Source organism: Panicum hallii, chromosome 8, assembly GCF_002211085.1.
Source record: "Panicum hallii strain FIL2 chromosome 8, PHallii_v3.1, whole genome shotgun sequence".
In the NCBI taxonomy this organism is placed as follows: Eukaryota; Viridiplantae; Streptophyta; class Magnoliopsida; order Poales; family Poaceae; genus Panicum; species Panicum hallii.
The window spans coordinates 37163694-37234674 of NC_038049.1; the positions used below are offsets into that span (position 1 = coordinate 37163694).

At 46.3% G+C, this 70981-nt stretch overlaps 4 protein-coding genes and 1 long non-coding RNA gene across 7 annotated transcripts; 3 read left to right on the forward strand and 2 right to left on the reverse strand.

The window, feature by feature from the left end:
* The first annotated feature begins 4865 nt into the window (after positions 1 to 4865).
* On the forward strand, positions 4866 to 6562 carry LOC112903097 (flavin-containing monooxygenase FMO GS-OX-like 8). The gene is made up of 2 exons (XM_025972311.1): positions 4866 to 5683; positions 5763 to 6562. Exons 1-2 carry the CDS (start codon positions 4910 to 4912, stop codon positions 6408 to 6410), a joined length of 1422 nt encoding a protein of 473 aa, XP_025828096.1. The 5' UTR covers positions 4866 to 4909; the 3' UTR covers positions 6411 to 6562.
* A 785-nt stretch (positions 6563 to 7347) lies between these two features.
* LOC112903763 (probable indole-3-acetic acid-amido synthetase GH3.8) lies at positions 7348 to 9419 on the reverse strand. The gene is made up of 2 exons (XM_025972972.1): positions 8995 to 9419; positions 7348 to 8743 (listed from the first exon to the last, which is right to left on the reverse strand). The coding sequence occupies exons 1-2, from the start codon at positions 9384 to 9386 to the stop codon at positions 7348 to 7350; spliced, it is 1788 nt and encodes a 595-aa protein (XP_025828757.1). The 5' UTR covers positions 9387 to 9419.
* Positions 9420 to 15217: 5798 nt separating this feature from the next.
* LOC112903336 (probable 2-oxoglutarate-dependent dioxygenase AOP1) lies at positions 15218 to 16601 on the reverse strand. Its single transcript, XM_025972580.1, has 3 exons — positions 16122 to 16601; positions 15713 to 16037; positions 15218 to 15633 (listed from the first exon to the last, which is right to left on the reverse strand). Exons 1-3 carry the CDS (start codon positions 16511 to 16513, stop codon positions 15379 to 15381), a joined length of 972 nt encoding a protein of 323 aa, XP_025828365.1. The 5' UTR covers positions 16514 to 16601; the 3' UTR covers positions 15218 to 15378.
* A 31677-nt stretch (positions 16602 to 48278) lies between these two features.
* Positions 48279 to 50826, forward strand: LOC112902146. Of its 2 annotated transcripts, none has more exons than XR_003230494.1 (5): positions 48279 to 48861; positions 49034 to 49172; positions 49332 to 49565; positions 49928 to 50086; positions 50178 to 50826. It is a non-coding gene; the product is annotated as an uncharacterized LOC112902146 (long non-coding RNA). The 2 variants fall into 2 exon arrangements; XR_003230493.1 differs by having other exon boundaries at positions 48282 to 48861; positions 49332 to 49555.
* Positions 50827 to 52634: 1808 nt separating this feature from the next.
* On the forward strand, positions 52635 to 54337 carry LOC112872440 (O-methyltransferase ZRP4-like). Of its 2 annotated transcripts, XM_025935515.1 has the most exons (3): positions 52635 to 53016; positions 53119 to 53451; positions 53648 to 54337. In XM_025935515.1, the coding sequence occupies exons 1-3, from the start codon at positions 52684 to 52686 to the stop codon at positions 53945 to 53947; spliced, it is 966 nt and encodes a 321-aa protein (XP_025791300.1). In that variant the 5' UTR covers positions 52635 to 52683; the 3' UTR covers positions 53948 to 54337. The 2 variants fall into 2 exon arrangements, with proteins under 2 accessions (XP_025791300.1, XP_025791299.1); XM_025935514.1 differs by having other exon boundaries at positions 52636 to 53451.
* Positions 54338 to 70981: the final 16644 nt, after the last annotated feature.

Consider the following 70981-nt stretch of genomic DNA (forward strand, 5'->3'; position numbering starts at 1 on the left):
AAGATAGCCGTTCCCCTCGGCACCTACCTTTTATGCAAAAGCTGTTTTCCTCTCGAGCTCCGCGGCGACCGAGGAGAAGTCGAACGGTTGCCTGCACCAGGCCCCCTCCTCTCACACCCAGTGACTGGTGGGCCCGGGCCCGCCAGTCAAAGGCGTGGCCGCTGGAGGAAAGGGGGGAAAGGCGGAATCCGAACCGCCCGAGCCGCGGGACGGGCTCGAATAAGACAAGAATCTGAACCGCCTGGCGCGCACGGCGCGGGCGGAGGACGGGCCCCTCGAGGATCCCGCTATGAGGGAAAGGACATCCATGCCCTTCCCCGGCGGGAACAAGCTATCCACCCGGCGCAATGCTGGGATCAGGCCCCACCTGCGGGTTCATCCCTCACCTGAGGTGGGCCCGAGGGCCTCTGTCGGTACATACGAACAGGGGTACCTCCTGCTAGAGTGTCCAGGCCCTTAGCGTCTCACCATCCGTAATCCCCCCCCCCCCCCGTCTTCTGGGTGATGTGGCATACGGCCCGGGCCTGACAGCTGGGATCATGGTCTCCGAACCTTCCCCGTGCTCTTATAGGTCCGGGGCCTCCACGTGCCCATGAAGGCAGGGTGGCTCTCGGGTAGCCCCCGCGGACCCGGACCCCCCAGGGAGGTCCGGGGACGCCACGTGTGGAGGCCAGACCATCACAGGCCTGACCGCTCCAACCGGTCTCGGGGGCCCGGACCCCCCTCCCCCCGGGAAGGGGTCCGGTGTCGCCACGTGCCGCCCCCGCGGTGGGAGCGGGGCTGGCCCTGCCACGTGCCCGTGGCAGGAGGCCCTTCACGGGTCTCCAGCCCACCTACCAGCATTTAATGCGGTAGCTGGGCCGGGCGCGCCCAAGTCAAAAAGTATGGCCTGCCACTGACACACGAGGCATGTAGGCTGACACCACGGTGAGCCCGTCTGTTTTCAAGGCGGCGCGTCGTATCACCGTATACTGTGCGCAAGTGGCGTACAGTCCCGTCACGGTGTCGCGCGCGGGCGTGATGATGGCCTGTAACAGGAGAGCCGAGGCGTGCGCTGCCACAGTGCACGCAGAGGCAACGGCGCAGCGGGTCAGCGTTGCTCCTTCGCCTGACAGGTTCCCACCCAACAGTGGTAGCACGGCTTCACTGTTGGGTAACACTGACAGCGGTCACTGTGCAGGCAAGGCTACACACGGCCATATCCTGGCTGCAGATACGCACATCAACTTCTCGATAGAGAGGACTACGGAGAGGAGCTGGAGATGAAGATCTCCATATCTCTCATAGAACAGGCTCCTGTTGGCCGGGCCCACCTGTCGGGGTCCCGCACAGTGTAAGCACTCCCCTTGGACTATAAAAGGGAGAGTGCACTCGTTAGAAGACAAGGTCAGGTTCACACGAACACTAGCTAAGGGGCATCCAAGCTCACACAATCAATACAACATCAAAGTGGACGTAGGGTGTTACGCTCTGCCGGCCCGAAACACTCTAAATCCTTGTGTCTTTCCTGCGTTCATCCATAACCGATCAAGCACTCCTGAGTCTCCTAGGATTAGGCGGGTGCTTTCCGCCACCCGGCTGGAGATTTCCTCCGACAGCCTCCACATGCGCCTAGCCACTTCCCTCTCCTATCTCCACCTCCGCAACTCCTCTGCGGAGGAAAGATGGCCCGACGACGCCCGCACAACCACCTCGGTGCCGCCAACATGTCCCTACGCAAGGCATCCCCGTCGCGCCACCATGGCGTCGCTGGAACGCCTCGCACAGGCCACCTCGACCACAACACCATGACCGCCGTCGAAAGGAGCTGCCGAGTAGAGGAGCCTCTTTGGGTGCGGCTGTCGCGGCCATGCACACCCTCAGGCCCCTCCCGATCGATGACCTCGCTACCCCGAGCCACCTCCACCACGGACGCCTCCACCGTGGTCGCCTCCACTTCCACGCACGCGCGCCTCTGGGCCTCACAACCTCGTAGCCCATGCCCGCTCACGGCGTCTCCCACTGGTCACTGTCCTCGTCCACGTGAGGGCCCTCCTAATCGGCGAGCGCGCGCCAGGACGGATTAGAGGGCTAGATCTCGGACAACATCCGATTTTCCTTTTCTGGTAAGTTCCTTTCCCCACCACTTTCTATTTTTAGAAAGTTATATCTTATGTACATATATAACTTCTTCCAGATAATAAATAGATGATATTTTTTAGCATAACTATCAGATGATAATTTTTCAGCACATCTTTTATGATATGCATAACTTTTACCCACAATTTTTTCCAATCAACTTTTTATGGGATAATTTTTCCACAACATGTACAATTTTTACGCATAACTTTTTTCAGCCTACTTACTTCTGGATAACTTTAAATAACTTCCATGTGAATGTTATTAGAAAAATGTTACACACAACTTTGATACATAAGTTCGCCATACAAACTGTAAAAAAAAATACAACTTATCGAGATAATTTTTAGCATACTTTGTATGAAATATTTGTCAAAAGAACATCTCGGAAACACACCATAAAGAAGGTAAACATCTCATTCAGGATATTTTGCTCTAATGTAGAACAAGTTGTTGAAACAAAATTAGAGAAAAAGTAGAAACAAAATTCGAAACACAAAAATTGGAAAAGCAAAAGTTAGGGAAAAAAGTAAATGTTATTAGCCCGTATTCTGGAGGGGGAAATCGAGAAAGAGAAATGGAATCTGGGAAGGGGGAGGTTGGGGCGCGGAGCACTGCTTCGTGGGGCGTGGGCACGTGCCCGTCGCGCTCTGGTTACTCCTCTAGCGGTCAAACCCTGATTTAGCTTCACGGTCCCGCGCCTAGGAGCAGCCTACTGCCGCGCCCGTTGGCACATCCGGCCGCGGGGACACCAGATCCGCGCGCACTGGCGGCGCTGGATCCAGCCTCCCATGCCGACGCCGCCACGAGCTGCTCACTCCATCGGTCGAGGCGGCCGCGCACGCCTGGACGCGTGAGAGAAGAGGGCCGCCCCGCCGCTGCCATCCTTGTAAGCTGCACGGACTTCCGGTGGCCGGCTCAAGTGGCGGCGCGGCGAAGGGGATGGGGGAAGGAAGGGGCGGCAGCGGCGGCAGCATTCCACCCTCCCGTGTCGCACACGCGGGAGCGACGTGGGGCCTAACTCGAAGGCCTACCCTAACATGCGAGAGATGAGTTAAGGTGATACATTTATAGCGTTCCACGGACGGACTCATCCAGCATTTGTAGAGTTAAGGTGATCCATCATCCGGCATGAGTCAGGCATGAGTCAGTCGTCCGGACTAAAGAGCAGTCGCCATCACCGAACCAAAGAGGGGGTTAGTTCCGTGGAGGTTCTCCACTGCAGGGGATTGGAGGAATGGTTTTGGAAGACATGACGCTGGGTCGGGCGATGGATCGCCAGCAGGCATTGCTGATGGCCACGTACGGAAGCGATGAACGCAAGTGAATCTCTTTTCATTTCCTTCGCATTTCTTGATTTCAGCTTCTTCTTTAGCTTAATAATGACCAAATGGAAAGTATAAAAGATCTGATTGCCTTTCATATCTAAGCATTTAATGAAGATGGTAGATGTGGGCCAATATGACAATGACACTTTACCTTACATGCTATTGCACCTTGGGCCAAGTAAAGGGTTGTTTGCATCACCCCTAACTAAACTTTAGTCCCTATCACATCAGATGTTTAGACACTAATTAGGAATACTAAATAAGACTAATTATAAAACTAATTTCACAGATGGAGGCTAGTTCATGAGGCGAATCCATTACGCCTAATGAATCTATGATTTAATAATATTGTGCTACGGTAAATATGTGCTAATGATGGATTAATTAGACTTAATAGATTCATCTCATGAATTAGCCTCCATTTATGTAATTGGTTTTATAATTAGTCTATATTTAATACTTCTAATTGATGTCCAAACATCAGGACTAAAGTTTAGTCATCCGGATCCAAACCCTAAATCTATTTTTTTCGAAATACCTATGAGCACCTCCAAGAGATTGAGCCGGCAGATCCTCGAGATTGACGAATTCACCACAAGCACTTCACTGCATCGCCTACCACTGAAAGAATAACGCCAGTTAAATCCTAGAATAAATTTAGAAAAATACGAGCACCTATGCCGAGTCGAACCCGGATGGATAGATTCCACCACAAGAAACTTACCAGCCGAGCTACCCTCACTTCGCCAAGTAAATCTATTTAATCACTAAAAAAGAAATAGACCGCTTACGTACTGATAATTGAGCGGTTTTCATTTCAGTTGAGTCAGATTGAACTTCTTTGAGAGACCTATTAAGGCTTCAGTTTTATCTGTTTTACGCAAATTATAGCAATATAATGAGAAGCTATTTCAAAGATCGAGTAAAAAAAATGAACTAGAAGCAGAACTGAATCCAATCTTATTTTGCGATGAAACCATACATTTCGAAGAAGCCCTCTCAAAAACCCCTTTCTTAGCCAGTGGCCACGCCAAAGAGGGGCACAAGGGGGCCATAACGCCTTGTGCTAGCAGCACTTTATTTGTACAATCCATTCCAGTATTGCATCAAGGAAAAATCCTCTGCATAACGCGTACTGTTCAGAAAATGGAGGAGGGACAACTAACATTATATCGTATTCATCGGCCATTGCAGATGCAAAAGCTAGCATCTCTGCATCATGCCAACATTATACATATCGATATACCTAAATGATCGTCTGACAGCATCTTGCTTTGCAACGGCATTAAGTTTGACAAGGACCTCTTACCTCTGTAGAGTTTGGTAAGAAGTCAATCATACAAACATCGGTCTGCAGGACCCGTTGCATGACTCCATTGGTATCCAAGGCTCCGGATCGTATCAGATAACATCAGAAGAGCCGTGTGTGCAGCAGGTCCATCATATCGACCGGCGGTGCGACGATGGTCTCGTCCAAGAAGGTGTGCGTGGTCGGCGCCGGCATCTCGGGCTTGGCATGTGCGCGGGAGCTGCGCCGGGAGGGCCACGACGTTACGGTCATGGAGCAGAGCAGCAGCGTCGGAGGGCAGTGGCTGTACGACCCGAGGACCGACAGCGGCGATCCCCTCGGGGTGGCCGGAGTGCACAGCAGCATCTACTCCTCCGTCCGTCTGCTCAGCCCGAGGGAGGTCACCGGCATCTCCGACTTCCCATTCTACCCCAAGAATGGCGGAGACGACGCCCGGCGCTACCCATGGCACGGCGAATTCTTCAGGTACATCCGGGACTTTTCCGATGCGTTCCGGCTCACGAATGCGGTGAGGTTGAACACCAGGGTTGTGCATGTGGGCATGGCGCTGCCTGCCGGCGGTGGTGTCAGCAACTCCTTGCGGTGGGTGGTCAGGTGCGCACGGGCAGGTGAGGTGGTCACAGAGGAGGAGGTGTTCGACGCCGTCGTGGTCGCCGCCGGACAATACACCAAGCCAAGGCTGCCGACCATCAACGGTATGGGCAATTGGAGGAGGAGGCAACTGCATTCCCACTCGTACCGCGTCCCGGACTCCTTCCACCAAGAGGTGGTGGTCGTCGTCGGCTGCCATGAGAGCGGCAAGGACATCGCCCTAGAGCTTCGCGAGGTGGCTAGGGAGGTGCACATTAGCGTCAAGTCCATTGAAGATGTCTCCCCCGGAATGTCCAAGGAGGTCTCTAGGCACAACAACCTCCACCTGCACCCCGAGGTAACTACAGATTGAACTGAGGTGAAACTGAATGTGGAACTGAGGTGCTTGCTGGTCTGATTCGACTTGTGTCACGCAGATTGACTGCTTGTGCGAGGACGGGCGGGTGGTGTTCGCCGACGGCTCGTGTGTCATCGCCGACGCCATCATCTACTGCACCGGGTACAGCTACTGGTTCCCGTTCCTAGACACGGCGGGCGTGGTCACCATTGACGACAACAGTGTGTGTCCGCTATTCGAGCACACTTTCCCACCGGCGCTGGCACCGACACTCTCCTTCGTGGGCGTAGCCAAGAGGGTGATCGTGCCGCGTTTCTACGAGATGCAGGCGAGATGGGTGGCCCAGGTGCTCTCCGGCCGGAGGGTGCTGCCGTCCAAGGAGGAGATGATGCGATCCATCGAGGAGCACAACCGCCGCGCCACGGAGACCGCCGGCGTGCCCAACCGTCTCACGAAAAACGTCACCTTCGACTTGGATTACTGCGACGAATTCGGGGAGAAGCACTGTGGCTTCCCGCGGCTGGAGGAGTGGAAGAAAGAGCTCATCTGGTCGTCCTTCGCAAGATTGCGGGACTGCCCGGAGAGCTTCCGTGACGACTACGTCGACAGTGACGTCGTCCGAGAGGGCTTGCGCTCGGAAGGCTGGCTTGTCGAGACGCCAAGAGTTGAGGCTGATGGCCAGGAGGACGAGCCACACAGCCATAGGGCCCATCAAATGCCAATCTAGTTGAAAATTTCTGGCACTGTCCGCGTCTGTGTATGTGCAAAATGTCAGCCGATATTAACTGCGTTAAACTGGATAGTGTAGACCGTGATCACGGACGTCCATGAACACATATCTTGTGTATTTCTTTCGAAGCAAATAAACTACTTGAAACACCTCCTATCGTCGTATATGTTCTGTATGAAGGAATTGTTATGTTCTTTTGTTTACCTTCTATATTAGTATGTACAGGGGCAGACTATAGTGGAGGTGAAGCTGGGCTCCAGCCCCTCGCGCTCTGGTCCTTACCCGCAGCTCTGCAGAGGTTATGCAGAGGTTATGCAGTTATGTAGAGGTTTCATGAGAGGTGAGGAGATTGCAAGTGCATGAGAGCCGCGCTACTGTAGGTTCAGAATATTGTCAAAACAAGCATCTGTGCAGTAAAAGGAAGATGGGTACACGGTAGGAACCATTTTGTGTGCATGTGAGATCCTCTTACGGTGTTGGGTAGGTCATGATTATATATCAACCATACTGTAGAAGAACAACAAGGGGAGCTCATGAAACTTGCATTGGCGTGTTTTGGGCTTCTGGCCAGCCTAGAAAGCCACTGAGCACAGCATATACAGGCCGGGAGTGGGAGAAAGTGATGAGGAAGCCATGGACAGCTGCGTGGTTCTCTGCATCGTTGCCGGTAGACGGTAATCAGCACCACTTGAGTTGAAGCAACAACTTGACAAGGGAGCAATATAAACTGCATCCTACAGAACAAACTGTTGATCAAAAGAAGATTGAATAGAGGAAATTGCCTCACCTGGATCGGATGCATATATATTTGGTCCTTTATTCGCATAACTCAGGAAGGAGGGTGCATGAATACGCACCAGGCCAAATACATAGTGATGACATGATTATTATTAGCACACTTATTACAGTGACAGTAATCTTATTAACACACACATTATGCAGCCTCAGCAGCATTCTGTACGCTTGAAAGCGCTGTCCATGGTGCCCGGTGCGGCAAGGCGGGGCTGAAGTGGCTGGAGGCAACGCGCGAATCAAGAAGCTGGATGACGGCCGAGACCGTTACGCATCGGGGCACCTTGTACTGCCCCACGGACGCGCCATGGGAGACGGCCAAGTTGACGAGCTCTTGGAAGGTGCCCGGCCGGACGACTCGGATCTCCAGGGGCCTGATCGCTCCATCCACAACCCTAAGCACCCAGTAGACGTAGCTCAGGGACTCCTCCATCTCCAGGCAGCACCTGGCTAGCACGTCGCTGTCCACGCTCCGGGTGCCGCTGGCTCCCTCTTGCTGGTTGGTAGCCATCAGTTCCCAGTAGACGACGTAGTGCCCCGGGAGGGTCTTCGTGCACGCCCGGCTGGTGTAGTCCAGGACCGCCGCGCCGTGCGGGCGGAGCAGCGCGGCCGCGCGCTCCACCGCGCGCTGCAGCTCGGCCTCGTCGGTCTTGTCCACGTTGACGGACAGCAGCGCGGCGCTCCGGCGCACGAACCGGAATTGCGGCGCCGCGTTGTGGAATCCCGTGACGCGGAGAACGTCGCCGACGCGGTAGCGGCTGAGGCCGCCGTAGGTGGTGACCACCAGCTCGTACTCGCGCCCGGTCTCCACGTCGGCGAGCTCGACGAGCTCCGCTGCGGCGGCGGCGCCGTCCGTGGGGAGGAACTCGAAGTAGGCCAGGTTGGGCAGGATGGTGTAGGACACCTCGGACGGGTCGCACATGGGGTGGAGGTTGAGGCCCATGGGGCACTCCGAGGACACGTACTTGGTGGAGGCGATCGGCAGGTCGCCGCCGTAGTAGCTCAGGATCGTGACGTACTGCGCCATGGATCCAGTGACTATTGTGTCCAGGTACATGGTGTTGGGCCAGAGGCGCACGATGATGCCCGCCCAGTCGCCATTGGAGCACTCTGTGCGGATGAGCTGGGAAAGTTTGGGGTCTGGCTGGAGGATGCCAGCCACCGCCGCACGCACCGATGGGTCCGACACGCAGGGGCTGAGCTCGCCGTGCTCGATGTTTGCTGCGAGCTGCTCCCAGTGCTGCTGGAGGAACTGGATGGCACGGAGGAGGCCCGAGGCAAACACGGTGCCGACGCGCACCACCTGGTGGCGCTGGCACAGGCCGCAAACCATCTGCGCGTACATGCTCTGGAACACGTCCGCGCACAGGATGGCCGCCAGCGGGCTTGTGCATGTGTTGCTCGCGTGTTTCTTGAAGTAATCACTCTTGTAGTAGCTTGTCAGGACGGGCCGCGCTGGCAGGCCGCTTGGCGTCTTCGTCTCCGAACGGACGAAGAGGAAGTAGAGGCCAGTCCCCTTCTGGAGCCCAGGCACAAACCTTGTCCAACGCATGCGTTAGCAATATAATTAATGCATGATAAATTGATAATTCTATTTTACACTTTAGGTGTAGCACACCAAGCACACCTAGCAATAAAATTACTGACCAAAAATTGCTAAACCAAATATTTATATTACTGAACGTGATTCAGTAAAATACTATCAGCAATCATACACAATGGTTCAGTAATTTGTTAGATGTAGCTACACTTAAAGTGTACAATAGTACGACTATGGTGGGTAACTTACTTGTTCATGACTGGCATGAGGAGGCTATATAGAAGCTGGCGGCGGTCAAGCTCCTCCTCGACGGTGGGGATCAGCTTGGGCTCGCCACCCGACGTACCGGAGCTGAGGAGGAACTCGGAGATGGGGTGGCTGGGACCTGACAGGATGGGGGACCTGTCGCCGTTGGCAACGCGCATGACGTACGGCTTCAGGTCCTCGTATGTCACCATGGGCACCTTAGCGCGGAAGGTGGTGCGGTCGGTGGCGGCGGCGAGGCCGCATTTCTCAAGGTACTCGCTACCGCCGTTGCGGTCGAGGATCTCCACCAGCACGTGCTCCTGAACCGCGTCCACGTTTGTGGTCATCTCCTCAATGAACTCAAGCTTCTTCATGTCCTCTTTCTCTGTCACCATCGAGGCTCGGCTCCGGGTTGCCGCGCCATTGGTAGAGACGATATCTGCCGTCGTGGTCACCATGCCGTCAATCCAATCCAAACAGCAACTGAGATTAGCGTGTTTTAAGTTGGGGTGGTTTGGGGTGCCATCTAGTCTGGATAAGTATTTATAGCCGTCGCATAGTGTATGGACGGCTCAAAGGGACCTTGGTTAGTTAGCGCTTGGCTGGCTGATGAGAGAGAGAGCAGGTAGACAAAAATGATTGCTATACGTGAGCAGATTAGATGAGAGAGAGCGAGGGCCCCGCAAATTAAAGAAAAAGAGGGAGAGGGGGAGGGAAGCACAGAGAAATTAAATGCATGGTTAAAAAGAGGACGAAATGGTGGAATAACGCTCCTAGCCACCATAGTCTAAAGGTAATAAGCTACCATTAGATCAGTTCCAGTGTATAGTTTCAACTGTTATCAATACTAATTTGGTAACCGAGCCGGATAAGTATTATGGAGATAAAAATTTTCTTACATTCCATGAAACTTCCCCTCCTTTCTCCTTATAATAACCCTACCATGTTAGCAAATTTGCTGATATGCCATAAAGCTATTTCCAGTGCAGGATTTCATTGCATGATTTCATACAGTGTGTCATCTAAGTACAGTTGAGTTCGCGAATGAAAGAAAGTTCTCCAATGCAAAGTTTCATTTCATGATTTCATAGACTAGCCGTAGCATTTAATTGTGAGGCATATGATTGGATGCAATTGCATAAAATGAAACTCTGTAGCCCCCGGTGCAAGTTTCAACAATTTTCATAGTCTTGGAAACAGTGTATACATATTTTTATCCTAATGAAACTCCTTCACTCTCTTTCTTCATAATTATCTTGCCATGTCATAATAAATGCTGATGTGTCACTGTATTTAATGCGTATAAAATCTCTATAAAACTTGCACTGGGATTAGCCTAACATTTAATATCCATAAAACTTCTCATTAAACCCCACTCAGACTGGCCTTATTCGCATTGAATAAGTGATCTATGGCTAGTCTTAATGGGAGTTTCCTCAAGAGTTTCATGAGTATTAAATGTCTAGAGTTTCAGTGGGGTGTCGGCCGGCACACCATTTATACATCTTGCGATCAATCTGGATCGTTGTTTAAGAGATTAACGGTCAGCAGGAGTCGGGCCTTAGTAGAAAATGGCCCAGGATAGGGGTTTTGGCCCAGTTCATGAAATCGTCCACAACTTTTGTCATTGAAACAGAAATACATTTAAATTAAAAAACTTGTGAAGTAACATGCAAATCGAATTATATCATATACCCAAAATATTTTTATATGAAACAGACCTCTTATATGTCGTTGCGTAGGAGTTTTTAAAAAATTTTAGAATTGATTTACTATTTTCTATAGTTTAAAGGAATTTCTGAATGCTTATTGAAAGTAATTCAAAATTGAACTACGTGTATCTCGAATAAGATTCGAAAAATTGCATAAAACCATACTCTGCATCATATGTTCCGTTATAATATCATATTCTAGAGGTAGATCAATAATTCAATTGTTCCTTATGTATAATTTGTACTTCTATCTCCAAGCTACCATAGAATAATTATAATAATATCTCAATTTGGTCAGAAAATTCTACAAATTGAAATGACAACATAATTTTTGACCATTAGCTTGCCATAGTGATTCTAATAGTGTGGAACTATACATTGTTCATAAATGGATACTTCTCTCACATAGTTTCATATAACTCAAGTCAAACTTTGAGATTTGAATACCTTAAATTTTTTTTGAACTTGTATGCACCTTAAATTTGGTCACAACCAAATGTTTACCATAATACTAGAAAAATATGAAGTTACATCACTAATTGTTATGCATAAACATATTTTCTATTTACTATTTGGTTGGAAAAAAGAAGATATAAGTAAAATATCTAAGAAACAACAATTACATACAAACAAACACCATTAAATGAAAGATCATGATTTTAGAAAAATTTAGGAAAAAGAATCATCAAATTTGAAGTTCATATGAGGGAGAAATACCAATAATAAATTTTAATTCCAGATTAAAAGGAGAAAGATGAATCATGCATGTGTTCATCATGTAAATCTAGTTGGTCATATGTTTGTTATATGTTTGTGTCGCTTCAAATTTCATAAACACAGCTTTAGTCCAGTGGTCCACGACTCCTTGTTTAGACAAGGTGTTGCTGGTTTGAGTCCCCCGACCGCCTTCGCTCTCTTTTTTTTTTCACATTTTCATAGCATGCCACTCCACCAAACCTGGTGCCACATGGCGAGCAGTGACCGGACGTCCGGCTCATGCACGCTAATAATTAGCAATAAATGTTGTAGGCCATCACAAAAAATGTTGTAGGCCATCACAAAAAATTACTTAGTGTGATGGTAATGCTTGGGAGAGAGGCTCTTAAGGTCCCGTGTTCGATACTGCGTCTCACCATGCCTCAATTCATCCTGAGTGATGTATTTTTTTTAAGTTGGGATTGAGTTTGATTTCAATTTTTTTAATAAACAACATAGTTCTTTTTACCACAACTGTGGTGGAGTATGATTTTTAAATTCATAATATTAAGAAAATGCACCTAAAATTTGGGTATCGCATAAGATTATTAAACGAAGTGAGCTATTACATTTGTAGAGGCAGGTCGCCAGCTCGAGTTGTCCACCCACCCCCTGGCGCCAATTTTTTCTCTTATTTTTGATCAACTATTGTATGCCGCGGGAGAAATCGGGCTCAGCCTGCAAAAACACTGGAGCGGGCTATAAAATTGTAGGCACCAGAAAATGTTTATAAATACAAGTTTGGCTCTAGAGACTCGGGTTCAAACACCATATTGCACACTTTTTTGCTTATTTTTCAACTAAACATCTCCGGCCATCATGTGCACTATTTTTTGGCTTATTTTTCATGTTTTAAAGCCCCTTCCCCTCATGCTGGTCCATAATGACCTTCCCCTTCCCATAAAATAAAAATTCAAAAAATAAGAAAAAGTTGAATTTAAATATGAATAAAATGACAAGAAGAATATTCTGGTGCAAACAAAATATTATGTAGCAACTTAGATGCATATGTGAACTCGATATTTTACGCATAAGCGTAGGTTCATGTTAACTTATAACATATTTTTCTTTATAACCATAATGGTTTGAGCATGATATCAAATCCATTCTATGACGTTTTCAAAGGTTTATCACAGAAACTAGGCCCAAATTAGAGCTCGTATAAGCTATTTGCAAATTTGTGATAAAAATTCATAAATCAACATAGATCCTGTCTGTTTATGACAGTTTTCGTAAACATCATCGAAAATTCATCATAGATTAACAGATTTGTTGTAGTGTAAATAGGGGTAAAAAAGTCATTGTCACCACTAGTAATTTGTCTAAAAATTGCTAGAAATGCACTTGTTTCGTATGGAGGGAGTTGGTGACCATCCCATCGCACGTAGGAATCGGTGACTATACGTTTCATGCATGAGAACCGGTGTCTATACTTTTCTTTCTCTTCTCATTAATTTTTTTGCCACCTCACATTTTTGCTTATTATGTGGACACCCACTATGTTAGAGGGTTGGGACGTCTCTAGGTAGTGCAATCAGAGGGCGGAGCCAGGAATTCTACGTAGGGAGTAGCCAAGCATGTTAGCACGTTATTTTGGCCTAGGATTATTTAAACTGACTGCACTGCAACAAGGGGATTAAAGAACTTTTGCCACGTTAGGGGAGGGCCTTGGCCCTGCTGGCCACCCTGTGGCTCCGCCACTGGGTGCAATACTCAAGCTTTTGTGGCTCCTTGAAAGTCGAAGCGGCCATCATTTATTAGCTACCTATTGATGCTAGAATGTACAAGCCATCAAACTTGGTTGTAATGTGAAGCTTTGGACCACCATGATCCTTGGTCAGACGGCAGTTGATGTGCAGCTTTCAGGAACGGTTTCGATGAGTACACGACCACTATCTTTATTAGCCGCAACATCCAATTCTACCTACTGTGGACATTAGCATGGTGCCCGACTCGGGGCATACGGCGAAAAGTGGCTACAGTTTCCACCTCCAGCTTTGCGGACACCGGTCATGTGCCATCATGGTGCCTGCTGCTCAAAAGTGGTTGCAGCATCCAGTACTGTTTTCTTAGAGACCTGCCGTGTGGCCAGCATGCATGGGGCTCTTACTAGGCTAGCCGCGCCTACTAGATGGAGGTCATAGTTTGTTTTTATATTCTGAATATTCTGGCTTCCTACTCAAGCGGGATGCTGCTTTGTGCTTTTATTCTCAATATTTTGGCTTCCTACTAAAGCGGGATGCTTCTGGGTATGGCACAAGTCATACTCAAATCTCAAATGCAGTTCAAATGATATTGGGTAAAAAAAAAAGTGTACAGGTTCTTGTCGACAAAGCCTAGCAGCTTCGGGGATGGTGGCAGAAAGATGCTGTGGTCAACATATTGGTAAGATTGTTGGAAAATATGTTGCTTAATTTATTTTTCAGCTAATTTCCTCTGTGAATCCGAGAGAGTGGGATGTGGTCCGATCTGTAGAGCTTAAAGGGAGCAAGGAGAGCTTGTCGTGGTAGTCATATCTGTCATATCTGAAGCAGCAAGAATCGGTGAGGATTGTTTTCGGAAGAAGTCACCTTTACAATCGAACGATCATAAAATAAAGTACCTTCAACTACAAAATCAGATAACAAATAACGAGAACTATCCAGCTATTGAAACCGGACAAATTTAAATCCTTGAATGATTTCAATGGTGATTTTTATTTTGTGAAAGTTAAATATATTCAAATTGAAACTTAAAAATTCATAAGCACTATATTTTAAATCAGAAAATATGAAACAGGTGTCAGCATTTTTCTATAAATGTAACCTATCAGTTGATACTCCACTTGTAAGTTCTTCGGATCCAATTTTTCTAGTTCCTAGTTATGTCTATTATTTTTGAGTAAATAAGATTTAAATAGAATGCCAATAAATAAGTTACATTTTTAGAAGAAAATTTTGGTACAAGTTTTATATTTTTCTGATTTAAAATGAATGAGTTTTGATTATTTAGATCTAACTATAATTTTTTATTTTCTTAAAAGAATACAAACCACGTTTGAAAGCACCTAATAAGCTGATTTTGCCCGGTTTTGACAGTTGAATGTTCCGTATTATCTAATTTTATGGTTACAGATTAAAAATCGAACTTTGTATTATATGATTCACGGGTGGAAATTGGACTTTATCCTTTTTTTTCCTCAGTTCCACACTTCCGCTTGAACTTACCTACCAACTAATATGGACTAGATTTCTCACCAATTAGATTTTACTGGGAATTCAGTTTGTCTTACAGTATAAGATGGACTAGTTTCAAATGAAGATGCTAATATGATTGTTGCCTATTTGTTTTGTTTTATTTGGAGCACTAGGTCGCTAGACTACCGTTTTGTTAACATACTCGCGGTATTTGAAACGTTTTCGCGATGCAATATGTTAATCCAGAATGGTTTGTTATTGTGAACAAACTTATGCTGTATGTCATATATATTAATTACCGTGCTGGGTGTTTGATATTTTTTTAAAAAAAACATGTGCGCCGCAAGTGCGTCGCTGCTGCTAATACCGCATGCAGTTAAATAAAACATGTTTCATATATATCAAATACTAGATATATCTTTACATATTTCTAAAGTATGCAATGTTTTCATGAAAAATTTTATTTTGGTCCAGTATATATCGCTGACGGATGTACCTGAAGCGTATATGATGACTAATGAGAATCAAATAAAAATACTACAACAATACTATTTGTAACTGAAACTGAAACATAGAAAATCCATCGCAGCAAGGAAAAATCAGTCGTGATCCAGGATCTGACATATTTTTTTGCTAGTAATTAAAAAAATGTTTTTACACAACAAGCACCCGATCTTAAAGGCGTATTATTAAGAAGGCATATGCAAGCCGGTGGGCGAGTATTCAGTATTCCATTGATCCATCTATCTCTCCACACCGCAGAAAGCCTTGAGTGGATCGCTCAAGTTGCGCCCTTCCTCGGACAAACGGAACGCCCTGTACTCCTCGGGGCCGCAGGGATTGTACATCAAGGGGTGGTCGTCGTCGACGAGCTCGTCGATGGCGCGCAGCACGGCCTGGCCCTTGCACCGCCTGTTGAGCAGCGCCGAGAAGCGCACGCGGCCGCTCGGCGTCCGCACGCGGTGGACGCACCCCGGCACCCTCCCGTTGGTGACAACCTGCAACGTTAACGGCGTACGGCGCGGCGGCGTGAGACCGTGAGCGTTGATTAGCAGCCAGATCGAGAGCAGTGCGTACCCGGAACTGGTCGCCGGCCATGACGGTGAGCGTGCCGGGTTCGGGAGGGACGGCGACCCAGCGCCCGTCCCCGACCTGCACCTCGAGGCCTCCCACCTCGTGCTGCGCGAGCACCGTGGTCATGTGCTCGTCGCGGTGCGCGCGCAGGGAGATGCCGGTCTCCTTGTCCGGAGGCGTCCCGTAGAGCGTCATCCGGACGAGGTGGGACAGCGACCCGAGGTGCGAGGCAATGCTCTCGTCACGGGTCCCCAGGCCCTCGAGGATCAACCTCTCCACCGTCTGCTCCAGTTCCAGCATGTTCTTGGCGAACTCTACGACCGTGTCACTGGAACGAACAGGTGATGAACATGATCAGTAGCAGGTGAGGGAAGTAGCTAGGCCGGCGCATGCAACAACGAACTGTGCTCACCAGAATTCCTGGTTGCCCTGCGGCCAGAGGTCGTCGGAGAAGGCACGGATGCTGCCGGGATCGCCGGCGTCCTGGATGGGGACGCTCTCCAAGGCCTCGCTGGGGACCTGCCCCACGTAGCCTCTGTGCGGCCCGTTAATGAAGCAGCCGCTGCGCTTCTTGGCCTCGAACGGGAGGGCGAAGAGCTGGGGCAGGGCGCGGCCGAACAGAGCCTGCCGTAGCTCGGCGCCGAGCGCGTCATGCACGACCACGACGCAGCCGTGAGCCGTCATGGACGCGGTCACCGCTGCTCGGGCCCGCGCCCACCCCGGCGTGTCGGGCTCCAGACCGCGAAGGTCCACCTTGGGGATCTCCATGAGCAGCGCCGCCCCTGTGCCGTCGCCGGAGCCCATGCCCTCTTTTGTCGATCTTGCTGGGCGGTGTGCTGTGTTGGTTGTTGGGTAATGAAGTAGATGAAGGCAGCATGTGGATAAGCTTTGTTTTAAGAAGGATGTTCGTGGTGCAAGCATGTGACGACGCCGCTGGGTTTTATGTGACGACGCCCCGGGTGGTGATCCACCAGTTCAGTCGGTACTGCAACGCAAGGTAGCCCTTACTGATTAGGTAGGTAACATCATTGGACTGAGCTTTGAGCACTTATAATAGTTCCTCTTCCCTCTTTATATCTTCTTACGGGCTTAGGGTCTGTTCGTTTCCGGGGTCTAAAGCCCGAAACATCTAAAGTTTAGAGGCCCGGCACCGAACCGGCCTCTAATCGCGCGAGTGTCCTTCGTTTAGAGGCCGCGATTCTTTAGAGGGAGCGAGCACTCTAATTTATAGGACTATTTTTTAGAGCTCTCTAAAGAAAAACGAACACACACTTAGTTCGGTTTGAAAGAAGCGAAGGGAATTGGAGAGGGCTACAAGGATTAAATTCCCAGCAAGTCAAAATCTCTCTCGGTACCCCTCAATTCCGTCGCGAAGAGGATTAACCGAACAAGCCCTGCAGGGAATCCCTTTCACGGTTTCAGGATATTAGAGATGAAAGCTACGATAGATCCTCATTGACCTTCGGCAAAATTTCTTATGAGCCATTGATAAAAACTTAAATCCTCAATTTTCCACCGAGAAAACATGATTCCTGTATATGCTCAGGGGCAGGCCTAGGATTTGGAAGATGGGTATTGAAAATTTTGAATGGTGTAAAAATTTTTTTTTGACAGCCCAAAGCACACATTAATAGCACATAATTGAGTACCAAAATATAAATGGTTCATAACTTGAAATTGTTCAATATAGATAATAGATATACTAAATGATCAACGTATCAAAGTGGGAATATCTGAAATAAATAGAGGATAAAATTCTAAAATAGGATGCTTACAAATTACAAGATAACTTAACGATCCTTCATGTTCATAGTTCAAACCTACAAATTGTATTCAAGTTTCAGAAAAAAGTCTTCACTACACGTCTACATTGCTGCTAATTTCTGTACAAATCAATAAGTTATCACAAATTGCAATGACATATTTTCATAAAATACAAATAAATTCATCAATCCCTTACTTAGTTGCTCACCTAAAATTCAGTGGCTCGCTGGGCGGCCCTCGGCCTCGGGCCCTGGTGCCCTGCGCAGTACAGCGGCGGTGGCATGGTGCCCTGCGCCCTCCGGCCTGCGCGGCGTGGGTGCGTACCGGTGGCCAGCGCGGCGGAGCTGGGCCCCTCTGCGCACGGCGCGCAGGTGCGGCGGCCTGTGCGCGCATGGTCGCGTTGGCCCCGGGCCCCTGGTGCGACGAGCGCGGGCGGTTGGGCGCTGGCCACTGGGGGCGAGACGGCCGGGCGACGAGCAGCGGCAAGGCCAAGGCGGCGGGCCGTGGGGAGACGGACGGCAGGAAGAGGAAGAGGTGCCGTCAGGCTAGGGTAGATGGGGGAAATCGGCATGGAGTCTGGTGCCTGCCTAGGTAGGAGTGGGAGGGGGAGCTGATTTGAGGAATTTTAGACCGTGTGGGCGGATGGGCCCATGTGGGCCGGCGGTGGGGGTTGGGAGACCGGTAGGTTGCTGAGATTTTTTGGGCTAAAAAAGAAATTAGAGCTTTAGAAGGCTGCTGTGTTTTGTTATTTTCATTTTTAATCATATACATAGAATATACTATACAAATTTTTTTGATAAAAATAATAGGTATTCAACTATATGCTATTGATTTTAAAATATAATCTGTTCCATGCCACCGCCGTTGCTTCTGTTAGCCTCCACCGTTAGGTAACTTCGATTTGTCAACATTACCCCTGCCCAGCTATCCCTTCCCATAACCAAATCGCACAGCCATCGTCGTGCCAAGCCTCCCCAAATTGCAGAAACCCTAATCACCGACGCCAGCAAATCGGAGAGGAGGAATGGGCGGCTCGGCGAGGAAGGGAGTGCTGGCGCTGCTCCTCTGATCAGCTGTCCCCAAGCGTCGCGCCGGCTGTCAATCCTTGCGGGTGTGGGCGCTGCTTGGCGCGTACGGCCGCACGTTCACATCTCTCTCTCTCTCTCTCTCTCTCTCTCTCTCTCTGATTAGCTAGTGCAAGGAAGGTTAACTATTACGCTGTGCTGCTTCAGATTCCAATCTGTGTATGTAGGTACAAAATAAATTTAGATTCCAATCTGGTCTCTTAGAAATTTGTCAAACCTATGCAAAGATTAGTAGTATTTTTCAATAAAAAAATTAGTAGTATATAAGACCAGGCAATGAATGTGGGTGATCTAGCAGAAAAGCTTAGGCAGAAGGGGAAGGGAATTGGAACAAGGAATATTCGGAAGAATGGGAAAGCAAAGGGAATTGCTCAAGCAACATCAACCAAGGCTGATTGTCCTGCGATTAGGACTAGGAGCAAAAAAGGGCTCAAGATAGTCCTGGCATGGGGACTAGGAGCAAAAGGAAGCGAGAAGATAGAGTACTACCACTACTAGAAAAAGAGTTTATAGTACTGGATGGTAAGAGCCTTTAGTACCGGTTATGCAACCGGTACTATGAAGCCGAAACTAAAAGTCTCTATCTTCATCATCAGGTAAAACACCGTGTGCTAAAGGGAACTTTTAGTATCAGGTGAAGGTTCCACCCGGTACTAAATTATTTTGCACCAAAAAAATATATTAAATCCGGGAAGAGACCCGCACACGTGCATGTGTGTGTGGTGCAAGGATTCGAACTCGGAAACTCTTATCTCACCTACACAGCACTTGTGATGGGAAGAGAGATACTTTTCTTTTTAAAGTAACCCGTGGAGGACCCTTTAGTATCGGATGATAACACCAACCGTTACTAAAAGATCCACATTAGTACCGGACGGTGTTTCCAACCGGTACTAATATGGCTGGAGCCTTTAGTACTGATTGGTAACACCTACCGGTACTAATGTGGACTTTTTAGTACCTGATGTTACCATCCAGTACTAAAGGACCCATAGGCTTCGGTCCACCTCAAAAGTACCGGTATAAACTAGACCCGGTACTAATGCTCTTTTTCTAGTAGTGTACCACCAAGAAAAGGCTTAGCGATCTTCTATGAGTATTTTGGGGAGATTAGTTGGGGTGTTCTATGAAGGAAACTTGACCTTTTGTGAATATTTTAGGCGTTCTGCTGTCAGAACGTGATTAGGTTGGTTGCTGTTATTTTGGGGGAATTTTGGATGTACGTAAACAAAATTTGATGTTTATGTATTGAGAACCCTTATGTGTTTGGGAGTGCTAGGATGCTATGTAATGTGTGACGTTTAAAACTCTGGAATGGTATATGAAGTGCGTGTGGTAGCCCAATATAAAGCTTGTGGTCATATCTATTTGCAGATTACTTAAAGTCAATTGGTGGCATACAAGGGATCAGTGAATTACGCATCCAACTAAGGGTGGGGGCAAATGGGTCCTTTTGAGCTGTTTGTTAGCAAAGACTATCGGAATCAAGTCAATGTTGGCATGGAAGATATTAAAATTTATGGGCAATGGCATGTAAAGGATATGAGTTTTGTAGGTGGCAGATCAGGATAAAAGTTTTAGCCAATGGATGATAAGAAATTTACCCTAGCCCTTTCAATGTCCCCTACCACGGGGCCCACATGTCACTCAGCAAATCTATTTTTTCTCTCTTTCTATCACTACTGCACACACACCCACCACCGCCGGGTGAAAAACCTCATCAGAGTCGGCTCCGAGATCCGTTGGCTCAGGATCGACAGTGATGGGTTGAGCTATCACCGCCGGTTCTAGACCTGGCTGTGACACTCTTCTCAAAAAACAAAAAAAAAAGAAAAAACAGGATGCTGCCCCGCGCCGCGCCCCTTGCAGCCGCTGTGCGGCACCCGTCGCAGCTGCCCCGCGCCACGGCCCGCACCCGCCTCCTCCCCACGCCTTTGCGTCCCCGCGTGCACGCGTGCTGCTCCGAGCCGCACCGCCATGGCCCCTCGTGCTGCTCCACGTGCACGGTGCCTCTTCCTCCTAGCCGCCTTCCCTAATGCGGCGGTCCTGGCGCTCGCGCTCGACCTCCGCAGGCAGCTCATGCACAGAGGGAGGGGGCGAGTTGCTCCGTGTGCTGCGGAGGAAGAAGGAGGTAGGGGAGATGACCAGGAGGGGAGGAAGTAGCAGCGCGGAGAGGAGGGGAGGCTGCTGTGGGGAGAGAATGGGGAGGAGGCGAGGAGGCAGCGGCGGGGAGAGAAGGGGACGAGGTGGCAGGATAGGGGGGAGGGGGTGGGAGGAGGGGAGGAGGCAACAGCGGTGGGGGAGGAGGAGGATGGGGGAAGCAACAGCATTGGGAGAGAAGGATGGGGGCGAGGCAGCGGCAGGGAGATAAGGGGAGGAGGCAGCGGCGACGAGGGGGGAGGATGGGGAAGCAGCGGCAGCGGGAGAGAAGGATGGGGGAAGGTAGCGGCGGTGGGGGAGAAGGATGCGGGAGATAAGGATGGGAGAGAAGTAATGAGCGGCGATGATTGTCCTTTTGTACATATTTATTTTACACTTATTATATTCAAAATATTAATAAACTAGCGAGGTGTCCCCCGCAAATAGCGCAGGTAGCTAGTTCTTTTTTATTTTAACATGTAGGCTATTTTCTACTACAAGATAAACATGTCCAAATATTTTTAGTTTCATTGCCTTACTTTTATTCAAATGGCATGGACCAATGTGTCATATTTTTTATCACCATATTTGTGGTGGAAGATGAACTCTTAGTAAAAATAAAACCTTATATAGAAATATAACTTTTGTGCTTATTGAAAGTATTGTATTTTTGGTCTTGTGACACTACTACAAACATCATTTGTAGCAACGCTCCATTTTTTCAGGGGCGGGTCAAAATGTAACCCATTCCTACAAAAGGAGCGGGATTACTGTTGCAGCAGATCCGCCCCGGGAAAAACATTATTAGGGGCGGATGACGGCGTCACCCGCCTCTAGAGATGATATTTTAGGGGCGGGTGATGGCATCACCCACCCCTAAAGATACATTTCCAGGGGCGGGTCTGCTGCTAGATTTATAGGGGCAGGTGATGGCATCACCCACCCCTGAAAATGGGGGTCATTTTTAGGGGTGGGTGATGGCACTATCCGCCCCTGGAAATATATTTTTAGGGGCGGATGGCGCCATCACCCGCCCTAAAAATACCCATAAAAATTTGGGCAGTAGCTTTCTCCTCCCGACAGCCCATTGCTTGCTCGGGGGAGGTGCTGCCCAAAATCAAAAGAAAAAGGGGAGAGAAGGTTTTAAACTTGATTTCCTTCGAGTTGGGGGCTCTAGGAGGTAAGTTGATACTAATCCCATATGTTTTCTAAGCTTTTTAGATAGTTTTAAGGCTCAAATCTAGCTCTCTTAGGGTACTATTGACATTTCATACCGTCGCTACCATGTTTGTGTTCCCCGGCAATGGCACCAGAAATGCTTGTTGGCATTTCTTAGCATCATCACCAGGATTGTTAATCCTTAGCGATGGCACCAAGAAACACTATGGTGGTATGTCTTACGATTACAGATTGTTGTCGGTCGAAACCCGCCGGCGAGCAGCGACAGGCAACACGAGGAGCCGGGAGGCTCCAGGGACTGCTGGTGGACCCCGGTCCCTAGGTCAACGGCCCGAGATCCGGCACACGTCCTGGCTTCTGGGTTGCTAGGCGTGCCACCTGACCTTGTACCTGATCAGGAAGGTGTTATATGTTAGTTTCCTGCTTGCACAAACACGTATAAACATTAGTCCGAGCCGTGATCGGCTCATCGGATGATTCCCGGTATCGGCTGTAAAGAGCCGATTGTGTTCAGTACCGGATCAGATCTATAAATAAAGCAAATATATCTAATGATAATGTAAATCTTGCTCCGTAAACATCAAGCTAATCTAATCTACGACGGTTAAAGCTTTCACTTTATAACCGAAACATCCTTCGCGTAATTGAGCCTAACAGATATGGAAGGTAATGAAACAACAACCTAAACCAACGCCTAAAAACCAACTAAAATCCGATTCCCGGAACAATCCCTTTTAAACTGTTATAAAGCACCAAGCACACTGCCGGAACATTCAACCCGTTTGCAGGGCCTAATCAAGCAGATATTAAACTAAATCTTCGATTGATGAAGATTAACCATAACAGTTTGGATCTACTAAACGAGAACAGAGGAAGGCGCCGCCCCTATACCCGAGATCGGGTACAGGGACAACTGAACATTTACAGATAACAAGCAATGCATGATTAAAGTATGGAAAAATTGATGCTACTCTATAACTAGTGCTACTCGCTATCAACAACGCTTCAGAACAAAAAAACACGATAGGTAAATAAGTAAGGGCAACGCTGCCCCGATCATGCAGGGCGTGATCGGGGCCGCACGGCACTTACCCGAGAAACCCTAGAATAGGGGTGGCAATGCGCCGAGAGTTGTTGATGGATGATTGATTTCTTCTTTTTTGATTATCCAGGGTACATATTTATAGTCCGTAGACTTGCCTTCCCTAACCAATTCTAACTAAACACGACACGAATCTTGACTATCTCTATTCTAAACTATTTAAACACACATGCCTATCTAGATACATGGCCAACCTTGGCCTCAAACACCTGCATAAGATCCGATTTTCAAGCCCACTGTAACTATCCTTCAGGCCCATCTTGGTCCTCGGCCTACCTTTCTGGCCTGCTTGAATTATGGCGATAACACATGCCCCTCAGATTTCGGCAATAATTATTCCAAAACCATTTTTCTTTTAATCGCCCCGCCTCTTCGACTTCCGAAATTCGTACAGGCGTGCCTCTTCAACTTCCAGGAGATGTGACTACTCTCCATCGGGCTCCTTGGAAACCACTATGGTGCCAATTCACCTTCCATTTTGTCTTTATAAACCTATCCTCAGTAACTTTCTTTTAATCATCTTCTCCCTTCAGCCATTAGCGACCATACCTAACTCGATTTTCCTCTTCTTGTAATGGCTTCTTCCTCTTCCTCTGCTTCTTCCACCATCTCCTTCAAGTCTAAATCCACTCGAGAGCCTACTCCAGAATACTCCAGTTGCCCCGAGTGGAAACGGTCTTCTGACAATGTTGCCCCCCGAGCCCACACTAAGGTGAGGAAGATGCTTGTTAGGAAGATTCAGAAGAAAGCTGGACCATCTTCTACCAGTCAAGGAGCTCCGATTGCTGGCCAGGTTTGGATCACCCCACTCGTAGTTGATCCTCTGACATGTATATTTTAACTTGATTACTCTTCCCTTTCTTGTAGTCCGCCGTTGTGGACATTTCTAGTGGGGAGGAACCCGCATGCCAAAAGGATCCAGCTCCAGAAGCTCCAGAAGATTTTCTGACACCGATCAGTGCTTTGGTTACCCTTCAGGATCTGCAGGAGCCAGTCGTCGCAGCATCGGACGTTGGTCCCTCTCTGGATGGGCCGTCTGTCACCTCGTCGACTATCAGTCTCTCCCCGAAAGGGGCGCGCCTGCTAGAGCCGACCGCTACTTCATCGGCTGTCACTCCTCATTCTGAAAGGGTTAGACCCCAAGAGCCGATCATCGCTTCACCAGCAGTAATCGCTCCTCCTCCAGAAAAGGCGTGTCCCTAGGAGCCGATCATTACTTCATCGGCTGTAGTTGCTCCTCCTCCGGAACAGGTATGTTTTATCACCAGATTGTTTACGTCTTTTTCCTGTGCTACCCTACTCACATGCCTTCTTTTAGGGCCTGAACCTCTCGGAGTTGCTTGCATTTGATCCTGCATCTATCAGCTCGGCCATACTAGAAGTTGATGATCCCCAACCAGATTCGACCAGTGTTGCCAGTCAACTTATCCGCGTGAAGGGCCTTCTATCAGCTCTGATCGATGCCTTGGTTCAGGATTCCAGTGCAGTAAGGCAGATTCTTGAGGAGATCAAATCTCAACTTCCTGCAGCCCTTCAGATCAAGCTCTAGCCGACCGGGCACCTCCCTTTCTTTCGGGCCAGAGTAGAACAGGCTCGTCACAGGATTGAAACCCATCGCTCTCAAGCCCCCTTGAAGGCCAACATTGCTGAGAGGTGCCGGTCACTTAACGAGAAGAAGGTGGCTCTGGATGCCAAGGCTGATACATCTATGCACTCTCAACGGCTTCATCTTCTGGAGAAGAAATTAGAAGACCTCAAGGCTAGGGTCCGGGCAACCGAGCAGCGCATCCAAGAAGAGAAAGATCTTATTGTCAGCTCCGAATGGGAAGCAGAAGCCCTGACCGCTCAGCTGAAGGTAGATCTTGCAGAACAGAGCGCTTTGAGTAGGCAAGTGGTATCAGGAGTGGACAAGGACGACGAAGCAGTGATTGATGAGGCTGATCGTGTCCATCTTGAGGCCATTGCTGCCATCGATGAGTTCCTTCAGTAGGCTTACTTCTAACAGATAAACTTGCATGTATTTATTTTAAGACTCTAAAGTCGATGGTCACACATCGGCTATTCGATCGACTCAATGTGTTAGGTACAAAGTACTTCTCTTTCTCTTTCATATATGTCAGTCGAAACCCACCAGCGAGCAGCGACAGGCAACATGAGGAGCCGAGAGGCTCCCGGGACTGCTGGTGGGCCCCGGTTCCTCTGTCAATGGCCCAAGATCCGGCACACGTCCTGGCTTCTGGGTTGCTAGGCGTGCCACCTGACCTTGTACCTGATCAAGAAGGTGTTATATGTTAGTTTCCTGCATGCACAGACACGTATAAACATTAGTCCGAGCCGTGATTGGCTCATCGGATGATTCCCAATATCGGCTGTAAAGAGCCGATTGTGTTCAGTACAGGATCAGATCTATAAATAAAGCAAATATATCTAGTGATAATGTAAATCTTGCTCTATAAACATCAAGCTAATCCAATCTATGATGGTTAAAGCTTTCACTGCATTACAGGAACATCCTACGCGTAATTTTGCCTAACAGATATGGCAGGTAACGAAACAACAACCTAAACTGAGGCCTAAAAACAAACTGAAAGCCGATTCCTGGAACAATCCCTTTTAAGCTGTTATAAAGCACCAAACACACTGCCGGAACATTCAACCCATTTGCAGGGCCTAATCAAGCAAATATTAAACTAAATCTTCGATTGACGAAGATTAACCATAACAGATTGGATCTACTAAATGAGAACAGAGCAAGGCGCCGTCCCTATACCCGAGATCGAGTCCAGGGATAGCTGAATGTTTACAGATAACAAGCAATGCACGATTAAAGCATGGAAAAACTGATGCTACTCTATAAACGTAAAGATAACTAGTGCTACTCGCCATCAACAATGCTTCAGAACGAGAAACATGATAGGTAAATAAGTAAGGGCAACGCTGCCCCGATCACGCAGGGCGTGAATGGGGCCGCACGGCACTTACCCGAGAAACCATAGAACAGGGGTGGCGATGCGCCGAGAGTTGTCGATGGATGATTGATTTCTTTTTCTTTGATTATCCAGGGTACATATTTATAGTCCGTAGACTTGCCTTCCCTAACCAATCCTAACTAAACATGACATGAATCTTGACTATCTCTATCTAAACTATTTAAACACACATACTTATCTAGATACATGGCCAACCTTGGCCTCAAACACCTGCATAATGTCCGATTCGCAAGCCCACTGTAACTATCCTTCGGGCCCATCTTGCTCCTCAGCCCACCTTTCTGGCCCGCCTGAATTATGGCGATAACACAGATTGAATTCGCAAGTGCATGGATATACCGTTGTAGCATTTCACCTGGAGAGTATTCGGGTATCATTATTTATATTTTCCCGTAGGATGGCATGGTGTAAAAGAGTTTACTAGGTACATAAATAGGACAGTATGAATAAACTATAGACTACAGGGGTAAGTCATGATAAATGATATGAATAAGGGTAATATGACACACACACAAAAGCCAATCTCAAGATAAAGAATAACGAATAAACCAAAGGTTAGTGGGAGCATAGGCATAAAAAGAATATCCTAAAAGCATCTATTCATACAAGCAAGGGTTACACAAGATACATGGTTAGGGCTTAGAGCTAAGGCTCAGGATACCGGGGAGAATGTCCCGCACCGGAGTACATCCAGTCCTGTTACATCTTTCAGAACTCCTACACCGTACCCGAATGTGGGGGACTACACTAACCACGACAAAGCTGCGATAGAGGACGGACAGGGCTATCACCACCAGTCGCCTACCCCTACAACACCATGGAGCATGGTTATATCCGAGGGATCCCGCATAGCCGGGCACCACGCCCGTGTATAAGGTCAGTACCCTAGCGTCCCCAGATCTCCCACCCTTCGGATGGACAAGTAAAGTGCTAAGGCAAGCCCAAAGGCACAACGAACCGATAAACTTACTTAGAACACCTGGCCTAACCACATATAAAGCATAACTTATGGAAGAACAAGGCATGGTATGATTAACTATCAAGATAGCAAAGCAAACATGCCTAAGCTCTGCATACCGGAGGCCGAGGATTGCTCAACGACCCCGAGAATGACTAGATTCGCTAAGAGAAGTTCTAGCCTAGCTCCACTACCATAAGGATTACAAGAGAAAGGCTCTAATGTGTGGTCTGTGTGAATGAGGGGGGAGGCCTAGTCTCCAAGTTCGGTTCCTGCCATCCCTCCATAAGGAAACCTTAGCCACAGGCTTGAGGAAGAGTAGGGGGCACTCCACGTCGAAGTGCACCTAGACGGGAGCCCATCTAGGTTCGGACGAACCTTGGGTTCGGCCGACCCCAGGTGGACCTCCCCCAAGCCCGCCTTCTTTTGGCTGGCTGACACGTGGGCCCTGGTGCTGATTCACAATGATTCATGGCTTGGCATGCCCGTTTGCTCTGATTTGTGGGCCCTTCAATCCTGTGTGGTGCAGCGGACGATCTTCTGTGCATTGTTTGCTGTGTATTCTTTGTGTTTTCTTCTTATTCTGGACTTGCATCCCTAAAATGGTTAGATAGCCAAAATAATTGTGGAACTAGGTTTGTGATACAAATATGTGAGCAAGAGGTTTGGTTTTCCTTTATTTGTGAGTGTAGTTGATGGTCGGATTTTGCATTTAAGGACCGTCAACAAAACCCCCAAGCTAGCCCTTTGCTCATCCCTAGCAAAGTCTGGGCTTATGTTGTTGATCAGGAGTTGTTGCAATGTTGCATTTAACATATACCATAGGCACAACAAAGTGTTCTTACCATGATTTTGAATAAGTTGGCCTTGATCTTACCTCTTGCCTTACTCTTGTGGGGCATATAGCTTCACCTCATCTTTGGCGGTTGAGAGTCAGAACGGTCTTGTAGAGTGCCAATTACTCACCCCTTTGTTTTACTATCTATCCGGAGGTTTTTTTATAAAGTGAAAAGAAGAAATTTCAAAGTTTCTCAAATGATCTCTCAGATCGCTCAATGTGTTTGATTCCTTACCAAGACCTTTTTATTGTGCCTTTCTTTCTCACCCTACTTCTAATGGCTTGATTTTGTGGTGCTGTAGGTATGGAGAATCTGAAGGCATACTTTCTTCTCATATTTTGCTAAGTCAAAAACCGGATCCAAAAGAGAAACAAGTCATAAACCTTGATCAAGATGTGCATGTGTGTGGATAATTTTGGTGGATGGATGTATGAACTCCTTTTCATGAACCATCTCTCCTTTATTCTTTTTCTTGGACTTGGGCTATCTTTCTCTCTTTTCTTCCTTTTTTTTCTTGGACCTTCATGTTTTCAATTCTTTCTTTTTCTTTTCATGCTTTCTTGAGCATGCCCTTTATTTCTTTTTGCATAGCCCATATCCTTTTTCTCATGGTAACTTTGGAGAGAGAGTGGTCATGAAACAACATGGAGTTTTATTTTGTGGGTGGATGGATGGAGTGCTTGCTATCTTCTATTGTAGAAGTTTGGCATGTGGTGGAAACATGTACGTGATCTTGATCATGAGAGTATGAAATGTATCTCACAAAGAGTCACAACAGCTTGACAAAGCTCAATGAGATAACAAGTTGCATATGTGGAAAGTTTTCAAATAGTTCAACATATGGCTTTGGATAGGAATTTCATATCATTGAGGAACTTTATTTGTTTTTGTATTTTCAAAAATTAAATACTCCGGATATCAATAATGACGTAGGAGAAGATCATAGCAACTCTATTTCAACCATATCATAGCTCACAAGAACTTAGATTTGGATCATGCTTTTTGCTACCCACAAGTTTCAAGCTTACGGTTTGCTCAATTAGCCAACAAACTCAAAATTTGGTAGAGCACTAAGCTGTAACTAGGCATATGAAGAAAATTAACAGAGCAACTATTCATCATTTCAACTAGAAAAACTACACCATGCTTACTACATAAAGGAAAGCAAGTAAATATTTTCGGTGTTTTCTTAGTTTTGCAAATTTTTATTTTGTTCTTAGTTTTGCAAATTTTTATTTTGTTTCACACATGAGGTTTGAAAGCAATAAAGATACAAGATACCATTTGTGGGGTCCTCCCCCAAGCTAGCTTCAGGCTCACTGCTGTTGGTCAGGTTGTACCCCTGCCAACGAAAGTAAGCCCTCCACTCCTCCTGCTGCTGTAGCTGCCTCTGCTCCATGGTGTGGATCCTCTCATTGGTGTGTTGCTGCCATGCTTGGTTGGTCTAGATGTGTTGGTTTGGCGACTATTCGATGTCGTTGGCCTGGGCCCTGAGCTCGCCTAGCTACTAGGTGACGGAGCTGATATCCGGGTCGAGGCCGTACATCGTGCAAGGTGTGAGACCCCGCTGGAGCTGGAGTTGGTGGACTGGCGCCCTGGAGCTTGTTGTGCCTATTCATCGGTGCTTGCGTTGTGCCATGACGATCCACCTGCCTCATGTGGATACGATGGCTGAGGCTGTGGAGGTGGTCGAGTTGGTGATGCTTCTCCTCTGGCCCTGCTTTGCGTCATCCTGCCAGGTAAACTAGAAACACTGTGCCGGCGGGTTACCTCTTGTGGGACAAGAGTGATGGTTAGCGAATGGCAATTATACAAATGGTATCCTGTGTTTGGCAATGGAATCTCATTTGCATAGCCAAGAGAGAGGAAAATCAAAGAGTCATTTGGGCCTTTCTTGACTGTGTGACCATAAATCAAATAAGGCTCATCGATAAGAACATGGGGATCCTCAATGAAAGGAATAGAATTCCCGTCTAAGACCCCGATGCTCGAAGCGATGCGCGTAACCAAAGAAGTGCACTAAATAGGACCCGTCATCTTAAAATGTCTAAGCCATTGCTTAACCATAGCCTTTACGGGGGAGATTTTGATCTTGTTGACCATGGTGTATAGGATCATTAACTCATCGTTGCGCATGGGCCTAACATCATCCCTTGGGAAGAGAGTGATGGCCAACCATTTCTACATCAAATGAGGAGTTTGATTTTGAATGTTGTTGCACCTAGGTGTGAACTTGCCATGGACAACTTGACCCGAAATCAAACCCCAAAATTTATGACGATTAAAACCGGGCAAGCTTTTTCAAGGGAAACTAGCAAGCGTGGGCCAAAACCAAGGTGGTGACTCAAAATTTTCCAAGTAAGATAAAACTCATTTCCAAAGAGTCAGAAAGAAACACCGTCATCCACCTCTCGAAGAGTGCAAAGAAACTGGATGGTGAGGAGACGAGAACCATTCTCTTCAATGGGCACAAACCCATCCCATCTAGTTACATGCCAAACACGAGCGAAGTCAACGTCCATACCTGTTTTCTCGAGGAGCTCCAAATCGAAAGCTTTGGTATGGCCAAAGTTTTGATGCTTGAGGATGGTGTAGGCTTGCCGCTCGTGGTTGTCTTGCAAGTCGAGGTAGGGTGCGTCATGGTCGTCCATCTCCATGTCCTCGGCTTGCGGTTCGGCTTGCACCTCTTCCTGTTCTTCTTGTTCTTCTTCGTAGTCTATCATGCTTGGGCTTTGTTAAGGTTTGGGAGTGTGGTGAGAGCTTGAGCCACCTCGAGAATGGGACAAACTCGTGCCCGTCATCTTCTTCAATACACCGAAGAACCTTCGTCCTATGCCTTTCATGTTTGAAGAACAAGAACGAACACGAACGACTCAAAACGGGTTATGTTAGTGAAACCGATTGGAAATGCTTACCCAAGAGTTGTTCCTCCAAATGTGGGATTATTCGTGCAGTAAAGAAATGAGAGAGAGAGGTTTCTTTCACTTGAACTTGAGAAAAAATCCAATGAAATCCCGAGAGCAAAGTTTGAGAGAGGGAGTGAGTGAGTGGAATGAAGTTGGAGTGCTTCACACCCCCATCTTGGCCCTCTATTTAAAGAGCAAGAGAAGCAAATGGACGGGAAGGTGCTGGGCACAACGGCTACTAGATGTTGGAGAAAGTGGCGCCCAATAGCCGTTAGGCCTGGGTCGGCCGATCCCAAGGTTCGGCCGAACCCTGGGTGGGCCCCCTTGCTGATAGCCGGAGCCCACTGCCCCCCAACGGCTCTCTTGCTTTGAAGCTTTGGTGCCCGGCCACACTTTGCTCCGAGAAGAAGTTCAAATAAATTTTTTGAAGGATTTTTATGCTTAGAAATGGTTTTAGGATTTTTTGTAAAAAAAGGGCTAGAAAAAATTTTAGCATGCAAGGGAGTGTTGGAAAAATTAAAATATGCAATGGGAAAAAAATCAAATGTTGAGAAATGGAAATTTTGAAAAAAATCAAATATGAGATAAATACCAATTTACCTATGGCAAGGGCTCGTCATTTTAAGTCTGACGGGCAGAACTTTTCTCCGGCATGCTTATTGTTTGGTGTCCCATCTTGAAGAAGAAGATGAAGATGCACTTTCCACCTTTCGCCACACCTTCTTTGTTCTCTTCCTTCTTGTTGGTGCGGTCGGTTGATTTTCAGGTTCTGGTAGTGGTTCTCCCCAGATTCCACTCCCGTCATGGCTTTGTTGTATTACAAATTTCTGCTCCTTCTTGTATTGGAATTCAAAGAATATGTTGTCAACCCTGATGTGGAAACAGATTTCTCTACTCCCGACATCTATCCTTGCCTTGACGTCCCAAAGGAATGGTCGTCCAAGGATGAGATGTATGCCTAGATCGCCCTCCATGTCAAGGACCATGAAGTTGGCGAGGATGACGGAGTTCTTGACTCGCACAAGTAGATTTTTGACTATGCCTTCAGGATATCGAATGGTTGAATTGGCGAGCTGCACGTACATTAGGGTAGGGGAGAGAGCAGGATATTGCAGTTGTTCAAATGTCACCTTGGGCATCATGTTTATGCTTGCCCCAAGGTCATAGAGTTCTGAACAGCTTTTTATTTAAAGATTCATTAATTTTGGCTTGGCCATGTATATGATCTTTTAAGGAGGGTTGATTCCAATTGAAATTGGAATTGAAATTGTTACCTCCCTGATAAGGTGGACGCGACTGATTCCACCCTTGGCCTCCTTGTGGATGGTACCCGTTGTTGTTGTCGATGAAGGCAGTGTCTTCACGGGTTTTCGAGGCAATCATTCCCCGAGTGTCCACCATTACCACAGACCTCGCATGTGGAGGGTGCGTCTATGGCTTGAGCGTAGTTGTTCATTGCTCTTTGTACTCCACCCTTTCGTTTAGGCGCTTCGGTAGATGGTCTCCTTGACATGTGCATGCCCTTTGTACGGGATTGGAGTCGTTCTTTGTTCCACCCTTGGTTGGAGACCATCTTCTCGACCAATGAGGTAGCTTTTGCGATGGTGAGGTCGAGGAAGGCTTCTCCAGCAGCAGCATCAATGTGGCCTCTAGATGTTGGAGTCAGCCTATTCTAGAAGCTTTGGAGGACAAGCCATTCGTCCATCCATGATGAGGACAGGCTAAGATGTATTCTTGTAGCCTCTCCCAAGCTTTAGGAATTGACTCCATCCTTGCCTTATTTGCGAGGAACGCCGTGGAACATTTGTTCCACATGTTGACGGCTTCCTTGTCTTTGTAAAACCACTGTTTTGCCTTTCCCAGGAGGGAGAAGGGAAACAAATAGAGTTTGATGGCGTCAGCTGTGACTCCTCTAATGATGACGGTCTCGCAGAGCTCAAGGAAGTTTTGCAAATGAGCATTTGTGTCCTCGTTTGGCTTTTCGTAGAATGGGCTTGCTTGCATCATGTTAATAAGACTGGATTTGAGCTCAAAGTTCACGTCACCGACATCGACATTGGGTCTGGTGGCCACATTGGTGGCTGAGGGGATGGAGAAGTCATGAAGAGTCTTTTCAGCCATGGGTTCAGGTGCCGATGGTGCTTTAACGGCTGGTTCGCTTGCCGAGAGAATGATTTGGGGAGGGACGATGTGAGGTCGGACCCTTTTCACGAGCTCCTCTAGATTTTCAACAAAGTTTGTCGGCAGGGAGAAACCAGCCATACACTACCCTGTTTTCATCTAGTAGGAGAAAATAAAAGCAACATTAGCCTGTATGAGCAATAGCTATTGCTTAATCATATTGCCAAGATTATGTATTAGTAAATCTTTTAACCAATGACATCCCCGGCAACGGAGCTAGAAATGTTTGTTGGCATTTCTTAACATCGCTACTAGGTTTGTGTTCCCCGGCACAGCGCCAGAAATACTTGTTGGTATTTCTTTGCATCATCACCAGGATTGTTAGTCCTTAGTGATGGCACCACGAAACGCCATGGTGGTATGTCCTACGATTACAGATTGAATCCACAAGTGCACGGAGAGTATTCGAGTATCGTTATTTATATTTTCCCGTACGATGGCATGGTGTAAAAGAGTTTACTAGGTACATAAACAGGACAGTATGAATAAACTATAAACTATATTTCATGAGGGGTTAGTCATGATAAATGATATGAATAAGGGTAATATGACACACACACAAGCCAATCTCAAGATAAAGAATAACAAATAAACCAAAGGTCAGTGGGAGCATAGGAATACACAGAATGTCTTAAAAGCATCTATTCATACAAGCAAGGGTTACACAAGATACATGGTTAGGGCTTAGAGCTAAGGCTCGGGATACCGAGGAGAATGTCCCGCACCGGAGTACATCCAGTCCTGTTACATTTTTCAGAACTCCTACACCATACCCAAATGTGGGGGACTACACTAACCATGGCAAAGCTGCCATAGCGGATGGACAGGTCTGTCACCACCTGCCACCTACCCCTACAACACCGTGGAGCATGCTCATATTTGAGGGATCCCGCATACCCGGGCAACACCCATGTATGAGGTCAGTACCCTAGCGCCCCCGGGTCTCCCACCCTTCGGATGGACAAGTAAAGCGCTAAGGCAAGGCCAAACGCACAACGAACCGATAGCCTTACTTAGAACACCTGGCCTAACCACGTATAAAGCATAACTTATGGAAGAACAAGGCATGGTACGATAAGCTATCAAGATAGCAAAGCAACCATGACTAAGCTCTGCATTATGAATAGGATACAGATAAGTTGAATACAAAGCCATACCGGAGGACGAGGATTGCTCAACAACCCCGAGAATGACTAGATTCGCTAAGAAAAGATCTAGCCTAGCTCCACCTGCCGCCTACCACACTGTTCCGTGGTGTCGAACATACTTCCTAGCTAACACTAAGCCAGGCACCATGTCTGCACTCGATGTTAGGATTTCTCTTGAGACCTTCAAGAGAAATCCCCATCAACCTTGGGACCTGAGTTGAGCTCCCTAGGCCGGGCGAGAAAACCTGTAAGGTAAGATCCTGATAAAACAAGAAAGAAAACAAAGCCTAAGCTAGATCATAGAACTTCCGCACACAGGCTGAATAACTTGGAAAGATAAATAAATGCGAAAAGTAAAGCTGACTCGAAAAGATAAAGAAGATAAATTATATTGATAAATGTTAAAGGGAAAGATACAAGAGCTTATACCAGACTTCCGATGACAACTCCGGAATCCCGAGACAAGCTCGACTCGACTCTAACTTCCAGACTACTAAACCTAACCCTAGAAAGTGAAATGAGTAGAGAACTCCTTGGTGTCTGTTACAAGTGGGATATGCTGGTCTATTTATATTACTTCCAAGTCAGTTCTTGCAGCTTAGCTTGTATTGGATGCAGGTATTACGGTTGAAGTAGCTTCCACATGAAGTTGAACATGTGGCGCTGTAGAGGGGGATGACTGGCCTCTCCCAGGCTGGCCTGGGATGGTGGCCACGTGAAACCGCCCTTCTCATGGTTGGTCCTGATGCTCTCCTGGTGTCGGTGAGGTAGTGTATGTTTGAAGTAGCGCAGATAGAGGCCGGCCGGCCTGGTCAAGGCTAGTTTTCATAACTCTGGTACGTGTCATCCCTTCGTTGCACTATCTCGCTGATCAACGCTTGCATGTCGCCCAGGAAGGCAGTTCTCAGGTAGTCGCCTGAGTCTTGCATGCAAGTGGGCCCTTCCATCCATGGTTGAGGCCCTTTCGGTCCATCTGATCAAACCGACTTCGATTGCATAGCTCAGGACCAAGGTAAATGTGTTTCCTTGCCCCTTGATCAGTGAGGTGGCATTTGGGTCCAGTGTTAGGCCGACCGGCCTAGGGAAGGCCCGTCAGCCTAGGTTTGTCCCTAATTTGCCTCAAGTTTAGTGCACTTGTTCCTGCATACAAACTCATCCAAAACTTGTGGAACTTTGATTAGTTTGAATAAAATATGTATGGAACATGGTGCAAAGCTCTATTTATTCCCGAGAAGCTGATGGACAATGGGTGATTTACTGGCCGTCAACACACCCCCAAGGTTAAACTCTTGCTCGTCCTTGACCAAGGCTAAAACTTAGACTCGGTGGATCAAGAGTTGCATGAATGTTCACCCCCTGCAGGTACCTTGTGCATAACATATTACTCTAACCTGTATGTACCTTGAGGATGTTGGCTCGTACCTTGGTTCGGAGTGTGGGGTTTATTCGCATTTCATCCCTAGTCCTGAGTGGTTGAGAGACTGAATAGTTACCACCGGAGTCTTCCTGCTTCCTGTTCAGGTTCTTTTCTTGGATTCTTTTTGCAAGTTTCCAAGATGGTTTAAGATTCCTCAATGGTGCTCTCAAAGTCGCTCAAGGTTTATAGTCCTCACCATGGTCGGAGATTGACCATCTTCTTCCTACTTCTAAGGCTGATATGTGGAGTTTATAGGCAGGAAGAGTATTGCATACCTTGGTTTACCTCTGTTGCCTAGCCGAAGAGTGGTTCATAAGGGGTTGGTACCCAATCAAATTCTGATCTTATGGAAGGTATGGTGTTCAAGGGAGAGGGAGAGAATGGACTCACACTTTGGAAATTTTCGATCTTCTATTTGCACTCCTTGAGTCTCAGAGATTCTGGAGAGATATGGGTGCTATCTCTTCTTTACTTTGTTTCTCTTTTTTTGAAGAAAGATAACCTATAATCTTATGACAGCCAACGGATATTGAAAGTGAGTGTTTGTTTTGGGTAGACCCCCTTTTTTTTGAATGGATAGGTTCGCTGTGGAGATTTTGGGCTGTGGTACGAATGGAGATTATCTAGCAAAGGTGGATATCAATACCTAGAGTAGGTGATTGACAAGCTAGATAATTTTGAGGCTAGCAGAACAATGGGTACGCAAAGGAGAAAGATCGGTAGATGACAAGCACCTTTCCTCGAACGGACTTACCATTCGGCAAAGCTCAAAGCAACTCAAGATAACATAATATAGCTCAAGTAGTAAAACATTAAGGCTTTGGATAGAACATGTAAACCAAAGGAGATCTCTTTACCATGATTTTATTTTAAAGAAATTTTGAGAGGTTCCTTACTAGAGCCTGCAGTTTTACTCCGGCTTCACTATCTCAAATTTCCCAACAACTTAGACATGGAAATCAAGCTCATGCTCCCACAAACCATGAATTTTCAATGAAAACATTACCAAGTGCCAAAAAAATCAAGTACTAGGAGAGTAAAAAGTTATATACGAGGCACTTGCAGAGCATGAACAGAGCAACTATTCATCATTTCTGAAAGTAGAGCTCACATGGATTTCCACAAATATAAGTTGGGGTTTCCATTTATTCAAAGCATGAAACACATTTTTTTCCCAATTTTATTATTATTATTATTATATATGTTTTTTTCATTAAGGTATGGCAATTCTTGGAATGAACGGATAGGTCCGACACTTACCTAGATACACCCCCAAGCTTAGATGAAGCTCAGTTTTGCTGGTTGGGGTCGTGGTGCTGCTGCTAGTACGGGTAGTGCCACGGTGGATATGGCTAGTACTGCTGCGGGTACAGACAGTACTGCTGAGGGTAGTGCTGCTGTGGCGGCTGCTGCTGCTACTGCTGGGGCCGCTGGTGATGCTGGTTGGGGCCAAGGCCCAGATGGGTGAAGACGCCGGAGATGTCATGGAGCATGGAAGTGTTCATCCCCTAGCAAAGTGAGGTCGGTATTGTGCGCAAGGTCCTGGATGATTTGGTCCTGCTACTAGCCCAGGGTGTTGACCTAGGTCGTGAGGTTCATGATTCCCCGCATGATTAGGTTCTCATAACCGTATTGCGCCGAGCTCGATGGACCCACCTGCGGACCACAAGAACTTTGCATACCTGGGAGTAGTAGGGTCCTGGATCTTCACCGTACTCAGTGCTGCCTCTGGTAGTGCTCGTGCCACCCTAAGTGTAATGCTCCTAGGTTTCCTTGAAGTTCATCTGGGAAGTACCTGCCTGGTGTGATGGTCCTGCCTGCTCCTGCTGGGTACCGAGCCGAACCCGTCCTCGTGTCGCTGGACCGGCAACACTGCAATGTGCTGGCTTGTTCTTCTCCATATGTAAGAGTAGTTGCTTGATCGAGTAGAGAGAGTGTCGGGCATGGAAGCTTGATTTCTCTGTCATACCTGGGGTAACACATGAAGAGGGAGTTACCTGGCCCCTCGCGTATCATATGTCCGTGCACAAAATGCTATAGGCCTACTCGTACTAGATGCTTCTATCAAAGGCAGGTAAGTGACCTGGGCATTATCCAACGCACCGACATGCGTAGCAATGCACGTAACCAAGGAAGTTATGTCAATGGGACCTCTAACCGTGATCATCTTTTGCCAATGAGCCAACATGCTCATGACAGGAGAGAACTTTATCTTTTTAGCCATAGCAAAAAGACACTACAGCTCAGAGCGATTGCAGAGGCGTAGGTCAGAGCGCGGGTGGACAACCATTTAGAGCTATTTTGCTAGCAATCTAAGAATAGGATTATGAATTGACACTATACTATTTTTACTAGTAACAGGCTCTTTAGAAATTTCATTCCACCAGGTTGTGTGATCATATTGATAGTCTTTTACGAGAGCATTAGGATCTAACAAGCACTTTTTACTAAAGCCAAGCGCAACACTAAGCTCTCTTGCCGTTAACTCATATTGCTCATCAAAGAAACAAAAATAGATTTTAGTTGTTTTAGCCATTTCTTCAATGCTAAGAGACATGAGAAATTCCATGGTTAGAAGTTGCGAACCTGTCTCTGCGATGTTGGCAAAGTCGTACCAACCAGCGTAGCTGAAGGTGTGGATCATGTCTTGTTTCAAGCCCATTTTGATGATGAAGAGGGGCTCGAAAATCTTTGTGTGGCAGAAACTTTGCTCCTTGAGGAGCTCCAGCTTCTCGCTCGTATTCATTCCAAGCTACAATCTGATCGACCGTAGTTAGCACACGAATGTGAATGCGGACATGGTTCGTAGGCACAGCGGGAGTCGTGTCCTCCTAGGAAACACTATCTCGGCGACCTAAGTCCACCAACATATTGTCCCGGGAGGATGCCGAACTCTGCAAACGCCTGGAATTGGAGGGGCTGAGCTTCTTGAGCTTGTTCTTCGTAGCGGTCCACATGGTGCCTACAAAAGATTAGCGCGCACACAAAATACCCGAAGGACTAAACAAAAATTCGTTAGTCGTTAGTCGTCCTTGTGGGGAATTAACCACCACAGACGTTCATCATTCAAGCGTGCCAAAGCTTTATTCAAGGAGGAAAAATATTTTTGGTATGTTTCTTGGCTAAGCAGAAGTTAGCACTGATTTTTCTTCTGGTTATTAGCTATTAGTTTATTCTATTTTTGGTAGGTGAGCTAGCACTAAGCACCTTTGCCTAATTAGCTCCAAGAGCTTAATTGAGCAAGGATACTTAGGAAGGGAGAAGAGAAACTCAAACTCAGAGAGATGCCTACGTACCTGAGCTAATGGTGGGAGGATGAATGTCACGGGCGTTCGATTTTATAGCCGCCCGTAGGGGGCAGGCCGGTCGGCTCGTGGACAACGCCAAGAGCTCCACTTGAACCTCCTACTGGTAGACTTGCAGGTGAACGTGCCTTGGTAGGTGGCGATGGGACAGCAGCGACGAAGGAGAGGCCGGCCGGCCATGATGGGGTTGTTCGGCCTGGTGCTGCACTCCTTCATGCTCTGCTTTCTCCTGCGCGCTCCTTGCTCATCATGTCTCACTCCTGCACGAGCACTCAAGCGAAAATGTTGCACGATGGGACGTGTACGGGTGTAAAGAGAGGCCCACAATTCATGATGGGGTTAAATGGCCTGCACATGCACGGTCATTATTGTTTGCTCTTCTGTTTGAAGTCCTTGTCGTGCCCTTTCTTCCTTGTAGCTGCACACTAGCCACAGGATCACATGGGGGCCAGCCGACCTAGGTGGGCCGTCAACACCGTTTCCAATTCACACCATTGATTGTACAACGCCAAGGTACTCATTCGGCCGGAACAAGCTGAAGGAGATAAGGGTAAAAATGTGGTTATTGGTGAGGAGAGGCTGAAAATTTTTTTAGAAGAAAAGATTCTAGCTAGGAAAGTTGTGCTTAAGAAGACTCTTGACGGGAAGGAATCTCTAAAAATTACTATAAAAGCTTCTAGACTTGGCGGGCAAGCCAATTCCTCACGAGACTTGGGTCGACCTGCTGCTGAGATATGATCGGTTAGACCGGTTGCTCATACCAGTCAAACCAGTCCGGCCCAGAGCTGACCCAAGATGATTAAACCTAAGCGCCTGGAAGTTGGCACTTGGAAGGTTAATGAGTCATAGGTGCAGGAGAGATTTGGAAAACAAAAATCTACCTTTGATCAGCTTCTGAACAAGTACACAAATCAAAAGGCCACTCCAAGAGATCGGCCATTAGAAAATGGCCAAGGTCGCCTCCACGCCAAGATAGGCCATAGTCTCCTATGGGAGAATCCAGCAAGCACAGGGGCGATGTCACTACATTGTTTCCTCCTTAGAAGCTGTATGCTACAATGCCTTGGGCGCTGCCGGCATTAGATTCTTGTTGTCCAACATGGGAACGGAACACGAATTAATCTGGATGCAATGCTATCTGATGCCGCATCCGCCATCTCAACAGAGGGAGGAAGATCACAAAAGGCCTGTGTTTGACAGGTTTTCATGGCCGGTGCATGACCGATTGGGATCTCGCCAATCCGGTCCAAAGCAGCAGCCTGCACCGGTCAGACCGGCTGCAGACCGGTCAGACCGGTCCTACCAGGGGCCAGGACGTTCTCGCTCTCCAAGGCAGGAATATCATGTCAAGGAGAAGAAGGAAGAGGTGCAGCCTATGCAGGTGGACTCAGGAAAAACCGCAGCTAATAAAATCATGCAGATTGGTGATGTGGATGTGGTCGTCAAGGATGTAGGCAAGGGGCCGATGGTTTTTGGCAATTCGGTCAAGTCTTCTGTCTAGAAACTGTCCTAGCAAATGATCATGAATCTGGTAGCAGCAGTTGGACAACAAAGTACTTTCAACCAAGGTGGTGTCCTTCGGGGTTGACCCGTACCGAAAAGAGGAAGCCGCAGCGCCTACGCTTTCAGGAGAAGCTGAGGGATGAGCAGTTCAATCAGTATAGGCCTATGGTTCCTCACACCAAGTTGTGGAGGGTGAAGGCAGTTGACCATCTAGGAGAACCAGTCAAGCCGCCTCAGCCGACCGGTCTGACCGCCTAGTAGAACTGGTCGGACCGGTTGCCCCTGGAGCAGAACAGAAAGCTGAATCGGTGGCGTCCGCTTCAGCTTCTTCCAATGGAGAATTACCAGCGGCTCCTCAGGCACAGGATAATGAGGAGTTGGTGGATTATGGGTTATCACCAGAACATAGTAACATGGAGATCAATGTTGTGCGCTTGTCTTCAGATTACTCTATAGTTCCGGAGGAAGATTTGGCTCATTTTGAATTTGGACCACGTGATGCTGTGTTCCAGAAGCTGAAGGAATCGGATAACCATCTAAAGGCTCTCTACATGAGGGGGCACATCAATGGAAGATCAATTTCTTGGATGCTTGTCGACGGTGGAGCTATTGTGAACTTAATGCCATATCCATTGTTCAAGAAGCATGGCGAAATAGACGAGGAGCTGATCAAGATGAACATGACGGTCAGCGGTGGAGGAGGAGGAGATCCTATTGGCGCTAAGGGAGTTGCTTCCATGGAGCTGACCGAGGGAAGTAAGACACTTGCTACAGAATTCTTCATCTCCGAGGTGCAAGGTAACTTTAGTTTGATTCTAGGACGCGATTGGATACATGCAAATCAGTGTGTTCCCTCTACCTTGCATCACCTTTTAATTCAGTGGATCGATGATGAGATAGAGCTAGTCCATGGAGACACTTCATCCTTCATTGCAACAGCCGATTCAACTTCTACGGGTATTCATGACAACATTAAGTGTTTATCGGGCTTGGATCTGTCCGATTATGAGCTTATCAGTTGCTCTAAAGATGGCTTTGTTCCTGCTGTATTAAAGCCGATTGAAAATTGGCTGAACCATTTGCTGTGATCAGAATGACTCAGATCAGCTGATCAGGTGCAACCGGTCAGACCGGTCCAATTCAGAATGGTTGCAGCAGAGGATTGAACACTATCGGGCACATACGAATGATACGTGTGAAGCTATTGAATATTTTGATGATATAGACAATTTAGGGCAAGGGTTTACATCGCTGATCTGTTAGAAAAGGTGGATCTTGGAGATGGTTCTATTCATAGGCTGACTTTTGTAAACAAGAATTTATCGGCTGAGTATAAAGCCGATTTGATTAAGTTGTTAAAGAATATATTAATTGCTTTGCATGGAACTATCATGAAATGCTTGGTTTGACTCATGACTTGGTTGAACATCGGCTACCTATTAAAGCCGGTTTTAGACCTTACAAGCAACCTGCTAGGCGTTTCAATCCTATTATGTATGACCGAATTAAAGAGGAGATTAATCATTTACTAGAAGCTAGATTTATTCGGTCTTGTCGTTATGCTGATTGGATTTCTACTATCGTGCCTATTGAGCAGAAAGATTCAGGTTAAATAAGGGTATGCATTGATTTTAGAGATCTCAATAAAGCTACACCTAAAGATGAATATCTTATGCCTATAGCCGATATGTTGATTAATGAAGCTTCTGGACACAAAGTCATTAGTTTTCTTGATGGAAACGCTGGTTGTAATCAAATATTCATAGCCGAAGAAGACATGTCTAAAATGCCTTAAGATGTCTAGGTTTTGTTGGTTTATTTGAATGGATTTTCATGACTTTTGGATTGAAAAATGCTGGTGCAACTTATCAAAGAGCTATGAACTTGATTTTTCATGATTTACTTGGAGTTATCTTGGAAGTCTATATTGATGATGTTGTGATTAAATCGGCCGGATTGGATCATCGCTTGGCTGATTCAAGACTTGCTCTTGAGAGGATGCGCAAGTATGGTTTGAAGATGAATCCAATTAAATGTCCTTTTGGTGTATGGGCTGGAAAGTTCTTGGGTTTCATTGTTCATGAGAAAGGCATAGAGATTGACCAAAAAGAATTTAAGCTATGAGGAATGTGCAAGCTCCTACATGTAAGAAAGATTTGCAGAAGTTTCTAGGCAACATGAATTTTCTGAGAAGATTTATATCTAACTTGTCTGGAAAGATTGATGCTTTTACTCTTATTCTTCGGTTAAAAGATGAAGTTGAATTTACTTGGGCGGCAAAGCAGCAATAGGCATTTGAGCAAGTTTTATTTGTCTTCACCACCGGTGCTCAAGGCGCCTAGGAGAGGGGTTCCTTTTGGCTTTATCGAGCTGCTGAGGGTAAGGTTATTGGTGCTGTTTTGACTCAAGAAACCGAAGGAAAGGAGCATATTATCACCTATGTAAGCCGACAACTTATTGATGCGGAGACAAGGTATACATTTATTGGAGAAGTTATGCTTATCTTTGTATTACGCTTGCACTAAGTTGAGGCATTATTTATTATCAAGTACTTGCATAGTGGCATGTCAGACTGATGTGATTAAACATATGTTACGTAAGCGGATTTTGAGTGGTAGAATCGGCAAGTGGGCGTATGCGCTTGTTGAATATGATTTGGCTTGTGAACCTTTGAAATCCATGAAAAGCCAAATTGTAGCAGATTTTATTGTTGAACATCGGATTGATGATGGGCTTGATTTGGAAGTTGGCTATGTTACTTGTGCACCATGGAAGTTGTATTTCGAGGGATCGGTTTGTGATGATGTTCAAGGGATTGGTGCTTGGTGCTGTTCTTATTCTCCGAATGGCATTATTTTTTATATGTCTAAGCGATTGGATGAAAATCGCACTAACAATCAAGTTGAGTATGAAGCACTTCTATTTGGCTTGGAGGTTTTACAATCTTTGGGCGTTAAACATGTTGAGGCCTTTGGTGATTCACTTCTGGTGGTGCAGCGAGTATCCAATGTATGTTAGTGTTATAATGGCTCTTTGAATGCATATCTTGACAAATGCCTTGATATCATCTCTTGCTTTGATGAATTTGTGATACGGCATATACCGAGAGAAGATAATGGAAGGGCTAATACTCTGGCACAGCAAGCATCCAGTTATGCAGTGGTGAAGAAGTATTTTCACACTCGAAAACCGATGCGTGTAAATGCCGAGTTACAGGTTCTGGATGAACTAGTCCAACCGGTTGACACTACCAGTCTGACCGTACAGACTGGTCTGACCGGTCAAGAACCCGGTTTGACCGATGTGTCTGCTGAAAGCAGCGATTCAACTGAGAAAGTTGATAAAATAGTCAAGGCCGAAGGTGGAGATTGGAGAATATCTATTGTGACTTACTTGAGAAACCCTGGTCGTGGTGCAGAGAGAAATATTTGGCGTTTGGAGTTTAAGTATGTATTACTTGATGATGAGCTTTATCGATGAACTGCCTAAGATTTGCTTCTCAAGTGTTTAGATTCGGATCAGGCCAGAGTTGCCATGGGCGAAGTTCATGAAGGTATATGTGGAACACATCAATCGGCTTCTAAGATGAAGTGGTTACGTAGAACGGCCGGTTTTTATTGGCCTAGCATGATAGGTGATTGTTTCAAATATTATAAGGGATGTGAGGAGTGTCAGCAATTTGGTAATTTGCGATTGGTAGCTGCTGCGTTGATGCATCCTATTATTAAACCATGGCCGTTAATCCTCCTTCATCAAAAGGGCATGGCTTCGTATTGGTGGCTACATATTATTTTACTATGGACCGAATCAGTTCCTTTAAAGAATATGACACATAGAGAGGTTATTGAGTTCATTACAGAGCATATTATCCATAGGTTCGAAATTCCCCGGACTTGACATGATGTGGTCACGTGTAACGCTGATGAGATATGATCTAGAACAAAAAACATGCATGTCGGGAGAAGGAAGAAAGCTTGCGCCCAGATTTTTATGGGTATTTTTAGGGGTGGGTGATGGCGCCACCCACCCCTAAAAATGCATTTCTAGGGGTGGGTGGCGCCATCACCCATCCCTGAAAATACGCACCATTTTTCAGGGGCGGGTGATGGCGCCACCTGCCACTAAAAATAGGGTATATTTCCAAGGGCGGTACAGCTGCTACAGTAACCCTACTCCTTTATAGGAACGGGTTTAATTTTGACCCGTCCTTGGAAAAAAAAAGGGGACGTTGCTACAAATCGATTTTTAGTAGCAATGGAAGTCGATGTTTGACATCTATGCCATCCATAGAATGCTGCAAAAAGTGTTTGAAAAGAGAAAAAACACACATCATCTGATGTAAGGAAACAAGAAGTACAAGAGAGGGGACAAGCAAAGAGGAGAAAGCTTTACCTTACTAGCTACAATAATGAACAGGAAGATCCAGTTCACGTCACATGTTGGAGAAAAAAGTGCATCAACCGTAAGACATTATGGGAGCATGCATGCATGGGGTTTTAGGTACCGCAGATTGGAGAACAACGAAAAGAAATGAGACTTTATACATTGAGCTACTCATACAGATCTTCTTTAGAAATATAAGGGTAGTTTTATATGTTCAGTGATCAAAACTCTCAAGGAAAAAAGTGTATCACCAGTTCAAAATTTAAAAAGTTATATTCTTGCCAAAAATATTCTATGTAATATAAACATGAGGTGCTAGGAAAACAGAAAAATACATTTGTATATAAGATATTATGTGTTCTCCCGAATTCATGTTCCAAAAATACAAGTGTTTCAAGAAAATACTAGACTGAATATGACAGATGATAAAAGGCATTCATAGTACCTCGGTTGAAACCATTTGGAAAAACAATTATAATGACACCATTTGAAAAACTTATTTGCATCTATTTTTAAGTAAAAATATATAGAATGAAAAAATTAGCTACCTACATTTTTTGAGAGGGACACCTTGCTAGTTATGCCGACCCACGTGGGTATGGGCCGTTTATCGCATTCAAAAAGTTGCATCATGTACGTTTGAAAGGAATCGGTGCTCGTAGCCTAAGAGGGGGAGGGGTTGAATTAGGCAAACATAAAACCTTAACCTATGGCTTCAACTAGTTTGCACAAAATATAAACTAAAATATGAATACTATCTAGATGTGCAACTACAGTTTATCTAGTGTTTCAACCCACCCAAACAAGAGTATTGCAACCTATAGCTAATCCTAGCAAGATACTACTCTAAGTAAGTAAAGGCACATAAGTTGCAAGTATGAATTGCATAAACCTAAAGGTGTGGGAGAAGGAAATGCAAACTCGACACTTCAATTTTTTTCCCGTGGTATAGGTGGGCTAAAGCCACCCCTAGTACACGTTGGAGCTCCACCAAGGTACGTTCTCGGTCACCAAGTCTCTTGCTGTCAAGTGCATTAAGCCTCACGCCAAGTAGGTAAGGACCTTACACAAAGACAATGCTCATCGCCTCTTGCACCAATCACCTTAATGTCGTCTTCACTATGGAGCTTCCCATGAAGGAGGGGTCTCCTTGCCCTCCGAACATGGTCGTCGACGCCGCTCCACACCAAGCCGAAGGGTCAAAAACTTGCCGGTGAGCCACCAAAACTTCAAGGGGCTGGCACACCAAGATTACAACGGTGGTTGACTCTAGAACTAAACACAAGGCAGCTGCACCTTGCTCTCACATTCTCTCTTGGCCTAATCTAGCACTAACACTCACTAAGCATGTGCCGAAGGCAATGGATGTGATCACTAAGCTCTATGATGGTTAGGATATCTTTTTCAATGTGTATGACCTTCCTCCAGACTCCAGCAACCTCAAATGGGCAAGAGAAGGGGGTACAGATAGCCCAACAACTCTAAAGAGTCGTTGCTCCAACAGCAAAAAAAAGTACAGTAGTATCGGATGAACTGACACTCTACCTGGGTGGGTGTCGGATGATCCGTACCTCCTTTTTGCCATATAGCCTTTGGTCCCTTTCTACCATACCACCTTTTTCTTACATCATTGAACCGACGCATTCATCTGACGCTTCATTATCGGTTCATCCAACACTGAAGGCTTTTCTTCACATGGTCGTCAGTTGAATTCTTCATTGCACCAACCCATTGATTTTAATGCCGCCGGTTCATCCGACGCTTCTTTTGATACTACCACTTGTCCAGTCCATCTCGGCTATCATTTGGACACCCTAAAATATTTTCTCTGAATTTTTACAATGGCTTAGGCGTCTTGGCTATGATTTGGATATCTTGGCTGTGAATTGGATTTCATCCATGCACCTAGAATTCTGCAAACATAAGCTCACAAACTTTGTTAGTCCCATTGACTATGTTATCATTTAATCACCAAAATCACAATAATAGCCTAATGGGGCCATATTTCTTATAACATTAATTTAGGCTCCATTGGCTACAGCCCAACAACAGAAATGTGGACGGCCCATCTTAGGTAGCATAGTAATCTAATTCGATATTTTCAGATATTATTAAGATACGGTTATCAACCGGGATCGAAGGATCCTCCACGGGTTAGTTTAAATATTAAATTTGTGCTGCTCAATTTTAATAATCATTTTTTACATGCGCAAGTTGCTGCAAATCCTAACACCATGTCAGACTTGACTGGTGGTTCTTTACAATCGGATGGCGCTGAAGCACAAGAAACCAATCTGCAGTGTCTCAGCTTGATGTAGCTCCGTCTACTATTAAAATGTTGTTTCTAATTTTATTTTTGAGGCTTGTCACAGCTGGAATCAAATTATGTATGCAAATATATGGGGAAGTCAGTATTATTTTTGTGTGAAATTGAACTCAAACTGGAACAATTGTTTGAGTGGCTTAGGCTTGGGACATTGATAATTGGCCTAAATTTAATAACTCAATGGACTAGGACCGCTAGGCTATAGAATGAATTTAGAATACAAATAAGCTATAAAATTGGCTTGACCCAAACAGAAATCAGCGCATGGGCCTTGCTGGTCAATTAAATATTTTGTGACGAACCAAATGGTCATGAAAGTGCTGCCACATCAGATCACTGTTACATCATCCCGCATACAAGGTTTTGTGATGTTTTATAGGTCTTTAACGCCAAAAAACTGCCGTCACAAAGTAGTGATGATAGAAGAATCGTCACAAAATTAATGATGAAAAAATAGGGTTTCTTTGAATACCTTTTATTATGCGGTATAGGTGACGAACAAATTTTCATCATGCTGCCGTCACAAATGACAAAACATGACGAGAAAGCTTGTTTTTTTGACAAAAATCAAACGTAACAAAAGGCTACTTGTGTTGTAGAGGAAAGTATTCATTTAGAATTACATATGTTGTGTAGGTGGGATGGTAAAAAAGCTTCTCACTCCCGCGGACGATGCAGGGATGCTGTTGCTTGCTCGCCAATTAATTTTTTGTTTTTGCCTTTCAGACCCTTTAGTCCAACTGAGACTAAGTGCCGGAACCTTTAGTCGCAGTTTGGGAAATCGGGGCTAAAATATCTTGGAATCAGGATTAAAATCCTGGTTGTAAAAAGTAATTCAAAACCTAGACTAATGGCTTTCTCTAGTAGTGAATGGACCTATACGGATTCCAACACTTTCAAAACTTCATTCAACAATCTATAAAACGTAATTCAACTTTTTTGACAAACTAGTTCAACATTTGATATGAAATTATTGTAGTATATATATGAAAAATGTTGAACTAGTTCAACCAATGTACCAAGGGATGGTTCGTATCACCAGAAATTGACATCACGCCATGCTCAAGAATCAAGAAAAATCTCTCCGTGGTGGATGGAGGAGAGAGCATGCATATCTCCCACCGTTGAGGACAAGTCACACAGTAGACATCTCTTTCGATAGAGGCACGAACCGTCGCATGCGCCTTGACGATTTCACGGTTCGGACTGAAACATCCACCCAGAGCAAAAACCAACTACTCAACGTGAGCCTGAAGTGAACTGGGGAGGACCCGGCCAAGACCTGACAAGCAAGGTGAGGCCAGCATGTGCATCAACTTTTTTGTAACTATCTTTTTTTCCCCACAATCGTGGGATCTGCTGGGTAGCCTGAGATATTTGGGCTCATAGGATTCAACATGTTCCACAAGAAATGCGATTGTAGATGTTTTATCAGCTTGTAGGACCCAGGTGATTGCGCTCTTTCTTTGGATGGTTTTCAATGGTTTATGCTATGATTATTAGGCGACCAGGTGCGCTAGCTTTTGTGCTCGTGGAAGTAATGTCATTGCATTGCCAAACTTTCCGGAAGTCTTTGGATCATTGGTTGCAGTCTGGGCCGGTGAAGTAACCCTCGCAAAAAAATCCATATAAAGAGGCCCTACCCACAGATGGCTCACCACAATAGAAAATGGCGGCAGTAGCACAGAACCATGGCGCTCTCCCTCTGGCCAAGATCCCCCTGCTTGATTTATGAGGATGTGAAGCTGACCTACTGTCGTGACCTGTGGAGGTGTACTTCTGGGCTTTTCCAAGGGGAGGGATATATACTCTCAAGCGAGAATACTGTTATCCAAGATGATTGCTTTCATAAGCCTGATGGATGACACCTATGCTGCCCATGCAACCTTTGAGAGGAGTGCAAAAAGGTTCAGTGAAGCTATCCAAGGTAACTTTTTTAATGGTTTGCTAAATATTTGTTATTAGGAGCTACGTACATGATTAATTGCCTCACTCTACCTTGCTACCAACACTATCGAGTGTTACGTGCTATTCGTATCTTAATCAAGAACAGGGGAACTATGTACAGTGTGTATATATATAATAATTGTTATCTGCAGATGGGATGCGAGTGCGCGGCTTCTGCTGTACCTGAATATCTGCGGGCGTTTTACATCAAGACATTAAGCATTTTCAATGAATTCAAGGATATGCTGGAGTAAGGTGAAAAGTATCGTGCGTCTGATGTCCAAAAAAGAGGTAAGTAACCTGTATTCCGCCAGGCGCAATCCAATATGTGCTACCGTCCGGGATATTGTTTGTTTCAGTAAAAGTAGTATGTTGGGGTAACGTAAAAACAATGAAGTTTATGATGTTTCTGGACAGATCGAATCACCAGCCTTATTTTTTCTTGTCCAGTATATACTGCTGTCGAAATATTACCTCGAGGAGGCCAAATGGTGCAATAGGAAATACATGCCATGCAAGCTTCAAAGATCATGTAGACCTTTCCACCCTGTCGTCGGCCATTCCGCTGCTGACCCTTTGGGCGTTGATGGCTATGGGTGATACGGCAACCACCCATGCATGCATTCAAGTGGGCAAGAGATGTACCGCCTCCGTTCCAAATTTAGATCATTTTGGTAAATCTACGTACGTATAGTTTTTATTATGCATCTAGATATGAAATAAATTTTAAATATATAGAAAATAAATTATGATTTGTACAAAACTTATTTGCTTGGTGGTTTCCATATTGTGTCGAAGACTATAATTTTGCTGTCTTCAATCTTGATTACAAGCAATATCCTGTGGAAGCTGTATATGTATATATATATATATATGGAAAATCTATATAAGCATATGTAGTTAAGTTAGACTTAATGTTTTTAGTTAGGAATAGAAAAAAGCTTCAAGTTGATAAACACTCGCTGAAAGTTTTATGGCAAAAGTATGTAGGGTCTGTAATGTTGTGCACGCAAAAAGTGGTATCAGTGTTGATTATAAGTATGCAGGGTTTCTAATGTTGTGCATCCAAAAGGTGGCATCAGGCCATGACCTTAAGCTCACCTTGACCTTGCCACAATGATCAAGAACCTACTGCATTGGATTTGTTCAAGGATTGCCACTACAGCACGAAGAGAGGCCAGACGCCTGCTGTACAATCAGCAATTGTAAGACACCTTTCAGATAGAGTGCTTTTTTGAATTTATTTTTTTAAGTTGTATCTCATGATCATGACTATGCTTTCTGCTTTCTTGCTAGTCTCAAATGGAAAACAAGTTGTCTGCACAAACAGGAAGCGAGGGAAGTGAAGGAAGTGAAGGAAATGAACAACCGAAGTCTGTGAATGAAGTTGTATTCGATGTGCTTTCTGAGAAGACAAGGAAGAACAAGTTCCTTCAGAATGTGGGCATCCAGATTACGCGGCCTACGTCCAGTGAACAGGACATTCGAGCAGATTTGGCAGCGGAGAGGAGGGCCAATGCTGAGCTTCGAGCCATTGTCAATACCATGTGCAAAAATGGATGAATTGTCAAAGGAAGTGCAGGAAACAGAGGAGTCAAGAAGCAGGGATGGAGAGGAGATGAACATGCAAGATGAGATGAATGCAAAACTGGAACTTGTGCTAAGTCAGGTTCGACCAAGTTAGCTACATGCTTGTCTGTTGGCTTTTGCTAGAACAGGTTTTGTGTTATTGCTGCAACTGCATGCGTTCTGCTGCTGCAATTGCATGAATTTGCAGGAGCCTAAATTTTTCTTTTTGGTGGAGTGGCTCATGTGCCATGGTGGTTTGCTCCTGTGATTCTGACTCTGGATGGAACTTGGTGCTGTATGAACTTGTTGATGGTTGTATGACTTTTCTGGAACATGACTCTATTTGATGTGGTACTGGATGAACCGTGTGCTGTGATTTTGTAGTGTTTAATTTGTTGTATTCACCAGATTATGGTGTTGTTTGTGTGGCTTTTTTTGGGCTGAAAGCTGAATTTGGTGGCCTGGAATTTAATCTGGGTTGGGCTGAAATAACAATGGGCCTGAGATTAGTGGGCCTGTTAGTAAATGAGATGACATGATGATGTCAGCATCCACAGTAGGTCCACGTCAGCATCTGCGGTCATGTCAGCATCGACATCAGCATCTATATCAGCGTGAACAGCCATGTCATCATCCACGTCAGCGTCCATGTCATCGTCCACATCACCAACAACAGTCATATCATCATCCATGTCAGCATCCACGTCAGCAGCCATATGTCTCGTGATAACTTGGTCATTCAACAAGTGACACATAGAGTCTATGCTTGTGACGGTTATTTTCATAACTAATACTGGACTTAGGTTGGACTTAACTGAGCCTAAGGCTAATCTGTAATGGCTTAGAACCATCACATATTGAGTCTTACGATTTAATAAATCCGTCATGCAGGTCAATCCGTGACGCTCAATCCATAATGAAATTTGAAACCGTCACAGATCACACTTTGTAATGGTTTTTGAGGCTTTTGTAATGGAAGTTGACCGTCATTGATTAAAATATTTCTTCTAGTGCCTTGACCGCTCACGTACCTTGCATCGTCTTTCTGTGGCTTAGAACCGTCACAGATTGAGTCTTACTGTTTAATAAATCCGTCATACAGGTCAATCCGTGACGCTCAATCCATGATGAAATTTGAAACCGTCACAGATCACACTTTGTAATGATTTTTTAGAGTTTTGTAACGGAAGTTGACCGTCATTGATTAAAACATCTCTTCTAGTGCCTTGACTGCTGACGTACCTTGCCTCGTCTTCATCTCACCGCCCACACCCCCACCCCCCGCACCCCCCCCAAAAAGCTCTACGCCCATCCTAGCCCTGCTGCTACTTCATCTCACCTCGCTCTGACACCTGATTGTTCCTGCAGTTCAATTTGCCCACGACCATTCGAGTTCGGCCTGCATCGCTCCCCTGAGCTCTCGCCACTGGTCCGATCCGTCTCCTCCTCCTCTGCCTGAGCTCATCAGCTCGTTAGCTGTCACCACCTTTTCTTTGGCACATGACCAATTAGGGTCCCCGAAACATCCCATCAGCAATGGGATATTATCGCTCTGTGTGTCACTATTTTTTCAATGTAGGTTCATTGTACCAAGGGATGGTTTGTATCACCAGAATTTGACATCACGCCATGTTCAAGAATCAAGAAAAATCTCTGCGTGGTGGATGGAGGAGAGAGCATGCATATCTCCCACCGTTGAGGACAAGTCACAGACTAGACATCTCTTTCGATAGAGGCACAAACTTTCGCATGCGCCTTGACGATTTCACGGTTCCGATTGGAACATCCTCCCAGAGCAAACAAACTACAAAACATGAGCCTGAAGTGAAATGGGAGGACCAGGGCAAGGTCCTCCTGCCGTGGGCCTGACAAAGTGAGTCCAGCATGTGCGTCAGCTTTTTTCTAACTATCTTTTCTTCCCACAAACGTGGGGTCTGCTGAGCTGTAGGCTGAGATATTTGAGGTCTCAGGTTGGGCTCAAAGGGTTCAACATTTTGTCCCACAAGATATGCGATTGTAGATATGCCCGATGGTTTCTGCTATGATTATTAGGCGCGCAGGTGCGCTAGCTTTTTTTTTCGTTGGAAGTAATGTTATTGCATTGCCAAACATTCCGGTGGATCATAGGTCCAGTCTGGGCCAATGAAGTAATTCCTCGGATAACATCTATATAAAGAGGCCCTACCTACAGATGGCTCACCACAATAGAAAACGGCGGCAGTAGCATAGAACCATGGCGCTCGCAGGCCAGACCTTGCTTGACGCTCAGCTTGACCTCTGGCAAAACACATTTGCCTTTGTCAAGTCCATGGCCCTCAAATCTGCCCTAGACCTCCGCATCGCCGAGACCATCCAACACCATGGAGGCGGCGCAACCCTCTCCCAAATAGCCACCAGAGCTATGGTCCCTCCGGCCAAGATTCCCTGCTTGAGCCGCCTCATGCGTGTGCTCACGGCCACTGGTGTCTTCAGTGCCCAACAGGCACCATCGGGCATCAGAAGCTGCGAGCAGCTCCTGTACACGCTCACACCAATGTCCCGCCTCCTTGTCGGCTCACGGAACCAGGTACCCATCACCGCCATGCTACTCCAATCGACCTTGGTCTCCTCCTTGTTTGAGCTTGGTGGGTGGCTCCGGCGTGAACGGCCCGAACCATGCATGTTCCAGCTGAGGAACGATCACACTCTTTGGGAGCTAGCCGACCGTGACCCAGCATTCAACGCGCTCTTCAATAGCGGGATGGAATCGGACACTGAATTCATCATGGACATTGTTGTCAATGAGTTCGGGGAGGTGTTCCATGGGATAGACTCGTTGATCGACGTTGGTGGGGGACATGGCGCCGCGGCACATGCCATCGTGAAGGCGTTCCCACATCTGAAATGCAGTGTGCTAGACCTTGGCCATGTTGTTGCAGATGCTCCCAACGACACCAACGTGCACTACATCGCTGGCGACATGTTTGAGACTGTGCCACCAGCAAGCGTGATATTTCTCAAGGTATGTGGTCGTTTAGCATGCTATCTTATTACTGATCTTGAATATGTAATAAGCTGAAGATGGCGCAAGCAAGTAAGGTACTCCTGACCTGATATCAGTGGTTTCAGACCAGTCGTTTAGGTCCGGGTCCATATTCACTTTTGAAATACTTCTAGATATTAATAAGATAAATATGACTTTTTTTTTTGCCTCCTAGTGGGTCTTGCATGACTGGAACGATGAAGAATGTGTCAAGATATTGAAGAACTGCAAAAAAGCTATTCCTCCAAGAGACGAAGGAGGAAAGGTGGTAATCATAGATATTGTGATTGGCGCAGGACAGTCTGACAAGAAGCAGAAAGAGATGCAGGTGGTCTTTGATCTGTTCATCATGTTCATCAACGGCACCGAGAGAGATGAGAACCAGTGGAAGAAGATCTTCTTCGAAGCAGGATTCTGTGACTACAAGATAACACCGGTTCTGGGCGTTCGGTCACTCATCGAGGTCTACCCATGACGTCCATGCAATATATCAACATCCTTCCCAATACCATGGTGAACCAGATCAGAACTTATGTGGGGTTGTGGATTTGCAGTGCTAAATAAGTTTGCGTGTTGGCAGACAGTAGTGCTTATGTGTGTGTATATTTCCCTTTAATTGAGCAACGAGGAGTGCGCGTCTACCACGTACGTTCCATGGAATGCGGTATCTGCCAGATTTAGCAGATGAGATTAGCATATGCTTCATTAGACGTGGCAGGTGTTTGCGGCGCCCTTGATCTGCTCTCTCGGTGCCTTCCTTGAGTCAGCGATAGCACAGTGCAATAGCAGTTATTTATATGTCACATTTCCAGGAGAAATTACTTGGCACATTCTATATATAATGTCCATAAACTTGTTTTGAGTCTGGGAATGTTTCCTCGTAAACTTGTTTTGAGTCTAGTATATATAAGAGAACTTGAAGAATGCAAAGCATTTTTACATACGAAATTCATATCTGAAAAGTCGTATATCGGAGAAATTATTATGGTACGTTGTTTGGTTCGTGTTTTTAATGCAATCTAACGGTAAAGAATCCCATTTGTTCTCATGTGGCTGAGGGGTTGGGATGCTCTATAAACAGCTGTTTAGTAGATGGATATATTTCTGTCTTTATAAATACTCTTCCAGTATAGATGTTGTTATAATATTCTAATATAAGCATAATTAAAATTTGACAAGTTTGACTTGGAATAAAAGAAATGTGACATGTAAAAAAAAGGAGTAGTATGCATTCTTAGTTGGTGCAGGGACCATAGTTAGACAATATTTATTACAAATATAATTACACAAATATATCTAGGAACACATTTTTTTTGAACTATATCCAACCTATACTAGAAAAGTGTTTTCCCGTAGCGATGGTTGTATGTTATAAATGCTTCGTGTGCATCTGCTTTCGGCGGTAGATAAGATCAGGTTCCATTATATTCGAGACCATGTATAAACTGATATAATTTTTTAGAACTTAAATTTAAATCAAATGCTATATTCGAGGTAACCAATAAAACCGCTTACGCGGATGCATAAGTTCCAATCCTTTCCGGAATTGGTGTTTGTGGCTGGCGCTATGGGCGGTTAGTGAGTTACAAGAAACGTATTGGTCGCAATCCATCAGATGGCAACTGTTTTTTATTTTCTGCAGCTGCACATGTGCACACATGTTCAATTGGAGCAGGCAGCTTTCATACGTGTCCTTTTTGAAGCTAAATTAAATTAATTTCAAAGAGAATATGTGTATATACAGTGTTCAAAAGTCAGATTGGTAAATTTCCACATCAAAGTGATACCATCGAGTACCCTAACGATGACTTCAGTTCATTTACAGTAGTTGTTTTCTTGTCACAGCCGTGGCTGGGGACCACCAAAGGGTACAAAACCACAATTATAAAAAATATTTCTACAGGATGGACAAAATAGTATTTTTAGGGATAGATATACCAACCGTTTCTACTTTTCGCAGTTAAAAATAAGGTACTTCTAAGCGTGGGACTGCCTCTAAAAGTTGATTTTAAATATTAAAAAATAAAAATTAGCTAAAAATGATTTTTTTCACCTACCCCTGAGGCCACCATGTAGTAAGTCACAAAGTTGTGTATTTTTTTACTGGCATGTGGTTTACAAGACTCAAACTCGTGACCACTAGACTTGCATGTGCCTTACCCTCCAATACACCATAGAGTCAATTGTGACTATATGAGATATGCTATTATTTTGTATTTTAAAAAGGATTTCTAAGGGCAGGTTGTTGGTACTGAGTTACAACACCTTTTACTCTATTTATCTTCAATAATAGCTTGAAACAACATCATCATCACTGAACATACTTTATAATCGGGTATACTATTTGTGTTTTGGAGAATGTCCTGTTTTTCATGAAAGTGGTCATAAATGACATCCAAAACCCGGGATGAGCTCACAAAAGATGATGACCAGGAAGACCAAAAAGAGGCCAGACCGATTGGCTGAGACCCCTTTAGTTCGATCGGTCTAGCAAGTATTTCCATATCCTCTGGTGCTAGGATTTGACGTACATGCATTATATATAGAAGATTTGGAAGCTAAGTATGCAAGAAGTTGGCAAAGAGGGTGACCCCAAAGATATCGACGAGCTACGCCCATGTGCAAGTCACAAGTATCATCTATAAGATCAAGAGATTACTTGGCAAAATGGGCGATGGAGGCAAAAAGGAAGGTCAGGTCAATCGGCCTTGAGCATTCATTTGCCTCTAGGAGATCCGAGGCTGGCCATCATGGGGACCTTACAAGGAAGATCCATGCAGGAGTTCTGGAGCTATGATCAACAGATCAAAAATATAATCTCAGTGGCGATTTGGTGATCAACAGTTTGTCACAATTATGCAATTCATGTGTTCCGATTAAGGAGTGATCCATATACCTCCTTTTATGATTTCTGCTATTATGAGTGTGCTTATTCCAATATATGATCGATATAGATTGCATAGGGTGTTCTTGTAGTCATGGCAACTAGATTTGCATGCTTGATCTGCCATAGCAATACGAGATATGTGCCTTGTGTTCATGCTATTAGAACCTCTCGCACAATATTCGAGGGTCAGACCGGAGATGGTGATTTAATTTCAAGATGCTTTGAATGAGAACTGTGTGTTTGATGCTATTCATGCTTTGAGCTACAACCTATGCATAGCCTAGGCTTTGTTCTAGTTTGCGTTCTGTTTGGGAGGGAGTTGGTCTCCTCTTTTTTTTTCTTTGGCTTTTCTCTATATGTCTTAGGTGGTGGATCAGTCCCTTTGGCGGTGTGGAGTGGGGTTTAATTCTTTTTTCTCAACCGTTGAACACCTTCGGTTGTAAGCTGGTATCCCGAGGAAGAACTTTATCATGCTTTCAGTATAAGAAGGGTTGGTCTTTGGTCTAAAAAGAAATAGCTCTGTAATTGATCATAAAAAAGTCCAAAGCACCCAAAGAATTGTCATTCTCTTTTGCAGTAACACTATTAATACGGGTCTATATGTCGGTGTTTTAACGCCTGCCCATCGAGGGGTATGCCCAAGGTGGTGAGTTTTAGGTAGGATGACGCCGAGATCAGCAACTCGAAGATGCAATCAACACAAGGTTTAGACAGGTTCAGACCGCGATGTGCGTAATACCCTACGTCCTGTTTGGTGGTTTGTATTGCCTTGGGTGTTGATGTATTTCGGGGGGGGGTCCCTGCCCGCTCTTATATATCCGAGAGGACAGGGTTACATGAATCCTAATCCAACACTAGCCTAGGAATCGTACTCGAGTACAACTCGAGTAGCTTCCTTCTGTATCGGCTAGTTCTACTTCGCATGTGAGTAGAATACAACACAGATAAGGTACAGGACATGTCATATCCCCTATTCCTGTATGAACTACGTTATGTACACAGTCCTGTAGTCCCGGGTCTGATAAGCTCCTGAGCTTTTCGTAGCTGAGTACTGCAGACTCCTCGAGTACTTTCAAAGTAGTCTTCGGCTTCTTTTCAAGCTCCATCTTGAAGTTCTTCTTTGAGTACTTCCTCGGTGTTATCGGTCAAAACCCACCGGCGAGCAGTGACAGGCAACACGAGGAGCCGGGAGGCTTCCGGGACTGTTGGTGGGCCCCGGTCCCTCGGTCAACAGCCCAAGAGTCCGGCACACGCCCTAGCTTGGTGAAGTGCTAGGCGTGCCACCTGACCTATACCTGATCAGGAAGGTGTAGAAGTCGTTTGTCAGCTATTTTCCTGCGTGCACAGACATGTTAAACATTAGTTCGAGCCGTGATCGGCTCTTACAATGACTCTCAAAATCAGCTAAAGAAGCCGACGGAGTCATTGTACTAGGTCGGACCTATCTTGATAACAGGTTGAACCTTCGGGTACTTATCAGAATCGGCTAGAAGAAGCCGATTGCCATGTTTAACGGATCGGATCTACTAAATATACGATCATTCGCACAAACCCGATGGAAAAGATAGAAACATGCTCTGCAATTACCAAGCTAATTCAATCTACGACGGTAAAAGCTTTCACTGTATAACCGGAACATTCTACGCGTGGTTAAGCCTAACGAACATGAAAGATAGCAATACGCTAACCCAAAAAAGAGGCCTAAAAACCAACTAACAAGTTGATTCCCGGAACAATCCCTTGTCAGGTTATCATAAGGCACCAAACATGCAGCCGGAACATTTAACCCGTTTGAAGGGCCTAATCATACAGATATTAAACCAATTCTTTGTAACACAAAGAATTACCATAACAGATTAGATTTACTAAGGGCCTGTTCGGATCCAATGGAAAGAGAAAGAGAAAGTGCAAAACTTTTGCTCTTTTGCACTTTTTTTGCACTTTTGGATCCAAACACCCCAAAGTGCAAAAGGGCAAATGCTACCGTAATTTTGCTAATTATGGATTAATTAGGCTTAATAGATTCGTCTCGTCATTTAGTCCTCATCTATGTAATTAGTTTTTTAATTAAACTATATTTAATACTTCTAATTAGCGTCCAAACATCTGATGTGACAGGAGCAAAAATTTTACCATTTGCCCTTTTGCCATTTTCCCTTGGATCCAATCAGCACCTAAGTAATAATGGAGCAAGGCGCTGCCCCTATGCCCGAGATCGAACATAAAGACAGCTAAACGATTACAAGAAGCAAGCAAAGCATAGATCTACTGTTCAGAATCATTGCAGCATCATAATCGTTTAAGATAACTAGTGTTACTCGCCATCAAAAACGCTTCAGTACGAGCAACACAAGGATAAACAGATAAACGCAACACTGCTCCGACCATGCAGGACATGATCGGAGCAGCATGTCGATTACCTGGAGAAAGCCCTTAGACAGGGGTGGCGATGTGCCGACAGTTTATTGTGGATGATTGATTCTTTTAATTGAATCTCACGATACATATTTATAGTCCGGAGACTTAATCTTTTCTAACTAACCCTAGCTGATTACGATACAATCTCTAACTTACTATATTTAAACTATCCTTAGATACACGGCCATCCTGGCCCTTGACACGTTCGCTCAGAAGCTGATTTGCAGACTGTTACGATGACTTTCTTCAGCCCATGTTGCTCTCGGCCTACCCTTTGGCCCAGTCAAATTACGGCGATAACACATGCCCCCCTGGTTTTGGCAACGATAATTCCGAAAACAATGCTTCCTCAACTTCTTGGACTTGTGCATGCTCATACCGCTTCCATACCATTAGATGCGGCCCTTTGACTTCCAAGGCCTGTACATGCGCGCTGCCTCCCGATGCCGTCGGAATCAATACAAGAGTACCTTTCAATCCCAAGAACTTGAGTACCTTTCAAATGATCTTGCCGATAACAAGAGTACTCTGCAGTCGACTTCTTTGCTTGTTGTCGGATCCCATTCCTCCATCGGGTCAAACAATATGAGTACCAGGAAAACCCCGCGAAGAAGTCGAACCTATTCTTTTAAGATCAAGGGACTCCTGCAACCATCCTCTCTGCTTTTATCAGGACCCAGAATTGGCGAGGCCCAATTACTGCTTCTAAAGTCGATGGTTTGACATCGGCTGTTCAACCTTCAATTCTGTGTGTGGACCGGCGCTGCTTTTTCTCCACATATCAGGCTTGCTCATCTCACTCCATCTTGCAGCCTGATGCCTTGATTATACTAGTCCATAGCCTGATGCATTACATCAGCTCCATCACTCATCTTCCCACATGCTCGGGAAATATTTTTTAAGATTTTGACCATTAACAGCCACCGAAAATTTAACACCATCTAATTCTTCAAGCATGTATGCATTCCCTGGCAAAACTTGATCGACTCTATAAGGCCCGTGCCAATTTGGAGACCATTTACCATACGCTGCATCCTTAGTCCCCAATGGTAACACTGCTTCCCATACTAAATCCCCAACTTGGAATCCCTTCGGTTTAACCTTCTTGTTGTACGCACGGGCTACCTTGGCCTTATTTTCTTTGATCTTTTCTAGCGACCAAAGCCTGAGTTCTGTAATGTCTTCCACATTGTCGCTCATTAGTGCTGCATATTCTTCAGCAGTTAATTCATTCTGAAACTCTATCTGTCTTGAACCGGCCGTAATTTCCCATGGCAATACAGCCTCCTGTCCATATACTAAATGATATGGTGAAGTTTTTGTTGCACCATGGCATGAAACGCGATAAACCCATAACGCCTCCGACAATACTTCATGCCAACGCCGTGGATATTCATCAATCTTTCTTTTGATCAGCTTGATCAAGCTCTGATTGGACGCTTCGGCTTGTCCATTTGCTTGGGCATAGTATGGAGACGACCTGATCAATTTAATCCCTATGTCGGCAGCGAACTTTTTGAATTCATCAGATATAAACACCGACCCTCCATCTGTTGTAATGGTCTGAGGAATCCCAAACCTATGAATAATGTGTTCTTTGACGAAATTGATGACGTCCCTCGACGTCACTGACTTCATAGGAACAGCCTCTACCCATTTGGTAAAATAATCTGTGATGGCCAGAATAAATTGATGGCCTTTACTCGATGGAGGATTGATCTTGCCGATCATGTCCATGGCCCAACCCCTGAATGGCCAAGGTTTGATGATAGGGTTCATCAATGATGCTGGTACTATTTGTATTTTTCCAAACCTCTGACAGGCCCGGCATCCTTTGTAATATTTGAAACAATCTTCTAGCATATTAGGCCAATAATATCCTGAGCGCCTGATCAACCACTTCATCGTGTGGGCTGATTGATGAGTACCACACGTTCCTTCATGGACTTCGTGTAGAAGCCGATTGGACTCAATCGGCCCTAAACACTTAAGCAGTAACCCTTCCAGAGTTCTGTAGAACAAGACATCCCCTATCAGGACGTACTTCATGGCTCTATAGCGTATCTTCTTAGGTGCCTCCCGATCCGGATCCTTCAAGTAATTGAAGATATTGGCTCTCCAATCCCCCTGATCCAGCAAGTTTATTGGAAAATCAGCTCCATCCGCCATGTACTTGTAACCGGAAGCCATCTGGGCAAGATTATTGGCCTCAGAATTTTGCGCCCTCGGTATCTAGTAGAAGTTTATATATTTGAATTGGGCCATTAGCTCCTGGAAGTGTCTCCACAAGGGAAACAACAACTCGCTCTCACATCGGTATGTCTCTGTGAGCTGAGAGATGACCAGCTTTGAATCCCTAAAAACTTCTACTGCTTCTGCTCTAGCGTCGAGAAGTAATTCCATACCTTTGTGCACTGCTTCATACTCGGCTAGATTATTGGTACAAGGTGTTGGCAATCTGATTGAAAAGGAATATGTTGCCCCCCGAGGCGAGACGAGCAAGATACCTATGCCAGAACCATCTCCACAGACTGACCCATCGAAAAACATTGCCCATGCGCGAATGGAAAGCGCCGCTATGTCTGAGCTAGTCCTTTCCGCAACGAGGTCAGCCAGCGCCTGCCCTTTGACTGCTTTCGCAGGCTAGTACCGGATATCAAATTCTGATAGCACGAACATCCACTTACCGAGTCAGCCTTTCAACATCGAGGCCGACAGCATATGCTTGATAACATCTGATTTGCAGATGACAATTGTCTCGGTAGAAAGCAGGATATGACGGAGCTTCGTACAGGTAAAGAATAGACAAGGGCATAGTTTCTCAATTTCAGGGTACCTTGTCTCTGCATCTAGCATCCTGTGTCCGACCGCTGGTTATTTAACCCCGCGGTAACTTAGGGTAAAATCCGTGCTTCCAATCTTCAATCCGCCGAGAAATTTACGAATCCCCAACAATTCGTCCTCCTCCTTCACCCCCTTTGACAAGCCCTAAGCTAGCCGAAGCTCCCCGCCCCTTCTCTGCAGCCCCCGAGCGCATGCGAGTGAAGCAACTTGTGGCAAACAGATCTAGAATGGCGCCAAAGAGATCCAACGAGAAAGATAGGAAGGTGAAGGAATCGTAGCCGCCTTCTGGTGAGTGGACTTACAGTAAGTGCTCCAATAACGACCTCCTAAATCTTGTTTCTGAGGGTTTGCTTCAAGAGAAAAATCTCGTCAACTGGCGCCTTTCTTTTCGCCAATCTCTTCCCATGAAAAATGTAGACGAAATCGTCTCATTCTACCATTTATCTGAACGGGGTTTGGCTCTCCCCACCTGTTCCTTCTTCCGTGGCCTTCTTTACTTCTACAGGCTTGAGCTCCATCATCTTAACCCAAACTCTATCTCCCATATTGCTATTTTCATTCACTTTTGTGAAGCTTTCCTTGGAATTGAATCCCATTGGGATCTTTTGCCGCTATCTCTTCCGCGTAAAACCACAACCTACCTCCAAAAATTCATCCGTTGTAGGAGGCGCCGGCATCCAGCTTAGGCAACAGGCCAGTGACAGATATCTTTCCAATAAATTCCCCTCCAACATCCCTGGATGGAAAAACCATTGGTTCTACATCGGAAATCATGTCCCCCAACTCCTGGAAAAACCGGGTAAGCCCCCGGTCCTGCGGCCGGAGTGGAACAGCAAGCTCGCCAAGGGGGACATGAACCAAGTCGATGAGTTGCTAGCTCTCATAGTAGGCCATAAGGAAATAGGGGTGACCGGCGCATCAGTAATGTTTCATTCTTCAAACGCCGAATCCAACCAATCCAGCAACGCCATACGCTAGGCTTCGAGTACATGGGTGCTGAAGACCCATCTCGGATGTGCGCAGAGGAGTTGACCGATGATGCCGCTCTCATCCGAGTCAAGTGGGTGCTGCTGGATGTCAACACAATGCCCTACGTCCCAGAGCTGTTCTCAGCACAAAATCCTCCAGAGCCGGTAAGGTTTTGACTTCTTGGAAAAATTTCTATTGTTCTGGAACTTCCGCTGACTGAAAATCCTCTGCAGGGACACACGGCATTGTACCAGAGTTATCCGCCACAAGCCGACATCCCCCGACCACACCACCTTCTTCCTAGCGCCACAACTGAAGCAAAAAAGGCTCAATCGTCTGATGATCAGCCCAACGGCGAGACAACTGAAAGCGAGATCCCCCCGGCGGAGAAGGCAACTGAAGGGAAGGCGAATAAGAACAACTCCCTCGGATCATCCGTGGAGTTGGTAGAAGCCTTGCCATCAGTCCCTCAGGGTCATCGGGTGGTGCCCAAGCGTAAAGCAAACATAGTCGAACCCACCAGGTATGGGGCTGCCATCTTGTAGAATTATCAAGTCTTGTGTTTGTTGGATGCTAACATTGTCTGTGTTGCAATCCTTCTTCTTCTCCTCCCGACCCCAAGCGCCGAAAGGTGGTCGGGACCGCATTTGCTGGGGATGATGTGCCAGCAGGTGGTTCTGCAGAAACTGCTGGGATGGACCTGTCGACTACTTCTGCAGGAGTCGTGACTATTGCCATGGTGGGTACCTCACCGGGGCATCCCGCGCCCTCGACTGGTGTGACCCCGCCACCGGCAATGAGTACCGTGGTTGTAAAACCACGGGCACTGAGACTAAAGAAGTCCGGCATAAAGAAATCCAAACTGTAAGTGCAGCTCCTTGGTCATAATGTATCGTTTGTTCTTTCGACTTGTTTGATGATATATCTAACTCTGCTTTGTTAGGACTTCATCTGCTTTGGGTTTGGATGAGCCAGAGCCTATCTCGGCTACTCCAGCCCCCGAGCAGCTAGCCCTCGAGGATGAGGACACGGCGCTGCCCGACCCACCACCTCCCGAGCCCCAGCAACTCGAATCCAGCGCTAGTGGTGGTGAACAAGTCAAGGCCACCAATGCCGCTCCTGCGGATGGCACAGGTAAATGTCTGACCCCCTACGGCTAACTGCTTAGATCGCAGACTTCATGTATTGAACACGTATTTGACTTGCAGGTGCCCTACAGCCATCAACTGAAGAGGCTACGGGTATTTCTGGCAGCCCTGGAGCTCGGGTGATGTCCGAGAGAGGATACAAGAACATCATCACCAAATATCTGTTGGATGATCCTCTCCTCACGATCGAGAACATGCGGTATTTCCAGAAGATCTCCAAAGAGATGTACAAATTTACCCTGGTAAGGCATGACTGCTCTTTTGCCATTATATTTTGTCGAGTTGTGTCATCTTCTCAGTCTTCCCCCTTGTACAGGTTGTGGCCAAACGCTCTCAAGAAAAATCTGAGAAGCTGAAAGCAGTTGAGAGTGGCCTCCAGGAGTTCCAAGCGAAGAATCGACGCATCGAGGAAGAACTCCGAAAGAACATCTATCTTCGCAAGGAGCTCAACATGCTGAAGCAGGAGCGGACATGGGAAACATAGCTACTCAAGAATGACATCCATAATCTTGAGAAGACCAACTCCGAGCTCCAAGAACAGCTCAAGGAACAGAAGAAAGCGCATCAAGGCAAGTCCCTTCCTTGCTCGAGTATTTTCTCTAGCATTTGATCTTGTGTTCTGAAACATTATCTCCACCGCAGAGGTTAAGAAACTCTTAACTTATAAAGAAGAGTTACTTACTAACATGAAGAATATGTTGTATCGCCGTACAGATGATGTTGAGAAGCTACAGAAGGTGATCGCCGATACTGAGCAGCAGTTCATCGAGTGCCTTCAGTAGATCAAGACGCTAGGCGAAGAGAAGGAACAGCGCCAAAAAGAGCTGGAGGACCTAAGGGTGGCCGCCCAACAGCTGGTTGAATTGGTGGATCCGCAGGATGACAGTGCAGCAGACGGGCGATCCCTGGTGGATCGACTCCGCGGAGCTCTGCAAAAAGTCCTGACCTTCATCGCCGAGGCCCCCACCACGTATGTTAGCCATGCCTTAGGTCTTGAGAAGTCATTTTGGCCCAAGGCTCGACTAGAAGTACTAGCACAGGGTGTAGCTACGGGTTGCTCTGAAGAGCAGTTCAGCGAGTACCTTCTAGAGGCCAGGCCTGTAGCTGAAAAAATAGGTAAGAGTATAGAACAGGATTGAGCTATTGTAAAGTACTCTTCTCCTTGTAATATATCTGTCATTGCTGTCTTTACTATCATTGCCTTGTGATAGCAGGATTGCCATCCACGTTCATAGGCTTAAGTAATAGACACTACCCCAGGTGCAACGACCCTGGGAGTAGTCGATATAGCTCCTCAAGTGAGCTCGTCCAACAAGTTAGATAGAATCCGATCGAGCGGATCTAACCTGTTAGGAAAAACGCGATCACCATCGCAACGACTATCATGCTCGTAGCAAGTAGTCAATACTACCCCGAGTGCAGCGACTCTGGGAGTAGTCGATATAGCTCCTCAAGTGAGCCTGTCAAACAAGTTAGATTGAGTCCGATCGAGTGGATCTAGCCTATTTGGAATAACACTATCATCATCGTAACGACTATCATGCACGTAGCAAATAGTCGATACTACTCCGAGTGCAGCGACTCTGGGAGTAGTCGATATAGCTCCTCAAGTGAGCCCGTCAAATAAGTTAGATAGAATCCGATCGAGCGGATCTAACCTGTTTGGAAAAATGCGATCATCATCGCAACGGCAGCTATGCTCATGGCAAGAAGTCGATTTATATAAAACTTGAACGTGGCTATAACCTCTAAATTTTAATAGAAAATTTACATTCCTGATTCTGTGGCACGTGGCCTCCAAATTGAATCGGAAAGAAACCGCCTTGGTGCTCAAATAACCGCTATCACTGCGTCTTCTTGTGGGTAAAACTTGCGTAAGTTCTGTACGTTCTAGGAATTTGGGACGTCTTGGCCCTCGGGGTATTGTAGTCGGTAGGACCCTGGTCTTGTAATCTGCTTGACGTCTTCCCACCTCGAATTGAGCTTGTGTAACCCTGACTCATCTTGGATGCGGCGTAGGACCAAATCACCTATACTGAACGACCGTTCTCTGACATTGCGGTCGTGATATCGTCGGATCCCATGTAGGTACCGTGCTAACTGAACAAGAGCAGTGCAGCGAGCCTCTTCGATAGAGTCAAGCTCTAGCTGCCTTGCTTTGTCCGCCTCGCCTTCATTGTACATTTCAACCCTTGGGGATTTCCACATGATGTCAGCCGGTAAGATTGCTTCGGAGCCGTAGACAAGAAAGAACGGTGTTTATCCTGTGACTTTGGACGGCTGAGTCCTGAGCCCCCAGATGACATGTGGCAACTCGTGTATCCACTTTCCGCATTTCTTGCTATTTTTGTCATAAAGTCATTTCTTGTGGCCCTTGATTATCATGCCGTTCGCCCTCTCGACTTGACCATTGGCTCTTGGGTGTGCAACGGAGACGTATTTGACTTTGATGCACGCATTTTCACAGAACTCCCAGAACTGGTTAGCCGTGAAATTTGATCCTAGGTCCATGATGATGGTATTCGTGAAGCCGAGGCGATGCAGGGTGTCGAAGATGAAATCAACGACTCTATCTGGTGTGAGCTTGGTTATCGGCTTGTACTCGATCCACTTGGTAAACTTGTCGATTGCTACCAATACGTGGGTGAAACCACCTGGCGCCGTTGTAAATGGCCCAATCATATCAAGGCTCCAGCAGGCAAACGGCCAGGATGGCGGTATGGTGATAAGATTGTGGGCTGGGATGTAAGATTGCTTGCTAAAAAATTGGCAATTTTGGCATCTCCGCACCAGGTCCTCAGCATCTGACACTACGGTGGCCACCAAAAACTAGCTCTGTATGCTTTCCCAACTAGCGTTCTAGAAGCTGCGTGGTTGCCGCATACGCCCTCATGTATCTCCCGCAGTATGTCATAGCCGTCTTCTCCCGTTACGCATTTCATGAGAACGCCTGATCGTGCGCCACGCTGGTAGAGTTTATTGTCGACTAGGACAAAACCTTTGCTTCTGCGCATGACACGAGCTGCCACTGCGCTTTTTGCGTCCATCCCCGCTGGTAGTCTTTGGTCCCGGATGAAGTCGATGTAAGTTTTTCTCCAGTCCTCCCCGAGCATCATAACCTCCCGATCGGGCTTCTAAAGACCAGTATCATTGGTTATCTGAGGTTAGGACGTGATGGATGGTTGCTTCAGTTCCTGGATGAAAACTCCCACTGGGACTTGTGCACGGGTGGATCCTAGCTTGGATAGTATATCTGCGCCGATATTGTGTTCCCGTATCATGTGATGAATCTCCAGTCTGAAAAATTTATTTTCCAGCTTGCGCACTTCTTATACGTAGGCGTCCATTGTCTCCTTGTTGCAGTCCCACTCTTTATTGACTTGCTAAACGACTAGAAGTGAATCGCCATATACAAGTAGTCGCTTGATGCCTAGTGATATCGCCAAATGTAGCCCGTGAAGCAAGGCTTCATACTCGGCTTCGTTATTGGACACCTCCCAAAGGATCTAGAGGACATACTTTAGTTGTTCGCCTTTCGGGGAGATAAATAGGACTCCAGCACCTCCGCCATCGAGCTTGAGAGATCCATCGAAATACATGTACAGTGCTCTGGCTTGTCGACTGGAGTTGGAATTTGGTTCTCTCTCCACTCGGCCATAAAATCGACTAGAGCTTAAGACTTAATTGCAGTGCGTGGCTTGAAGTCGATTGACAGAGCCCCCAGTTCTACTGCCCACTTTGATATACGTCTCGTGGCGTCTTGATTGTGTAGAGTGTCCGCCAACGGAAAATCCGTAATCACAGTGATCTTGTACTCGTCGAAGTAATGGTGTAGCTTTCTTGATGTGATAAATATTGCATATAAAAGTTTCTGGACTGCCGGGTATCATACCTTAGATTCGGAGAGTACCTCACTGACAAAGTAAACGGGCCTCTGCACTCCAAACGCATGGCCCTCCTCACTGCGCTCGACGACGATGGCACTGCTGATGATATGAGTTGTCGCCGCAATATAGAGTAGTAGATCTTCTCTTAGCATTGGTGCTGTGAGGACCGGAGGTGACTGTAGGTGTTGTTTCAGATCCTACAGGGCCCGCTCGGCCTCTTCCGTCCACTGGAACTTGTCTTGGCGCTTCAGCAGTTTGAAGAAGGGTAGTCCTCTCTCCCCGAGTCGGGAGATGAACCTATTCAGGGCTGCCATACAACCTGTTAGTTTCTGCACATCCTTGAGTGTGGCCAGAGCCTCCATGTCGGTGATGGCCGAGATCTTCACAGGATTGGCTTCAATTCCACGGTTGCTAACAATCAACCGGAGCAATTTCCCTGATGGTACTCTGAATACACACTTTGTTGGGTTGAGCTTCTATCGAAACCTTCGTAAACTGTTGAACGTTTCTTCCAAGTCTGTGATCAGGTCCTCGGGATTTCTGGTCTTGATGACCATGTCATCCACGTAGGCCTCAACATTCCGATGCAGCTGATCAGCGAAGCACATTTGAATTGCGCGTTGATAGGTTGCACCTACGTTTTTCAACCCGAAAGATATAGTTTTGTAGGCATATGTCCTGAACAGGGTGATAAACGCGGTCTTTATTTGATCTTCCTCCTTGAGTGCGATCTGGTGGTACCCCAAATAGCAGTCCAGGAAACAGAGGAGTACACAACCCACCGTCGAGTCGACAACTTGATCAATGCGCGGTAGCCTGAAGTGGTCCTTTGGGCAATGCTTATTGAGATCGGTGTAATCATCGCACATTCTCCATTCATTATTCTTTTTCTTTATAAGGATAGGATTAGCTACCCACTCTAGATGGATTACTTCTTTAATGAAGCCAGCCGTGAGGAGTTTAGCTATTTCTCTTTTGATTGCCTCTCGTTTATCTTGAGCAAACCTACGAAGGCGTTGCTTTTTGGGCACAGCTTGAGCGTGTACATTTAGGCTATGCTCGATCAGCTCCCTGGGCACCCCTGGCATATCCGCTGGTTTCCACGCGAATATATCTCGGTTAGCCCGAAGGAAACTGATGAGCACGATTTCCTATTTCTCACCTAAGCCTGCACCGATTTCCTATTTCTCACCTAAGTCCAAGCCCATCTTTCTCAACGTGCTGGCAAAGATGAGGTTAAGACCACTTCCACCGTCGATGAGTACTCTGGTGAGCTTGGCCTCTGCCACCACCGGGTCCAGGACCAGGGGGAATTTGCCGAGCTCCGAAAAGCTGGTCCATTCATCGTCTCGTGAGAACGAGATGGGGACCTCCAACCACCGGAGTGGTCGTGGTACCGCTGGCTCGACGGATATGATTTCTTGGAGTAGCAGTTTCTGTTCCCTCCTGGAACTGAACTCTTCATCACCTCCGAAGATGACGTTGATGGTTTTTGAGGCATCTTGGAACTTCGCGTTGTGCGATTTGTCCCCTTGGTCGTCCTTGTCGGGCTCTTTATCCGCTGACTTGTTCTTCTTGTTGCTGCTGGGATTGCTGAATGTCCTCCAGAGGTGGTAGCAATCAATTGCCGCATGATTGGCACCTGGATGCCATGGGCATTTCTTCAGCAAGAGTTTTTCAAACTCCTCCAGCGTCGTTGTCTTCCTGCCTCACGAAGGACGATCCACAGCCGCAACGAGGTCATCTGGCTTGCATTTTCGGGATGAACCCGAGTAGTCCCACTGGCTCTTGTCGGTACGGTTGTCATTTGTGCGCCTCAGGTTGTTGTCATTGTGCCTTGGGAATCGCTCATGGATCTTCTCCTCTTGCTCGGACCAATCGTGCATCATGTCACGAAGTCCTGCAACAGTTTTTGGTCTGTTCTGCCCAAAGTCTCTATAGATGCCTGGGTCGGTAAGGCCATTGTAGAAGCATTTGATGATGTCCTCTTCCGAGATGTTCGCAATGGTGGCTCGCACGTCGAAGAAATGGCGTGTGTATGACCGTAGGAGCTCGTTGCATTTCTATTTACACTGAGCAAGGTTATGATGAGTACCTACGCGGGGCATCGCCCCCTGAAAGTTGTCCATGAAGACTTTCTTGAGCCGCTCCTAGGAGTCGATCGAGTTGTTGCTGAGGCTCTCCAGCCATGTGAGCGGCGCAGGATCAAAAGTCATCGGGAAGTAGATGACCTTGGTGATGTTGGAGCCTCCTGTGACTTCTATGGTGGTAGAGTAACATCGTAGCCATTGCTGAGGAGCTTGTTTGCCGTCGTACTTGGTGATCCCAATCGGCTTGAAGCCCGCAGGGTACTTGTAACTGCTGAACCGTGCTGTGAACGCTGGAAAGTGATCACTGCAGTCGGTACCCTCTGGATCAGCTACGTCACGCTCTCTGCGTCTGGAATCAATTATGGATCACGCATCGCGTCCTTAATTGATTTTCTGGCATAGGTCTTCTTGAGGATTCCGGTGGTTAGGATGATTAGGTTGTCGCGGGTTGCCTCCTGGAGGTGGCTAATGCCTCCTGCCAGTGGCCTGACTTTCGCGAGTGTTGTCGTTATTAGTGCTTCGTTGAAGTCGAAGATGGCCGCCTGTCGTTCAACTGTTATCTTGTCTTCGGCTTTCGCCCATGTGTTCTGCTCCAATGGCTGACGCTGGGTTTTGTTGATCGAGCTGGATCCATGCTCTCTGCGCGTAGCGAAGTGCTTGGCGCAAGTTTGGATCGTTGCTGCGTTCGAGTATGGCAGTTACCCTGGCGATGTTAGCCATGGAGGTTCTGAAGCCCCGCTCGCTCACGGCGGCGAATTCGGTGTCTAGCTCACGATGCATAGATCGCATGCGCTCGTTGACCCTCCTTCACCGGGCTGCGCGGGCTCTGTTCCTGGCCCTTCGTGCCTCACGCTCGGTGTCGTTTTCGTCGGCGGCATTGGCTGTGGCCTCATCTTCGGATATCATGTCAAGTGCTTCATTGGGTGAGATGCCATCGTCCTTGTTGTCTTCTGCCATCAACACTTGGCGTGATATGAGTTCGTCGGAGCTCACTTCGACTAGCTCGGTCGATTCTTCTGCCATGGTGGCTAATGGCTTGCCCTCCTAAAAAGGCAAGGGCTCGAGGTGTGCCACAAGTCGGTCTTCATCTTCGAGTAGATCAGAGAGTTTCATGACTCTCCAATGCACAAAACGGCCTTTTGGAGTGGAGGTGATCATCAGACCATTGTCACCAAGGCAACCCGCAGCCCCCCGACGTGCAGTGGCTTCGGGTTTTCCAATTTGGAGTAAAACATCTAAGTCCTTTTCCAATGCAGAGAGGGACTC

Bases quoted from the DNA above. Each gene is read 5' to 3' on its own strand.
- LOC112903097 (XM_025972311.1), top strand. From the start codon at position 4,910: ATGGTCTCGTCCAAGAAGGTGTGCGTGGTCGGCGCCGGCATCTCGGGC. The intron at 5,684-5,762 runs GTAACTACAGAT...TGTGTCACGCAG, and splicing joins ACCTCCACCTGCACCCCGAG to ATTGACTGCTTGTGCGAGGA.
- LOC112872440 (XM_025935514.1), top strand. From the start codon at position 52,684: ATGGCGCTCGCAGGCCAGACCTTGCTTGACGCTCAGCTTGACCTCTGG. The intron at 53,452-53,647 runs GTATGTGGTCGT...TTTGCCTCCTAG, and splicing joins CAAGCGTGATATTTCTCAAG to TGGGTCTTGCATGACTGGAA.
- LOC112903336 (XM_025972580.1), bottom strand. From the start codon at position 16,513: ATGGGCTCCGGCGACGGCACAGGGGCGGCGCTGCTCATGGAGATCCCC. The intron at 16,038-16,121 runs GTGAGCACAGTT...TGTTCGTTCCAG, and splicing joins CAGGGCAACCAGGAATTCTG to TGACACGGTCGTAGAGTTCG. The intron at 15,634-15,712 runs GTACGCACTGCT...TTAACGTTGCAG, and splicing joins TGGCCGGCGACCAGTTCCGG to GTTGTCACCAACGGGAGGGT.
- LOC112903763 (XM_025972972.1), bottom strand. From the start codon at position 9,386: ATGGTGACAGAGAAAGAGGACATGAAGAAGCTTGAGTTCATTGAGGAG. The intron at 8,744-8,994 runs GTAAGTTACCCA...GCGTTGGACAAG, and splicing joins CTCATGCCAGTCATGAACAA to GTTTGTGCCTGGGCTCCAGA.